This window comes from Oncorhynchus keta, unplaced genomic scaffold (genome assembly GCF_023373465.1).
Source record: "Oncorhynchus keta strain PuntledgeMale-10-30-2019 unplaced genomic scaffold, Oket_V2 Un_contig_2515_pilon_pilon, whole genome shotgun sequence".
In the NCBI taxonomy this organism is placed as follows: domain Eukaryota; kingdom Metazoa; phylum Chordata; class Actinopteri; order Salmoniformes; family Salmonidae; genus Oncorhynchus; species Oncorhynchus keta.
Genome location: NW_026284295.1, coordinates 37,660 through 109,748, shown reverse-complemented (window position 1 = coordinate 109,748; position 72,089 = coordinate 37,660). Strand labels below are relative to the sequence as shown.

At 42.2% G+C, this 72,089-nt stretch overlaps 2 protein-coding genes across 25 annotated transcripts; both read right to left on the bottom strand.

Moving 5' to 3' along the window:
• Positions 1-36,526: 36,526 nt before the first annotated feature.
• Positions 36,527-41,680, bottom strand: LOC127922304 (DNA-directed RNA polymerase II subunit RPB1-like). 24 transcript variants are annotated; one of them, XM_052505996.1, is made up of 4 exons: positions 41,527-41,680; positions 41,267-41,363; positions 40,587-41,163; positions 36,527-40,554 (listed from the first exon to the last, which is right to left on the bottom strand). In XM_052505996.1, the coding sequence occupies exons 1-4, from the start codon at positions 41,678-41,680 to the stop codon at positions 40,396-40,398; spliced, it is 987 nt and encodes a 328-aa protein (XP_052361956.1). In that variant the 3' UTR covers positions 36,527-40,395. The 24 variants fall into 24 exon arrangements, with proteins under 24 accessions (XP_052361956.1, XP_052361958.1, XP_052361951.1 ...); XM_052505998.1 differs by having other exon boundaries at positions 40,587-41,232; positions 41,527-41,670; XM_052505991.1 differs by having other exon boundaries at positions 40,587-41,209; positions 41,527-41,670.
• Positions 41,681-44,826: 3,146 nt separating this feature from the next.
• LOC127922305 (secreted frizzled-related protein 1-like) lies at positions 44,827-46,305 on the bottom strand. Its single transcript, XM_052506004.1, has one exon. The coding sequence runs from the start codon at positions 46,089-46,091 to the stop codon at positions 45,648-45,650; it is 444 nt and encodes a 147-aa protein (XP_052361964.1). The 5' UTR covers positions 46,092-46,305; the 3' UTR covers positions 44,827-45,647.
• Positions 46,306-72,089: the final 25,784 nt, after the last annotated feature.

The following is a 72,089-nucleotide window of genomic DNA, read 5'->3' as shown; positions in this document are numbered from 1 at the left end:
TCAAAATGGTTGACGAAGTCATCTGCAGAGAGGGAGGAGGGGGGAGGGGGAGGAGGATTCAGGAGGCACGAGAAGGTGGCAAAGAGCTTCCTAGGGTTAGAGGCAGATGCTTGGAATTTAGAGTGGTAGAAAGTGGCTTTAGCAGCAGAGACAGAGGAGGAAAATGTAGAGAGGAGGGAGTGAAAGGATGCCAGGTCCGCAGGGAGACGAGTTTTCCTCCATTTCCGCTCGGCTGCCCGGAGCCCTGTTCTGTGAGCTCGCAATGAGTCGTCGAGCCACGGAGCGGGAGGGGAGGACCGAGCCGGCCTGGAAGATAGGGGACATAGAGTCAAAGGATGCAGAAAGGGAGGAGAGGAGGGTTGAGGAGGCAGAATCAGGAGATAGGTTGGAGAAGGTTTGAGCAGAGGGAAGAGATGATAGGATGGAAGAGGAGAGAGTAGCGGGGAGAGAGAGCGAAGGTTGGGACGGCGCGATACCATCCGAGTAGGGGCAGTTTGGGAAGTGTTGGATGAGAGCGAGAGGGAAAAGGATACAAGGTAGTGGTCGGAGACTTGGAGGGGAGTTGCAATGAGGTTAGTGGAAGAACAGCATCTAGTAAAGATGAGGTCGAGCGTATTGCCTGCCTTGTGAGTAGGGGGAAGGTGAGAGGGTGAGGTCAAAAGAGGAAAGGAGTGGAAAGAAGGAGGCAGAGAGGAATGAGTCAAAGGTAGACGTGGGGAGGTTAAAGTCGCCCAGAACTGTGAGAGGTGAGCCGTCCTCAGGAAAGGAGCTTATCAAGACATCAAGCTCATTGATGAACTCTCCGAGGGGACCTGGAGGGCGATAAATGATAAGGATGTTAAGCTTGAAAGGGCTGGTAACTGTGACAGCATGAAATTCAAAGGAGGCGATAGACAGATGGGTAAGGGGAGAAAGAGAGAATGACCACTTGGGAGAGATGAGGATCCCGGTGCCACCACCCCGCTGACCAGAAGCTCTCGGGGTGTGCGAGAACACGTGGGCGGACGAAGAGAGAGCAGTAGGAGTAGCAGTGTTATCTGTGGTGATCCATGTTTCCGTCAGTGCCAAGAAGTCGAGGGACTGGAGGGAGGCATAGGCTGAGATGAACTCTGCCTTGTTGGCCGCAGATCGGCAGTTCCAGAGGCTACCGGAGACCTGGAACTCCACGTGGGTCGTGCGCGCTGGGACCACCAGATTAAGGTGGCCGCGGCCACGCTGTGTGGAGCGTTTGTATGGTCTGTGCAGAGAGGAGAGAACAGGGATAGACAGACACATAGTTGACAGGCTACAGAAGAGGCTACGCTAATGCAAGGAGATTGGAATGACAAGTGGACTACACGTCTCGAATGTTCAGAAAGTTAAGCTTACGTAGCAAGAATCTTATTGACTAAAATGATTAAAATGATACAGTACTGCTGAAGTAGGCTAGCTGGCAGTGGCTGCATGGGACTTAACAGAAGGAATGAAGGTCTCCTCTCACAGTGCAGGATTGACTTCAGTAGGGAGAAAACTGGAAGGTACGACCTGAACCCAAAATGAACACCAAATTCTTTAGATTTTTTTATCGAAAAACTTTATCATTTTTTTTGCTATGACTCTGAACAGCGATATGTTTGTATGTTGTCAGGTTATTGTACATGTTCAGGTACGTTCTCTGTTATTAAAAGTTTGAGTCTGTTTCATATCTCTTGAACATGACCATAATACAGATGGATCAATGGGTTCTCAGCACTAAAAAATGTAATTTGCCAAAGACCAACATGTATCCATTTCATGTTGTAGTGGTTATTCATGATGTAGTGGTTATTCATGTTGTAGTGGTTATTCATGTTGTAGTGGTTATTCATGTTGTAGTGGTTATTCATGTTGTAGTGGTTATTCATGTTGTAGTGGTTATTCATGTTGTAGTGGTTATTCATGCTGTAGTGGTTATTCATGTTGTAGTGGTTATTCATGTTGTAGTGGTTATTCATGTTGTAGTGGTTATTCATGTTGTAGTGGTTATTCATGTTGTAGTGGTTATTCATGTTGTAGTGGTTATTCATGTTGTAGTGGTTATTCATGTTGTAGTGGTTATTCATGTTGTAGTGGTTATTCATGTTGTAGTGGTTATTCATGTTGTAGTGGTTATTCATGTTGTAGTGGTTATTCATGCTGTAGTGGTTATTCATGTTGTAGTGGTTATTCATGTTGTAGTGGTTATTCATGTTTTAGTGGTTATTCATGTTGTAGTGGTTATTCATGTTGTAGTGGTTATTCATGTTGTAGTGGTTATTCATGTTGTAGTGGTTATTCATGCTGTAGTGGTTATTCATGCTGTAGTGGTTATTCATGTTGTAGTGGTTATTCATGTTGTAGTGGTTATTCATGTTGTAGTGGTTATTCATGTTGTAGTGGTTATTCATGTTGTAGTGGTTATTCATGCTGTAGTGGTTATTCATGCTGTAGTGGTTATTCATGTTGTAGTGGTTATTCATGTTGTAGTGGTTATTCATTTTGTAGTGGTTATTCATGTTGTAGTGGTTATTCATGTTGTAGTGGTTATTCATGTTGTAGTGGTTATTCATGTTGTAGTGGTTATTCATGTTGTAGTGGTTATTCATTTTGTAGTGGTTATTCATGTTGTAGTGGTTATTCATGTTGTAGTGGTTATTCATTTTGTAGTGGTTATTCATGTTGTAGTGGTTATTCATGTTGTAGTGGTTATTCATGCTGTAGTGGTTATTCATGTTGTAGTGGTTATTCATGTTGTAGTGGTTATTCATGTTGTAGTGGTTATTCATGTTGTAGTGGTTATTCATGTTGTAGTGGTTATTCATGTTGTAGTGGTTATTCATGCTGTAGTGGTTATTCATGTTGTAGTGGTTATTCATGCTGTAGTGGTTATTCATGTTGTAGTGGCTATTCATGCTGTAGTGGTTATTCATGCTGTAGTGGCTATTCATGCTGTAGTGGTTATTCATGCTGTAGTGGTTATTCATGCTGTCGTGGTTATTCATGCTGTAGTGGTTATTCATGCTGTAGTGGTTATTCATGTTGTAGTGGTTATTGATGCTGTAGTGGTTATTCATGCTGTAGTGGTTATTCATGCTGTAGTGGTTATTCATGTTGTAGTGGTTATTCATGCTGTAGTGGTTATTCATGTTGTAGTGGTTATTCATGTTGTAGTGGTTATTCATGTTGTAGTGGTTATTCATGTTGTAGTGGTTATTCATGCTGTAGTGGTTATTCATGTTGTAGTGGTTATTCATGCTGTAGTGGTTATTCATGTTGTAGTGGTTATTCATGTTGTAGTGGTTATTCATGTTTTAGTGGTTATTCATGTTGTAGTGGTTATTCATGTTGTAGTGGTTATTCATGTTGTAGTGGTTATTCATGTTGTAGTGGTTATTCATGTTGTAGTGGTTATTCATGTTTTAGTGGTTATTCATGTTGTAGTGGTTATTCATGCTGTAGTGGTTATTCATGTTTTAGTGGTTATTCATGTTGTAGTGGTTATTCATGCTGTAGTGGTTATTCATGTTGTAGTGGTTATTCATGCTGTAGTGGTTATTCATGTTTTAGTGGTTATTCATGCTGTAGTGGTTATTCATGTTGTAGTGGTTATTCATGCTGTAGTGGTTATTCATGTTTTAGTGGTTATTCATGTTGTAGTGGTTATTCATGTTTTAGTGGTTATTCATGTTTTAGTGGTTATTCATGTTTTAGTGGTTATTCATGTTGTAGTGGTTATTCATGTTTTAGTGGTTATTCATGTTTTAGTGGTTATTCATGTTGTAGTGGTTATTCATGCTGTAGTGGTTATTCATGCTGTAGTGGTTATTCATGCTGTAGTGGTTATTCATGTTGTAGTGGTTATTCATGCTGTAGTGGTTATTCATGTTGTAGTGGTTATTCATGTTGTAGTGGTTATTCATGCTGTAGTGGTTATTCATGTTGTAGTGGTTATTCATGCTGTAGTGGTTATTCATGTTGTAGTGGTTATTCATGCTGTAGTGGTTATTCATGTTGTAGTGGTTATTCATGTTGTAGTGGTTATTCATGCTGTAGTGGTTATTCATGTTGTAGTGGTTATTCATGTTGTAGTGGTTATTCATGTTGTAGTGGTTATTCATGCTGTAGTGGTTATTCATGTTGTAGTGGTTATTCATGCTGTAGTGGTTATTCATGTTGTAGTGGTTATTCATGTTGTAGTGGTTATTCATGCTGTAGTGGTTATTCATGTTGTAGTGGTTATTCATGTTGTAGTGGTTATTCATGCTGTAGTGGTTATTCATGTTGTAGTGGTTATTCATGTTGTAGTGGTTATTCATGTTGTAGTGGTTATTCATGTTGTAGTGGTTATTCATGCTGTAGTGGTTATTCATGCTGTAGGTTTTAAGTATTTAACTTGAACATTCTTCCATGGACTAATCTAAGTTGTTACATAACAGCAAACTGCATTAGCCATACTGACCAGTGAATACCTGTTCCCACATATGCTGAGTACCTATTGGCTGCAGTCCAACTCATCCCAATTCATCTCAATTGGGTTGAGGTCGGGTGATTGTGCAGGCCAGGTCATCTGATGCACCACTCCTTCAGTCTCCTTCTTGGGAAAATAGCCCTTATACAGCCTGGAAGTGTGTTGGATCCTGGTACTGTTGAAAACAAATGATAGTCCCACTAAGCGTAAACCAGGTGGGATGGCTTATCGCTGCAGAATGCTGTGGTAGCCATGCTGGTTAAGTGTAACTTGAATTCTAAATACATCACTGACAGTGTCACAAGCAAAGCAGCCCCACACCATCACAACTCATCCTCCATGCTTAATGGTGGGAACCACACATGCCGAGATCGTCTGTTCACCTTCTCTGTGTCTCACAAAGACATAGCATTTGGAACCAAAAATCTCACATTTCCACCGGTCTAATGTCCATTGATTGTGTTTCTTGGCCCAGGCAAGTCTCTTCCTCTCATTGGTGTCCATTAGTAGTGGTTTCTTTACAGCAATTCGACCATGAAGACCTGATTCACACAGTCTCCTCTGAACGGGAGATGTGTCTGTCACTTGAACTCTCTATAGAATTTATTTGGGCTGCAATTTCTGAGGCTGGTAACTCTAATGAACTTATCCTCTGCAGCAGAGGTAACTCTGGGTCTTCCTTTCCTGTGGCAGTTCTCATGAGAGCCAGTTTCATTATAGAGCTTTATGGTTTATGAGACTACAGTTGATATCAGAACTCAGGATAAGCCCCAGATGCAGACAGATAGAGTCACAGATGTTTATTGACCCAAACAGGGGGCAGGCAAAAGACAGGTCAAAGGCAGGCAGAGGTCTGTAATCCAGAGCAGAGTCAATAAGGTACAGAACAGCAGGCAGGCTCAGAGTCAGGACAGGCAGAGGTCTGTAATCCAGAGCAGAGTCAATAAGGTACAGAACAGCAGGCAGGCTCAGAGTCAGGACAGGCAGAGGTCCGTAATCCAGAGCAGAGTCAATAAGGTACAGAACAGCAGGCAGACTCAGAGTCAGGACAGGCAGAGGTCCGTAATCCAGAGCAGAGTCAATAAGGTACAGAACAGCAGGCAGGCTCAGAGTCAGGACAGGCAGAGGTCCGTAATCCAGAGCAGAGTCAATAAGGTACAGAACAGCAGGCAGACTCAGAGTCAGGACAGGCAGAGAGGTCTGTAATCCAGAGCAGAGTCAATAAGGTACAGAACAGCAGGCAGGCTCAGAGTCAGGACAGGCAGAGGTCCGTAATCCAGAGCAGAGTCAATAAGGTACAGAACAGCAGGCAGACTCAGAGTCAGGACAGGCAGAGAGGTCTGTAATCCAGAGCAGAGTCAATAAGGTACAGAACAGCAGGCAGTAAATGGGTCAGAGTAAGGCAAGTACAGAGCGGCAGGCAGACTTGGGGTCAAGGCAGGCAGAATGGTCAGAACCGGGGAAAATAGGAAACAGAACTTGAGAAAGCAGGGAGAGAGGAAAACATGCTGGTAAGACCTGACTAGATAAGATAACAGACAAACAGAGAACACAGGAATAAATACACTGGGGATAATGAGGAAGATGGACGACACCTGGAGGGGTGTGGAGACAAGCACAAAGATGAAATAGAAATAGATCCCTTTCAAAGTCTTGAAATTTTCCGGATTAACTTACCTTCAATGATGGACTGTCATTTCTCTTTGCTTATTTGAGCTGTTCTTGCCATATATGGACTTGGTCTTTTACCAAAAATGGATGACTTCTGTACACCACCCCTACCTTGTCACAACACAACTGATTGGTTCAAAAACATTAAGAAGGAAAGAAATTCCACAAATTAATTTATAACAAGGCACAACTGTTAATTGAAATGTATTCCAGGTGACTACCTCATGACGCTGGTTGAGAGAATACCAAGAGTGTGCAAAGCTGTCATCAAGGCAAAGGGTGGCTACTTTGAAGAATCAAATCTAAAATATATTTTGATATGTTTAACACTTTTTTGTTTCACTACATGATTCCATATGTGTTATTTCATAGTTTTGATGTCTTCACTATTATTCTGCAATGTAGAAAATAGTCAAACTAAAGAAAAACTCTTGAATTAGTAGGTGTGTCCAAACTTTTGACCGGTAATGTAAATGTCATGTTGGCTGGAATCATGAATTCATGAAGTGACAGACTGGTGTCTTGATCCATCAGCTTACACGTTGGCCTTGTAATTTGTGGGTTGTTGCGCAGAAGGTTATGAGTTTGAGTCTCACGACAGAAGGCAAATATTTAACATATTATCATGAAATGCATTTGAATACCTGTAACTCCACGCCTCTCCCCCCACCTCCCTCTCTCTCTCTCCCTCTCAATTAAATTAAATTCAAAGGGCTTTATTGGAATGGGAAACTTATGTGTCTCTCACACACACACACACACACACACACTCAACCTCACAAAGAAAAATTGGTACTTTGTTATGTTTCTGTCACCAAACCCTGCCTGTGATCTTCCTCAGTCTGTCCCCTGGCCCCCAATGGGGACTGAAGATACAGTATCACAGAGATTCCTCGCACAAAGCCGCAGTTGTTTGCGTATGTGTGTGAGTGTGTGTGTGTGTGTGTGTCTGTCCATGTGTGTGTTCATACCTCGTTGAGTGATTTACAGCGGTATGACCCTCAGGTTTCCTGTGAAAGGGTTAATGAGTGTGAGAGATGGAGGTGTGTGTTGCAGGTACTGTAGGTGTGTTTGCTTAACAGGGAAAGGTAGACGGTTTCTTACCTTGACACTTACCTCTCACTGAAACCAGCGTATGTGTATGTGTATGTGTATGTGTATGTGTGTGTGTGTGTGTGTGTGTGTGTGTGTGTGTGTGTGTGTGTGTGTGTGTGTGTGTGTGTGTGTGTGTGTGTGTGTGTGTGTGTGTGTGTGTGTGCATTTGATACACTACCCCCTCTGAGTCACTGATGGCCTTCAGGGGAGTCAAAGGTGATTAATGACTGCAGCTGATTATGAGGTGAGGAAAAACGGGCATATGACAGATGAATGTGTGTGTGTGTGTGTGTGTGTGCTGGTTTATCTGTGTGTGTGTGACTGATGAATGGTCGATCCAGCTCACTACTATATTCATTTCAAAGTCTTCTCTCTCACCCTCAGGTCTACCTCATCAATCCGTGTTCAATACCGTTTTGAACGGCCAGCTTTACATTAAATCACCATTTTGACATTGAATCACTGGATAACTTCTTCGATAGTCAAGATATACTCGCTGTAGTTCATGTATAGTTGCATGCCAAGTACACAAATACATCCACATTTCCTGTAACCACACCTGGAGTCTGTTTGTAACTAACACAGTATTTGTGCATTGATCGAGGGGCATTGAAAAATGTCTTTACAGCTCGATATCTTTCAAACTGAGTCCAGTCACCTCTGGCCAGCATAGTTATGTGACGGGAGTGGGGGCTACACCTAGGACTACAGTTGGTGTGTGTGTGTGTGTGTGTGTGTGTGTGTGTGTGTGTGTGTGTGTGTGTGGTTACCTTCCTAGCTTGTATGTGTGCGTTATCAGGTGGGGGAGCCAGGGAGTAATGCTGGAGACAGCTAGCGGGGCCTGTAATCAAAGTGATCCCTCTGCAAACTCATTAGCTCCTGAAATACACCACTACACACATAGAGGGATGATTGAAACACACACACACACACACACACACACACACACACACACACACACACACACACACACACACACACACACACACACACACACACACACACACACACACACACACACACACACACACACACACACACACACACACACACACAGGCAGGCAGGGAGAGAGATGGAGAAGGGACATTTCTGAGTAAAGGGGGAGAGGAAAAGGGAAAGATGGAGAGATGGTGAGATAGAGAGAAGAGAGAGAGGAGAGAGAGAGAGGAGAGAGAGGAGAGAGAGAGAGAGAGAGAGAGAGATGAGAGGGAGGAATGTTTAATCCCCTTATCGTGTCTGAGCTCCAGTTTGATTAAACTAGTTTAATATCAGCCGTGACCAGACACACAGGTCATATTTGATTAAACTAGTTTAATTTGTGCCATGACCAGACACACAAGTCACATTTGATCGTGACCAGACACACAAGTCACATTTGATCGTGACCAGACACACAAGTCACATTTGATCGTGACCAGACACACAAGTCACATTTGATCGTGACCAGACACACAAGTCACATTTGATCGTGACCAGACACACAAGTCACATTTGATCGTGACCAGACACACAAGTCACATTTGATCGTGACCAGACACACAAGTCACATTTGATCGTGACCAGACACACAAGTCACATTTGATCGTGACCAGCCACACAGGTCACACTGCAGGGGGAACGAGAGGATGGAGAGCAGAGATCACGGCCGTGTTATTTAACTACAGCATCTCTTTAACCTGTGTTGTTCTGACAGGGGCCTGATCTGTATATGTGCCAAATATTTGAATCATACTGGAGCAGGGGTTTCATGTGGTCAAAGCTTAGTGCTCTTGAATGCAATACAAACACCTGTAAAATAATAAATAAATGAATAATTGAACTAAACCCCATTCCTCCGCTTCATAGCAGACCAAGTGACACGGCTGTTTATTGAAAAACATATCTATGTGTCTTTAACTTAAATGACCATCTTCATTGAGATCCTTCACCGATGTGTAGCCACCTTGAGGTTGCCCTATAAAAGATATGGCTTTGACACCGCTGGCCTAAGACACCAGGCTCGGACCATCCTGAGGTCAGCTGAGGTTCCTGAGGTCAGCTGAGGTTCCTGAGGTCAGCTGAGGTTCCTGAGGTCAGCTGAGGTTCCTGATGTCAGCTGAGGTTCCTGAGGTCAGCTGAGGTTCCTGAGGTCAGCTGAGGTTCCTGAGGTCAGCTGAGGTTCCTGAGGTCAGCTGAGGTTCCTGAGGTCAGCTGAGGTTCCTGAGGTCAGCTGAGGTTCCTGAGGTCAGCTGAGGTTCCTGAGGTCAGCTGAGGTTCCTGATGTCAGCTGAGGTTCCTGAGGTCAGCTGAGGTTCCTGAGGTCAGCTGAGGTTCCTGATGTCAGCTGAGGTTCCTGAGGTCAGCTGAGGTTCCTGAGGTCAGCTGAGGTTCCTGAGGTCAGCTGAGGTTCCTGAGGTCAGCTGAGGTTCCTGATGTCAGCTGAGGTTCCTGAGGTCAGCTGAGGTTCCTGAGGTCAGCTGAGGTTCCTGAGGTCAGAATGCTGACTGATCTCTCAGAGCGTGTCCTTGTTGTGTAAATGAGTTTATATTTATTCTGCCGGGGAGAGAAGTCTGTAAATGTATTTTTCTAGATGTTTAAATTGAACTGCCAAGAAGGAGCTGGCTGTGAAGTGATGGACAGTTAGGTGTTAGTTTGACAGTGTGAGGCTGTCTGTTCTTGATCCTGACGGTTGTATGCGAGGCAGTCTGGTACGTGTTGAGTGGTGTGAATTTGTGTAGATTTGTTGACACGTCCCTGTATTCACAAGCCTGCTAGAGGCTTCAGAGGTTATGTTGGTCTGGATCGTAGAGGCGCCAGGACACAGGACTAACTGAGGGAGGTTCAACTCCACACATCAGGACTCTGCCTAGCCAAATTATAGCCCAATCACATATTCTCTGTTACTTGTTAAATTCCAATGAATAAACAGCAGAAAGAATGTTGAAGAGCAGATTTAGAAAGGCTTGGTTGTAGCCTGATCGACTGAACAAATGTAAATACTGTAAAAGGAAACCACAAAAACGTTCTGCTAGAAAGGCTGGTGAATCCATCTTATTAAAGCATGTGCAGATGTTTGTTTGTAGTTTAGATCTTAGATCCTATTCAGCAGAGACAGTATGAGATAATATGACAGATGTGATGCAATGCAAACACCACTAGGCTACTCTGTAGTCCATCTCGTACAGATGTAAGATCTTCATTTGAGCCAGTTTGCTGCAGCAGGAAAATAATCCTGCAGCAATAGGAAATGTGAAATGTTATGTGGATTGCAATTAATGGACATTTTTGTAGGGGTTGATACATTTTTCGTAAGGGAAAATCAAGTCTGACATTTCTAAGTGGAAATTACAAACTGCAGAAGCCTTTTTAAACATCAAATGCACTCCAAGAGGAACATTTATCCTGTAACAGAGTGATGCAATTCAGATCCTTCATCTGCATATCTCCTCTGATGTTCTTCGTTTATTGATATCCTGTTATATCACACAATGAACCCTTACAAAAAAACACCAGAAAAAAGGATGTGATGAAAACACGTGGTTTTCATACATGTGTGAACAAATCACAGGATTATTATTATTATTTTATTCACACAAGTCAGATGTGGTTTTTGGACAAAATGTGTTGCCAAGTTTCACATGTACCTTTTTCACGTGTTTTCCCCTCCAGAATGCATTTTTTTCAGGTGTTTATTTTTCACCACTCATGCTACATTTGGTCTCCCATTAAGGGACTGACCAGGACCGGCCCGAGCTTCAGAAACAAACCAGCAATGGGATGCAGGGTGCTATGTTGCTGGAAGGAATGTACCAAAACTTGCAAATGGAAAAAAGGCGACAGCAAAGGACCAGGGTAACATAACCAAAGGACCAGGGTAACATAAAGGACCAGGGTAACATAAAGGACCAGGGTAACATAAAGGACCAGGGTAATATAACCAAAGGACCAGGGTAACATAACCAAAGGACCAGGGTAACATAAAGGACCAGGGTAACATAAAGGACCAGGGTAACATAAAGGACCAGGGTAACATAAAGGACCAGGGTAACATAACCAAAGGACCAGGGTAACATAAAGGACCAGGGTAACATAAAGGACCAGGGTAACATAAAGGACCAGGGTAACATAAAGGACCAGGGTAACATAAAGGCCAGGGTAACACAAAGGACCAGGGTAACATAAAGGACCAGGGTAACATAAAGGACCAGGGTAACATAAAGGACCAGGGTAACATAAAGGACCAGGGTAACATAAAGGACCAGGGTAACATAACCAAAGGACCAGGGTAACATAAAGGACCAGGGTAACATAAAGGACCAGGGTAACATAAAGGACCAGGGTAACATAAAGGCCAGGGTAACACAACCAAAGGACCAGGGTAACATAAAGGACCAGGGTAACATAAAGGACCAGGGTAACATAAAGGACCAGGGTAACATAAAGGACCAGGGTAACATAAAGGACCAGGGTAACATAAAGGACCAGGGTAACATAAAGGACCAGGGTAACATAAAGGACCAGGGTAACATAACCAAAGGACCAGGGTAACATAACCAAAGGACCAGGGTAACATAACCAAAGGACCAGGGTAACACAAAGGACCAGGGTAACATAAAGGACCAGGGTAACATAAAGGACCAGGGTAACATAAAGGACCAGGGTAACATAAAGGACCAGGGTAACATAAAGGACCAGGGTAACATAAAGGACCAGGGTAACATAAAGGACCAGGGTAACATAAAGGACCAGGGTAACACAACCAAAGGACCAGGGTAACATAAAGGACCAGGGTAACATAAAGGACCAGGGTAACATAACCAAAGGACCAGGGTAACATAAAGGACCAGGGTAACATAAAGGACCAGGGTAACATAAAGGACCAGGGTAACATAAAGGACCAGGGTAACATAACCAAAGGACCAGGGTAACATAAAGGACCAGGGTAACATAAAGGACCAGGGTAACATAAAGGACCAGGGTAACATAAAGGACCAGGGTAACATAAAGGACCAGGGTAACATAAAGGACCAGGGTAACATAAAGGACCAGGGTAACATAAAGGACCAGGGTAACATAACCAAAGGACCAGGGTAACATAACCAAAGGACCAGGGTAACATAACCAAAGGACCAGGGTAACATAACCAAAGGACCAGGGTAACATAACCAAAGGACCAGGGTAACATAACCAAAGGACCAGGGTAACATAAAGGACCAGGGTAACATAAAGGACCAGGGTAACATAAAGGACCAGGGTAACATAAAGGACCAGGGTAACATAACCAAAGGACCAGGGTAACATAAAGGACCAGGGTAACATAAAGGCCAGGGTAACACAACCAAAGGACCAGGGTAACATAACCAAAGGACCAGGGTAACATAAAGGACCAGGGTAACATAAAGGACCAGGGTAACATAACCAAAGGACCAGGGTAACATAAAGGACCAGGGTAACATAAAGGACCAGGGTAACATAAAGGACCAGGGTAACATAACCAAAGGACCAGGGTAACATAAAGGACCAGGGTAACATAAAGGACCAGGGTAACATAACCAAAGGACCAGGGTAACATAAAGGACCAGGGTAACATAAAGGACCAGGGTAACATAACCAAAGGACCAGGGTAACATAAAGGACCAGGGTAACATAACCAAAGGACCAGGGTAACATAAAGGACCAGGGTAACATAAAGGACCAGGGTAACATAACCAAAGGACCAGGGTAACATAACCAAAGGACCAGGGTAACATAACCAAAGGACCAGGGTAACATAACCAAAGGACCAGGGTAACATAACCAAAGGCCAGGGTAACACAACCAAAGACCAGGGTAACACAACCAAAGGACCAGGGTAACATAACCAAAGGACCAGGGTAACATAACCAAAGGCCAGGGTAACATAACCAAAGGCCAGGGTAACATAAAGGACCAGGGTAACACAACCAAAGGACCAGGGTAACATAACCAAAGGCCAGGGTAACATAAAGGACCAGGGTAACACAACCAAAGGACCAGGGTAACATAACCAAAGGCCAGGATAACATAAAGGACCAGGGTAACACAACCAAAGGACCAGGGTAACATAACCAAAGGCCAGGGTAACATAACCAAAGGACCAGGGTAACATAACCAAAGGCCAGGGTAACATAACCAAAGGCCAGGGTAACATAACCAAAGGCCAGGGTAACATAACCAAAGGCCAGGGTAACATAACCAAAGGCCAGGGTAACATAACCAAAGGCCAGGGTAACATAACCAAAGGCCAGGGTAACATAACCAAAGGCCAGGGTAACATAACCAAAGGCCAGGGTAACATAACCAAAGGCCAGGGTAACATAACCAAAGGCCAGGGTAACATAACCAAAGGCCAGGGTAACATAACCAAAGGCCAGGGTAACATAACCAAAGGACCAGGGTAACATAACCAAAGGACCAGGGTAACATAACCAAAGGCCAGGGTAACACAACCAAAGGACCAGGGTAACATAACCAAAGGCCAGGGTAACATAAAGGACCAGGGTAACACAACCAAAGGACCAGGGTAACATAACCAAAGGCCAGGGTAACATAAAGGACCAGGGTAACACAACCAAAGGACCAGGGTAACATAACCAAAGGCCAGGGTAACATAAAGGACCAGGGTAACACAACCAAAGGACCAGGGTAACATAACCAAAGGCCAGGGTAACATAACCAAAGGACCAGGGTAACATAACCAAAGACCAGGGTAACATAACCAAAGGCCAGGGTAACATAACCAAAGGCCAGGGTAACATAACCAAAGGCCAGGGTAACATAACCAAAGGCCAGGGTAACACAACCAAAGGACCAGGGTAACATAACCAAAGGCCAGGGTAACAAAAAGGACCAGGGTAACACAACCAAAGTACCAGGGTAACATAACCAAAGGCCAGGGTAACATAAAGGACCAGGGTAACACAACCAAAGGACCAGGGTAACATAACCAAAGGCCAGGGTAACATAAAGGACCAGGGTAACACAATCAAAGGACCAGGGTAACATAACCAAAGGCCAGGGTAACATAACCAAAGGACCAGGGTAACATAACCAAAGGACCAGGGTAACATAACCAAAGGCCAGGGTAACATAACCAAAGACCAGGGTAACATAACCAAAGGCCAAGGTAACATAACCAAAGGCCAGGGTAACATAGCCAAAGGCCAGGGTAACATAACCAAAGGCCAGGGTAACATAACCAAAGGCCAGGGTAACATAACCAAAGGCCAGGGTAACATAACCAAAGGCCAGGGTAACATAACCAAAGGCCAGGGTAACATAACCAAAGGCCAGGGTAACATAACCAAAGGCCAGGGTAACATAACCAAAGGCCAGGGTAACATAACCAAAGGACCAGGGTAACATAACCAAAGGCCAGGGTAACATAAAGGACCAGGGTAACACAACCAAAGGACCAGGGTAACATAACCAAAGGCCAGGGTAACATAAAGGACCAGGGTAACACATCCAAAGGACCAGGGTAACATAACCAAAGGCCAGGGTAACATAAAGGACCAGGGTAACACAACCAAAGGACCAGGGTAACATAACCAAAGGCCAGGGTAACATAAAGGACCAGGGTAACACAACCAAAGGCCAGGGTAACACAACCAAAGACCAGGGTAACATAACCAAAGGACCAGGGTAACACAACCAAAGACCAGGGTAACACAACCAAAGACCAGGGTAACACAACCAAAGACCAGGGTAACATAACCAAAGGACCAGGGTAACACAACCAAAGGACCAGGGTAACATAACCAAAGGCCAGGGTAACACAACCAAAGGACCAGGGTAACATAACCAAAGGCCAGGGTAACATAACCAAAGACCAGGGTAACATAACCAAAGGCCAGGGTAACATAACCAAAGGCCAGGGTAACATAACCAAAGGCCAGGGTAACATAACCAAAGGCCAGGGTAACATAACCAAAGGCCAGGGTAACATAACCAAAGGCCAGGGTAACATAACCAAAGGCCAGGGTAACATAACCAAAGGCCAGGGTAACATAACCAAAGGACCAGGGTAACATAACCAAAGGACCAGGGTAACATAACCAAAGGCCAGGGTAACATAACCAAAGGCCAGGGTAACATAACCAAAGGCCAGGGTAACATAACCAAAGGCCAGGGTAACATAACCAAAGGCCAGGGTAACATAACCAAAGGCCAGGGTAACATAACCAAAGGCCAGGGTAACATAACCAAAGGCCAGGGTAACATAACCAAAGGACCAGGGTAACATAACCAAAGGACCAGGGTAACATAACCAAAGGCCAGGGTAACACAACCAAAGGACCAGGGTAACATAACCAAAGGCCAGGGTAACATAAAGGACCAGGGTAACACAACCAAAGGACCAGGGTAACATAACCAAAGGCCAGGGTAACATAAAGGACCAGGGTAACACAACCAAAGGACCAGGGTAACATAACCAAAGGCCAGGGTAACATAAAGGACCAGGGTAACACAACCAAAGGACCAGGGTAACATAACCAAAGACCAGGGTAACATAACCAAAGGACCAGGGTAACATAACCAAAGACCAGGGTAACATAACCAAAGGCCAGGGTAACATAACCAAAGACCAGGGTAACATAACCAAAGGCCAGGGTAACATAACCAAAGGCCAGGGTAACATAACCAAAGGCCAGGGTAACATAACCAAAGGCCAGGGTAACATAACCAAAGGCCAGGGTAACATAACCAAAGGCCAGGGTAACATAACCAAAGGCCAGGGTAACATAACCAAAGGCCAGGGTAACATAACCAAAGGCCAGGGTAACATAACCAAAGGCCAGGGTAACATAACCAAAGGACCAGGGTAACATAACCAAAGGCCAGGGTAACATAAAGGACCAGGGTAACACAACCAAAGGACCAGGGTAACATAACCAAAGGCCAGGGTAACATAAAGGACCAGGGTAACACAACCAAAGGACCAGGGTAACATAACCAAAGGCCAGGGTAACATAAAGGACCAGGGTAACACAACCAAAGGACCAGGGTAACATAACCAAAGGCCAGGGTAACATAAAGGACCAGGGTAACACAACCAAAGGCCAGGGTAACACAACCAAAGACCAGGGTAACATAACCAAAGGACCAAGGTAACACAACCAAAGACCAGGGTAACACAACCAAAGACCAGGGTAACACAACCAAAGAACAGGGTAACACAACCAAAGGACCAGGGTAACACAACCAAAGGACCAGGGTAACATAACCAAAGGCCAGGGTAACACAACCAAAGGACCAGGGTAACATAACCAAAGGCCAGGGTAACATAACCAAAGGCCAGGGTAACATAACCAAAGGCCAGGGTAACATAACCAAAGGCCAGGGTAACATAACCAAAGGCCAGGGTAACATAACCAAAGGCCAGGGTAACATAACCAAAGGCCAGGGTAACATAACCAAAGGCCAGGGTAACATAAAGGACCAGGGTAACATAACCAAAGGCCAGGGTAACATAACCAAAGGCCAGGGTAACATAACCAAAGGCCAGGGTAACATAACCAAAGGCCAGGGTAACATAACCAAAGGCCAGGGTAACATAACCAAAGGCCAGGGTAACATAACCAAAGGCCAGGGTAACACAACCAAAGGACCAGGGTAACATAACCAAAGGCCATGGTAACATAACCAAAGGACCAGGGTAACATAACCAAAGGCCAGGGTAACATAAAGGACCAGGGTAACACAACCAAAGGACCAGGGTAACATAACCAAAGGCCAGGGTAACATAACCAAAGGCCAGGGTAACATAACCAAAGGCCAGGGTAACATAACCAAAGGCCAGGGTAACATAACCAAAGGCCAGGGTAACATAACCAAAGGACCAGGGTAACATAATCAAAGGACCAGGGTAACATAACCAAAGGTCAGGGTTACATAAAGGACCAGGGTAACATAACCAAAGGCCAGGGTAACATAAAGGACCAGGGTAACATAACCAAAGGCCAGGGTAACATAACCAAAGGCCTGGGTAACATAACCAAAGGCCAGGGTAACATAACCAAAGGCCAGGGTAACATAACCAAAGGCCAGGGTAACATAACCAAAGGCCAGGGTAACATAACCAAAGGCCAGGGTAACATAACCAAAGGCCAGGGTAACATAACCAAAGGCCAGGGTAACATAACCAAAGGCCAGGGTAACATAACCAAAGGCCAGGGTAACATAACCAAAGGCCAGGGTAACATAACCAAAGGCCAGGGTAACATAAAGGACCAGGGTAACACAACCAAAGGACCAGGGTAACATAACCAAAGGCCAGGGTAACATAAAGGACCAGGGTAACACAACCAAAGGACCAGGGTAACATAAACAAAGGCCAGGGTAACATAAAGGACCAGGGTAACACAACCAAAGGACCAGGGTAACATAACCAAAGGCCAGGGTAACATAAAGGACCAGGGTAACACAACCAAAGGCCAGGGTAACACAACCAAAGACCAGGGTAACATAACCAAAGGACCAGGGTAACACAACCAAAGACCAGGGTAACACAACCAAAGGACCAGGGTAACATAACCAAAGGCCAGGGTAACATAACCAAAGACCAGGGTAACATAACCAAAGGCCAGGGTAACATAAAGGACCAGGGTAACATAACCAAAGGCCAGGGTAACATAACCAAAGGCCAGGGTAACATAACCAAAGGCCAGGGTAACATAACCAAAGGCCAGGGTAACATAACCAAAGGCCAGGGTAACACAACCAAAGGACCAGGGTAACACAACCAAAGGCCAGGGTAACATAAAGGACCAGGGTAACATAACCAAAGGACCAGGGTAACACAACCAAAGGACCAGGGTAACACAACCAAAGGACCAGGGTAACATAAAGGACCAGGGTAACATAAAGGACCAGGGTAACATAAAGGACCAGGGTAACATAACCAAAGGACCAGGGTAACATAACCAAAGGACCAGGGTAACATAAAGGACCAGGGTAACATAACCAAAGGCCAGGGTAACACAACCAAAGGACCAGGGTAACACAACCAAAGGACCAGGGTAACATAAAGGACCAGGGTAACATAAAGGACCAGGGTAACATAAAGGACCAGGGTAACATAACCAAAGGACCAGGGTAACATAACCAAAGGACCAGGGTAACATAACCAAAGGACCAGGGTAACATAACCAAAGGACCAGGGTAACATAACCAAAGGACCAGGGTAACACAACCAAAGGACCAGGGTAACACAAAGGACCAGGGTAACATAAAGGACCAGGGTAACATAAAGGACCAGGGTAACATAAAGGACCAGGGTAACATAAAGGACCAGGGTAACATAAAGGACCAGGGTAACATAAAGGACCAGGGTAACATAAAGGACCAGGGTAACATAAAGGACCAGGGTAACATAAAGGACCAGGGTAACATAAAGGACCAGGGTAACATAAAGGACCAGGGTAACATAAAGGACCAGGGTAACATAAAGGACCAGGGTAACATAAAGGACCAGGGTAACATAAAGGACCAGGGTAACATAAAGGACCAGGGTAACATAAAGGACCAGGGTAACATAAAGGACCAGGGTAACATAAAGGACCAGGGTAACATAAAGGACCAGGGTAACATAAAGGACCAGGGTAACATAAAGGACCAGGGTAACATAAAGGACCAGGGTAACATAAAGGACCAGGGTATAGTAATTTATTTGTAATTTATAGTAACTGATTTTTATTTGACGCTCTACATTTTCGGACGCTAGCGTCCCTCACAGACTTCTACAGATGCACACTTGAGAGCATCCTGTCAGCTGTATCACCACCTGGTACGGCAACTGCACCTCCCTCAACCACAAGGCTCTCCAGAGTGTAGTGCAGTCTGCGCAATGCATCACCGGGGGCAAATTACCTGCCCTCCAGGACACCTACAGGACCCAATGCCACAGGAAGGCCAAAAAGATCATCAAGGACAACAACCACCCGAGCCACTGCCTGTTCACCCCGCTATCATCCAGAAGGCGAGGTCAGTACAGGTGCATCAAAGCTGGGACCGAGAGACTGAAAAACAGCTTCTATCTCAAGGACTGTTAAACAGCCATCATTTTTCTTTTTACAAACATTCAGTGGTTTAGTTGTGGCTGGAGAAGAACTCTATTTTTGAAAACATTGTAAAATCAAAACAGCCTGACTGGTGTAGGAAAGACGCCCTGTGAACAATTCTATGAGAAACAGTGACATACATTCTGAATGACCTAAAATTGTAAATCCCATATTTGTCTTTCACAGTCAGGCCAACCCAAGCTGTTCTGTGCAAGAAGGACTACTGAAGGCCCATTGAAACAGATAAATGAGTCTGTAAACTGAGTCAGATTCACAGATTCTTTTCCATTTGTTTTTGGTTTTCGCTCTCAATGTCAGACATTTTTTTAAATAGAAAAACAACTCAATTGGATGTTCTAAGTCCATAACAATTCTTAAACCACATCAGGAGACCACTTTTGAGGTCTGGGAAAAATCTAAGAAATGTTTTTTTTTTTTGTGTGTAGTTATCCTTTAGTTATCCTTGAACCACTGTGGTTAGCAATGGTTTCTTTAGCATATGAGATTGATTTTGCTAAACAAATGGACACTGGATTGATTCAAATAATCATGGTATCATTCGCCAGTGGCGGAAAAAGTACCCAATTTTCGTACTTGAGTGAAAGTAAAGATACCTTAATAGAAAGTTACTCAAGTAAAAGTAAAAGACACCCAGTAAAATACTACTTGAGTAAAAGTCTAAAAGTATTTGGTTCTAAATATACTGAAGTATCAAAAGTAAAAGTATAAATAATTAGAAATTCCTTATTTAAGCAAAGCAGATGGCACCATTTTCTTGTTTTTAAAATGTATAGATATCCTGGGGCAAGCTCCAACATCCAGCAATAATTTACAAAAGATGCATTTGTGTTTAGTGAGTGATCAGAGACAGAAGGGATGACCATGTGTGGTCTTGAAAGTGTGTGAATTGGACCATTTTCCTGCCCTGCTAAGCATTCAAAATGTAAGGAGTACTTTGCGTGTCAGGGAAAATGTATGGAGTAAAAAGGACATGATTTTCTTTAGGAATGTAGTTGTCATGAGTCCGACCGAGGGTGTCTCCCCTTCCCGGGCGGTTGGCGCTCGGCGGTCGTCGTCACCGGCCTATTAGCTGCCACTGATTGTTTTTCCTCTCCCTCCTTGTATGTTTAGTGGTAGCACCTGTTCATGATTAAATCAGCTAATTAGTTTGTCTTTATTAGACAGCCGGCCCGCCTGGTTGTTGTGCGGGATTATTGCAGTGTAACCTTCGGCTCTGTTGTTAGAAGTACGTGTTAGTGCCTGGTCGTTACTTTTTCCGTTGTACATTCTCATGCCCTGTGTTTGGGGCCGTTACTATTGTGAGCACCCTGGGATGCGTTGGCGCTATTAAAGACGCACAGCTTTGCACTCACTGTCTCCTGCGTTTGACTCTACACACCTACGACACCTGAAGTGTTACAGTAGTGAAGTAAAAGTAAAGGTTGTCAAGAATATAAATAGTAAAGCAATGTACAGATACCCCCAAAACTACTTAAGTAGTAGTTTAAAGTATTTTTGTAGCTAATTAACATTTAATAGAGGTTTATGGAAACGCCTTTCCGTCTATCAGAAGATGATTAGGTCTATCATTAGCATCGCTATATATTTTTCCTGTTCCTTAATTGTTTGAAACCTGGGTATTTTAACTTCATCTTGTGAGGCATTTCTTACATTGCTTCAAAGTAGCCCATAGCCAAAATCCCACCATAAAAAAGCATGGAGGCATGGAGGCAATTATTACGACTTCCTCAAATGCATTTTCTCTTCAATTGATTTTATTTTCAACTTAATTGTATTGGCTAGCACAAGGCATTATCCTAGTTATATTAGCATCCCATGATAGTTGTTGGATCTGTACATCTGTACATCTCCCTAACCAAAATAGAGAATAAAAACCTCTCTATGGCCAGGGCGTGACAGTACACCCCCCCCCCCCCCCCCCCCAAAAAGGTGCGGACCTGGCTCTAAAGGGGAGGGTCCGGGTGGGCCTCCTTTACGGCGGCAGCTCTAGTGCGGGATGTAGACCCCCCCTCTGACTCTGGTGCGGGGACCCTCGTAGCGGCCCCCGGACTGGGGACCCTCGTTGCTGGAGGCTCCGGACTGGGGACCCTCGTTGCTGGAGGCTCCGGACTGGGCACCCTCGTTGCTGGAGGCTCCGGACTGGGCACCTTCGTTTCTGGAGGCTCCGTACTGGAGACCCTCGTTGCTGGAGGCTCCGTACTGGAGACCCTCGTTGCTGGAGGCTCCGTACTGGAGACCCTCTTTGCTGGAGGCTCTGTACTGGAGACCCTCGTTGCTGGAGGCTCCGTACTGGAGACCCTCGTTGCTGGAGGCTCCGTACTGGAGACCCTCGTTGCTGGAGGCTCTGTACTGGAGACCCTCGTTGCTGGAGGCTCCGGACTGGAGACTCTCGTTGCTGGAGGCTCCGGACTGGAGACCCTCGTTGCTGGAGGCTCTGTACTGGAGACCCTCGTTGCTGGAGGCTCCGTACTGGAGACTGTCTCTGTAGGATCCGTACTGGAGACTGTCTCTGTAGGATCCATACTGGAGACTGTCGCTGGAGGCTCCGGATTGGAGCCCGTCGTTGGAGGCTTCTTGCCATGGATCATCACTGGAGGCTTCTTGCCATGGATCATCACTGGAGGCTTCTTGCCATGGATCATCACTGGAGGCTTCTTGCCATGGATCATCACTGGAGGCTTCTTGCCATGGACCATCACTGGAGGCTTCTTGCCATGGACCATCACTGGAGGCTTCTTGCCATGGATCATAACTGGAGGCTTCTTGCCATGGACCATCACTGGAGGCTTCTTGCCATGGATGATCACTGGAGGCTTCTTGCCATGGACCATCACTGGAGGCTTCTTGCCATGGATCATCACTGGAGGCTTCTTGCCATGGATCATCACTGGAGGCTTCTTGCCATGGATCATCACTGGAGGCTTCTTGCCATGGATCATCATGGTGCCTGACCAGTACGACGCTCCCTCCGATAAGCACTGAGTTGGCTCAGGTCTCCAACCTGGCTCAGCCAAATCTCCCCGTCTGCCCGCTCCCCAAAAAATTGGAGAGTGGCCTCCTGGTCTTTAGTGCCAGCCTTGTCCCCGTGTAATTCTTGCCCCTTTTATCAGCTGCCTCGGCCTTCCTTGCTGCTACGACCTGCTCCCATGGCAGGCGATCCTTTGCCATCCAGGATGTCCTCCAATGTCAAGTCCTCCTTACCACGCTGCTTGGTCCTTTGGTGGTGGTTAGTTCTGTCACGCTCGTCTGAAGAAGAGGACCAAAGCCCAGCGTGGTACGTGTTCATGATTATTTATTCAAACCGAACACTGAAACAAAATAAAAAAGTGGAACAAAACGAAACAGTTCTGTCTGGTGCAGACACAAAACAGAAAACAACTACCCACAAAACACAGGCGGGAAAAAGCTGCCTAAGTATGATGCTCAATCAGAGACAACGATAGACAGCTGCCTCTGATTGAGAACCATACCTGGCCAAACACAAAGAAATAGAAAACATAGAAATAAAGAAACTAGAATGCCCACCCGAGCCACATAATTTCTTGAACATTCCAAGAATATTGCGAAGAACTGACATAAACGAGAACCATGCTTAACAGTGTATCGAAACCACATTTGTCACACCCTGGCCATAGAGAGGATTTTATTCTCTATTTTGTGACAAATGTGGTTTCGATACACTGTTAAGCATGGTTCTCGTTTTTGTCAGTTCTTCGCAATATTCTTGGAATGTTCAAAAAATTATAATTAGACACATTAACATAAATTTGCTTTAAATTCCCTTCTCAGAACATGAAGAAAAATTTCCATAAAAATAACAAGAAATCTTTAGTAACCTTCAGAAACGTAAGAATGTTATTTAAAAACATATACATTCCATTCTCAGCATCATCAAAACTCTCTCTATCCTGTATCGTGTTAAGTGTGTTCAGGTGTGTTGGCCGCACCCACTAATTGGCCACACCTGAGGTTAATGAGCGATTGATTCCTTTGAAATTAGGTCTGTAGGGACTGAAATGAACAGCTTTGTATGTGTAAAAAGACATGGCCTGCTAGCTCCATTCTTCTGGTGCAGTGGACTAATTCTAGTGATAGAGAACAGAAGATCATAGGTTAGAATCTCACTGATGTCACGATAATAATAACATTTAAAAAAAATGTCATGCCTAAGCAAATTAATTTGTCCTAATGTATCTATGCTTGGCGATCAAAAACGTTAACCACAAATAAGATAGCAGTGTTATTAAAAGTCTCAAGGAAGTGAATCATAAACCTCCTAATAAATAACCTTTACATTTTGTTTCGATTGTTAAGAACATTTTCAATAGTAACCATAACGAAACTTTCAAAACATTTAGAGAATGTTCTCAGAATGTTATTTAATTACCTTCAAGTGACCTATAATTTCTGTTCTCAGAACGTTAATAAAACCTCCCAGGAAAACTTTCAAGGAACCAGAGTAAAACGTTCTCAGAATCTTCTTGCAACCTAAAAATGTACGTTACCAGAACAGGTGAAAAATGTACTTTGGTTCTCAGAATGTTTAACAACATTCAGTTGTACCGGTCAGGAAATGTAGGGTTTCGGTCCCAAAACCAAAGTGAATCCAAAAACATACATTCCCACAACTTCCAATGAACCAAATGTACTAGCTGGGGGAATTTTCAGTCGACGGTTATGTCTTCTGATCATGCACACACACATTGCACACACACACGCACACAAGCACACACACACAAATCCTCCCCACCGACACACACACCACCACCAAACCCCAGGGACGTTGGGGAACACATCCAGTGGCCACAGAGTAATCAGCAGTGGAACATGAATAAATAACGTGTAGAGTGGAAGGCCCGATGTCTTCAGAGGCCAGGGAGCATCTGTTGAGTCAATCAGTCCTGCTGGTCCTCTACAGAGCAAACACATCAGACAGGAGATTTACACCGGCATGGAAACACACAGACACACACAGACACACACACACACACACACACACACACACACACACACACACACACACACACACACACACACACACACACACACACACACACACACACACACACACACACACACACACACACACACACACACACACACACACACACACACACACACACACACACACACACACACACACAGAAACAGACACATACACAGATGGCCTGAAAACACACTCACATGGAGACGGATGCACACGGACACAAACCAGGGCGATTGCTCAAGAGTGTCTATCCATGTCCTGGGGATGTCGGGAAATACCTTCAAAACCAGCCACTAGTGGCAACAGCAAGCGTTATTATCATGAAGTCGACTTGGCTTTTGCTAGGGTGATGTGGATAGGGATGGATAGGATAATCCCATGACTCTAAGGATGTGTGTTCATTTTATATTTATTGTTCCTGTCCCAAACCTTAACCATTAACAATGAGTGCCTAAAGTTAATGTTTTAAACCTACCAAAAGCTTAACTCTTCACCTTCTAAATGTGGATGTCTGGAGCAACATTGAAATTGAACGTTTTGAGAAACGGAATGATACTGAGCAGGAGGAGTCAACCCAGTGTGTCAAAAACACTTTGACGTTTTACATTTAGAGCAATGTGGATGAACGTTTAATTATGCAGGGAGACTGTGCGAGATTGTTGCAGCTTGTTACACACCCCACACACAAGAACATTGACACATGCCCTCTCTCTCTCTCTCTTTCTCTCAATTCAATTCAAATGACTTTATTAAGAAACATATGTTTACATTGCCAAAGCAAGTGAACAGTAAACATTATACTCACAAAAGTTTCAAAAGAATAAAGACATATAAATGTTACGTTATGTGAGTGTTGTAACAATGTTCAAACGCTGAAGTACAAAAGGGAAAATAAATAAACATAAAAATGGGTTGTATTTGCTTATGGTATTTGTTCTTCACTGGTTGCGTTTTTCTTGTGGCAACAGGTCACAAGTTTTGCTGCTGTGATGACACACTGTGGTTTTTCACCCAGTAGATATGGGAGTTAATCAAAATTTGATTTGTTTCACATTTTTTGTGTATCTGTGTAATCTGAGGGAAATATGTGTCTCTCAAATGGTCATACATTTGGCAGGAGATTAGGAAGTGCTGCTCAGTTTCCACCTAATGTTGTGGGCAGTGAGCACATAGCCTGTCTTCTCCTGAGAGCCAGGTCTGCTTACGGCAGCCTTTCTCAATAGCAAGGCTATGCTCACTGAGTCTGTATATAGTCAAAGCTTCCTTAATTTTGGTTCATTCACAGCGGTCAGGCTTTCTGTCATGGTGTACTCTCTGTTTAGGGCCAAATAACATTCAAATAGTTATTAATTTTTTTTCTCATGATTTTGGTGGGTCTAATTTTGTTGCTGTCCTGTGCTCTAGGGGTTCTGTTTGTGTTTGTGAATAGAGCCCCAGACCAGCTTTTTTATTTATTTGATTAATGGGGCGGCAGGGTAGCCTAGTGGTTATAGTGTTGGACTAATAACCGGAAGGTTGCAAGGTACAAATCTGTTGTTCTGCCCCTGAACAGGCAGTTAACCCACTGTTCCTAGGCTGTCATTGAAAATAAGAATTTGTTCTTAACTGACTTGCCTAGTTAAATAAATGTCACCATTTTTAAAAAACTTTATTTAATTAGGCAAGTCAGTTAAGAACAAATACTTATTTACAGTGATGGCCTCCTGCGGGGCTGGGATTAAAAATAAATCAAATATAAATATAGGACAAAACGCATATCACGTCAAGAGAGACAACACAACACTACATAAAGAGACACCTAAGACAACAACATAGCAAGGCAGCAACACAGTATGGAAGCAACACAACGTAACAACAACATGGTATCAACACAACATGGTAGCAACACAACATGGTAGCAACACAACATGGTAGCAATACAACATGGTAGCGGCACAAAATATTGTACAAACATTATTGGGCACAGACAACAGCACAAAGGGTAAGAAGGTAGAGACAACAATATATCACACAAAACATCCACAACTGTCAGTAAGAGTGTCCATGATTGAGTCTTTGAATTAAGAGATTGAGATGAAACTGTCCAGTTTGAGTGTTTGTTGCAGCTCGTTCCAGTCACTAGCTGAAAAGAGGAGCGACCCAGAGATGTGTGCTTTGGGGACCTTTAACAGAATGTGACTGGCAGAACGGGTGTTGTATGTGGATGATAGATGCATTAGGTATCTCAGATAGGGGGGAGTGAGGCCTAAGAGGGTTTTATAAATAGGCATCAACCAGGGGGTCTTGCGACGGGTTTACAGAGGAGTATAGAGTGCAGTGATGTGTCCTATAAGGAGCATTGGTGGGAAATCTGATGGCCAAATGGTAAAGAACATTTAGCCGCTCGAGAGCACACCCTTACCTGCCGATTTATAAATTACATCTCCATAATCTAGCATGGGTAGGATGGTCATCTGAATCAGGGTTTGTTTGGCAGCTGGGGTGAAAGGGGAGCGTTTGCGATAGAGGAAACCAAGTCTAGATTTAACTTCAGCCTGCGCCTTTGATATGTGCTGAGAGAAGGACAGTGTACCGTCTAGCCATTGCTCCCAAGTACTTGTATAAGGTGACCACCTCAAGCTCTAAACCCTTAGGAAGTAATCACACCTGTGGGGAGAGGGGCAATCTTCTTACCAAACCACATGACCTTTGTTTTGGAGGTGTTCAGAACAGGGTTAAAGGTAAAGAAAACTTGTTGGACACTAAGAAAGCTTTAATGGAGAGCATTTAACACAAAATTTGGGGAGTGGCCAGCTGAGTATAAGACTGTATCATCTGCATATAAATGGATGAGAAGGCTTTCTACTGCCAGAGCTACGTTGTTGATGTACATTGAAAAGAGCGTGCGGCCTAGGATCGAGCCTTGGGGTACTCCCTTGGTGACAGACAGACAGACAGACAGACAGACAGACAGACAGACAGACAGACAGACAGACAGACAGACAGACAGACAGACAGACAGACAGACAGACAGACAGACAGACAAAGACAGACAGACAGACAAGATGGAATGGTCTAGAGTCAATAAAAATAGCAGACAACATTGCAGAATTTTCTGACTTTATACACTGCACTCTTTGTGAGAGGTAGTTATCATTTTAGCAAAACCTGAAAACCAGGCAAAGGCCCATCAGAGAAACACCAGATACATCAAGAAACCAGATTGCATACCTATAGACATCAAGAAACCCACAAGGATGGAATGGTCTCAAGAAACCAGTATCAAAAGCTTATAGACATCAAGAAACCAAGTCAATAAAAATAGACATCAAGAAACAACATTGCTTAGAATCAAGGATTGCTAATGGAATGACATCAAGAAACCAGATTGCATACCAGAGACCTTTCAAGAAACCAGATTGCATACAGTGACACTATCCATAACCTGCATACCAGTGACATCAAGAAACCAGATTGCATACCAGAGAGAACACTATAGACATCAAGAAAGCCAGTCAGTTGATTATTGAGTAGTTTTTCCAACACTTTTGATAAACATGGCAGAATAGAAATAGGCCTATAACAGTTAGGATCTGCTTGATCTCCCCTTTAAATGATGGACAAACCTTGGCTGCCTTCCAAGCAATGGGAACCTCCCCAGAATGGAGAGACAGGTTAAAAAGTTTGGAGATAGGATTGATGATGATAGGGGCAGCAACCTTAAAGAAGAAAGGGTCTCAACCATCTGACCCAGATGTTTTTTGGGGGTCAAGTTTAAGGAGCTCCTTTAGCACCTCGGACTCAGGGACAGCCTGCAGGGAGAAACTTTGTAGAGGGAGAAGCATCGGGGTAGTTGAGGTAGAAGGGGTGGGCGATGAGGAAATGGGCAAGGAGGCATGGCTCAGTCAAATAGGAATCCTGACTTAATAAAGTGGTGATTAAAACCTCTTAAAGATCTGCACTTTATATAAATGTTTGCCTAAAATGACTTACCCAAATCTAACTGCCTGTAGCTCAGGCCCTGAAGCAAGGATATGCGTATTCTTCATACCATTTGAAAGGAAACACTTTGAAGTTTATGGAAATGTGAAAGGAATATAATAGAATGTAACACAATAGATTTGGTAAAATATAATACAAAGAAAAAACTATCCATTCTTTTGTATTTTTTTGTAAAATCATCTTTGAAATGCAAGAGAAAATCCGTAATGTATTATTCCAGCCCAGGTGCAATTGAGATTTTGGCCACTGTATGGCAGCAGTGCATGTGCAAAGTTTTAGGCTGATCCAATGAACCATTGCATTTCTGTTGTATGAAGGGTGCCCAAACATGCCTCATTTCTTTATTAATAACTTTTCATGTTCAAAACTGGGCACTCTCCTCAAACAATAGCAAGGTATTCTTTGAAAAAATAGGTTTATTTTAGCTTTATTCAACTAGGCAAGTCAGTTAAGAACAAATTCTTATTTTCGATGCTGGCCAAGAAACAGTGGGTTTACTGCGTTGTTCAGGAGCAGAAGAACAGAATTTTATCTTGCCAGCTCAGGGATTCGATCTTGCAACCTTTTGGTTACAAGTTCAATGCTCTAACCACTAGGCTACCTGCCGCCACTTTCACTGTAATAGCTACTGTAAATTGGACAGTGCAGTTAGATTAACAAGAATTTAAGTTTTCTGCCAATTTCAGATATGTCTCTGTACTGGGAAATGTTCGTGTTACTTATAAACTCATGCTAATCGCATTCGCCTACGTCCATCCCTATCCGCTCAACCATCCCGTGGAAGGGAAACCGATTCCGAAGAAGTTTTAAAGAGCTCAACCAGGTGCTTCTTGTCAGTAATTACCACATCATCAACATTAAAGGACATGGGCAGCTGAGGATGATGTTAATGAGTTTAAGTATAGCCAATTGGAATATGTGGTCTGTATATTTTATCATTTCATTGAGGATACCATCAACACCAAAGGCCTTTTGGGTTGGAGGGTTTGTATGTTGTCCTATTCTCTCTCTCTCTCTCTCTCTCTCTCTCTCTCTCTCTCTGTCTCTCTGTCTCTCTCTCTCTCTCTCTCTGTCTCTCTGGCTCTCTCTCTCTCTCCATCCCCATTGACTAGGGACTGAAAGGACCTGACAGGACTGAGTATATCCCTCTAGTAATTTAATAGGGTCTCTATGGGAGAGTATAGGGATTACCTCAATTAGTGTTGTCACAGTGACAAAACCCCCCCTTTGCTCGCTTGGGCTCAAAGTTCAAAGTTGACGACAGACATGGAGGCTTAACCACCGGTGTCACTCCTAATGACCTCCCACTGTCTATCTGTCTGTCTATCTGTTTGTATCTCTCTTTGTCTCTGGAGACCTTTCCATCTCCTCTCCCTCTCTCTCTCCCTACCTACCTTTACATATGTGTGTGTGATCATGTGTTTGTTGTATCTCTCAGAGAGAGAGAGAGAGAGAGAGAGAGAGAGAGAGAGAGAGAGAGAGAGAGAGAGAGAGAGAGAGAGAGAGAGAAAGAGAGAGAGAGAGAGAGACAGAGACAGAGACAGAGAGAGAGAGAGAGAGTGAAGAACAAACACCATTGTAAATACAACCCATATTTATGCTTATTTATTTTATCTTGTGTCCTTTAATTATTTGTACATTGTGTATGTATGTATATGTATATATGTATATATATATATATATATATATATATATATATATATATATATATATATATATATATGTGTATATATATATATATATATATATATATATATATATAATATGACATTTGTAATGTCTTTACTGTTTTGAAACTGTTGTATGTGTAATGTTTACTGTTAATTTTTGTTGTTTTTCACTTTATATATTCACTTTGTATGTTGTCTACCTCACTTGCTTTGGCAATGTTAACACATGTTTCCCCATGCCAATAAAGCCCTTGAATTGAGAGAGAGAGAGAGAGAGAGAGAGAGAGACAGAGACAGAGAGAGAGAGAGAGAGAGAGAGAGAGAGAGAGAGAGAGAGAGAGAGAGAGAGAGAGAGAGAGACAGAGACAGAGACAGAGACAGAGACAGAGAGAGAGAGAGAGAGAGAGAGAGAGAGAGAGAGAGAGAGAGAGAGAGAGAGACAGAGACAGAGACAGAGACAGAGAGAGAGAGAGAGAGAGAGAGAGAGAGAGAGAGAGAGAGAGAGACAGAGACAGAGACAGAGAGAGAGAGAGAGAGAGAGAGAGAGAGAGAGAGACAGAGAGAGAGAGAGAGAGAGAGAGAGAGAGAGAGAGAGAGAGAGGGACAGAGTGAGAGAGAGAGAGAGAGAGAGAGAGGTACAGTACCACTCAAAAGTTTGGACACACCTACTCTTTCAAGGGTTTTTCTTAATGTTTTATATGTTCTACATTGTACAATAATAGTGAAGAAATACAAAATGAAATTCCAAATGTTATTTTAGATTCTTCAAAGTAGCCTCCCTTTGCCTTGATAACAGCTTTGCACACTCTTGGCATTCTCTCAACCAGCATGACCTGGAATGCTTTTCCAACAGTCTTGAATGTGTTCTCACATTAGCTGAGCACTTGTTGGCTGCTTTTCTTTCACACTGCAGTCCAACTCATCCCAAACCATCTCAATTGGGTTGAGGTCGGGTGATTGTGGAGGCGACGTCATCTGATGCAACACTTCATCACTCTCCTTCTTGGTCAAATAGCCCCAACACACCTCGTGTTGGGTCATTGTCCTGTTGAAAAACAAATAGTCCCACAGCTCAAACTAGATGGGATGGCATATCGCTGTAGAATGCTTGAATTGTGGCTTGAATTTTAAATAAATCACAGACAGTGTCACCAGCAAAGCACCCCCACACCATAACTCCTCCATGCTTCACGATGAGTACCACACATGCGGAGATCATCCGTTCACCCACTCTTCATCTCACAAAGGCACAGTGGTTTAAACCAAAAACCTCAAATTTGGACTCATAAGACCAAAGGACACATTTCCACTCGTCTAATGTCCATTGCTCGTGTTTCTTGGCCCAAGCAAGTATCTTCTTCTTATTGGTGTCCTTTAGTTTCTTTGCAGCAATTCAACCATTAAGGCCTGATTCAAATAGTAAAGTAAAGTACAGATACCCCAAAAACTATTGAAGTACTTTACACCGCTAGTCGTACCTTAGCTTTTCTTCACTTTGATAATACACACTGAACCTGTCTCATTTTTCTTGGTTCTACATGGTCTGCAGGACGAAATACAAATACTGTCATCTCTCTGTAGTTGTTAAACAACTGTGTTCTTCGTGTTCTGTGTGTGTGTGTTTGTGCATGCGTGTGTCTGTTTTTGCGTGTGTGTGTTTGTGCATGCATGCGTGTGTGTGTGTGTGCTTTTGTGTGCGTGCATGTGTGCGTGCATGTGTGTGTTTGCAGACAGAGGTGACAAGCAGACAGACAGGCTCTAATCAACTGTGAAAAAGGTTCCCCTTATCACCGCACCGCAATAAAGGCACACAAAGGACCCATTCTCCTGCAGTGTGTGTGTGTGCAGGGGGAATTTTGATTTTTTTTTTACCTTTATTTAACCAGGCAAGTCAGTTAAGAACACATTCTTATTTTCAGTGACGGCCTGGGAACAGTGGGTTAACTGCCTGTTCAGGGGCAGAACGACAGATTTGTACTTTGTCAGCTCGTAGGTTTGAACTTCGCAACCTTTTAGTTACTAGTCCAACGCTCTAACCACTAGGCTACGCTGCCGCCCCAGTGTAGCCTAGTGGGGCGGCAGGGGGGAAACAGGGCGAGAACAGGGGGAGAGCAGGGGAGAACAGGGGGAGAGCAGGGGGAGAACAGGGGGAGAACAGGGGAGAACAGGGGAGAGCAGGGGAGAACAGGGGAGAACAGGGGAGAGCAGGGGAGAACAGGGGGAGAGCAGGGGAGAGCAGGGGGAGAACAGGGGAGAACAGGGGAGAACAGGGGAGAGCAGGGGAGAACAGGGGAGAGCAGGGGAGAACAGGGGGAGAGCAGGGGAGGGGGAGAACAGGGGAGAGCAGAGGGAGAACAGGGGAGAACAGGGGAGAACAGGGGAGAGCAGGGGAGAACAGGGGAGAGAGGGAGAACAGGGGAGAACAGGGGAGAACAGGGGGAGAGCAGGGGAGAACAGGGGAGAGCAGGGGAGAGCAGAGGGAGAACAGGGGAGAACAGGGGAGAACAGGGGAGAGCAGAGGGAGAGCAGAGGGAGAACAGGGGAGAACAGGGGAGAACAGGGGAGAACAGAGGAGAACAGGGGGAGAACAGGGGAGAACAGGGGAGAGCAGGGGAGAACAGGGGAGAACAGGGGAGAGCAGGGGGAGAACAGGGGGAGAGCAGGGGGAGAACAGGGGGAGAACAGGGGAGAGAGGGAGAACAGGGGGAGAGCAGGGGGAGAACAGGGGGAGAGAGAGGGAGAACAGGGGAGAACAGGGAGAACAGGGGAGAGCAGTGGAGAACAGGGGGAGGGGGAGAGCAGGGGGAGAACAGGGGAGAGCAGGGGAGAGCAGTGGAGAACAGGGGGAGAGCAGGGGGAGAACAGGGCGAGAGCAGCAGGGGGAGAGCAGGGGAGAACAGGGGGAGAGCAGGGGAGAACAGGGGGAGAGCAGGGGGAGAACAGGGGAGAACAGGGGAGAGCAGAGGGAGAACAGGGGAGAACAGGGGGAGAACAGGGAGAACAGGGGAGAGCAGGGGAGAACAGGGGAGAACAGGGGAGAACAGGGGGAGAACAGGGGAGAACAGGGGAGAGCAGGGGAGAACAGGGGAGAACAGGGGGAGAGCAGGGGGAGAACAGGGGAGAGCAGGGGAGAACAGGGTGAGAACAGGGGGAGAGCAGAGGGAGAACAGGGGGAGGGGGGGAGAACAGGGGGAGAGCAGAGGGAGAACAGGGGAGAACAGGGAGAACAGGGGGAGAGCAGTGGAGAACAGGGGAGAGCAGGGGAGAGCAGGGGAGAACAGGGGAGAGCAGGGGGAGAGCAGTGGAGAACAGGGGGAGAGCAGGGGAGAACAGGGGGAGAACAGGGGAGAACAGGGGGAGAGCAGTGGAGAACAGGGGAGAGCAGGGGAGAACAGGGGAGAACAGGGGAGAACAGGGGAGAACAGGGGGAGAACAGGGGGAGAACAGGGGGAGAACAGGGGAGAACAGGGGAGAGCAGTGGAGAACAGGGGGAGAACAGGGGGAGAGCAGGGGGAGAACAGGGGAGAGCAGAGGGAGAACAGGGGGAGAGCAGAGGGAGAGCAGAGGTAGAACATGGGGAGAGCACGGGGAGAGCAGCGGGAGATCAGGGGGAGATTCACAGAAACAGTCGAAGGACAATAGCCAGACTCAACAGTGTGTGTGTGTGTGTGTGTGTGTGTGTGTGTGTGTGTGTGTGTGTGTGTGTGTGTGTGTGTGTGCGTGCGTGCGTGCGTGCGTGCATGCATGCGTGTGTGTGTGTGTTTGTAAAGGGGACCAGAGGACAGAGCTGGCTCCTGTCTGTATCCAGGGTCCCTCCTCAGAACCTCATTAGTCACGCTAAGTGACCTTTGAGGAGGTGAAGATAGATGGGGGATGGGACACAGCCAGAAAGCATATCTCACTTTCCATCTCCCTCTTTTCCCTCTCGCTCTTTTCTCTGTCCTGTCATTTTTCTGCTGTCTCTCTCTCTATCTCTCTCCCCTTTTCTCGCTCCTCCATCACGCTCTCACCCTCCTGGGTGGTTCAGTGGTTGAAGAGTTGAGTGAGCCCATACTGTTCAACAGGTTTTTATATATCATACACTACAGTACAGCATTGTCTAAGAATATATTTAGAGAATGTGTGTGCACTATATCAGAACTGTCAATGTATTTTGCTTCCTTTTAACAGGTTTTGGCAACCCTGTTATATAAATCCCAGATCCCACAGTAGAGTGTGTGTTATTGAATGGGTGTGGTGTGTGTGTCCCTTTCAGTGTGTCAGATATGCAGACGTTGTCTGTTTAAATCATCTCTCAACCACTCTCTCTCTCTCTCTCTCTCTCTCTCTCTCTCTCTCTCTCTCTCTCCCTCTCCTCTCTCTCTCTCTCTCTCTCTCTCTCTCTCTCTCTCTCTCTCGCTCTCACTCTCTCACACACTTTCTCTCCCTCTCTCTCTCACTTTTTATCTCTCTTTCTCTCTCCCTTTTCCCTGGGTAGTAGCTTCAGCCCAGGGAGACTGGTCTTTGTGTGTAGCCTGATTAGAGGCAGTGTGGGCTGGGGAGAGCTGTCTGCTGTGTTGGACTGTCTGGAACTCCTCCAGACATACAGTCAGACCTGCTGCTGAAGAGACAGGCTGGAATGTGGGAGGAAACACACACACACACAATTACCGGAGAAGGAAGGAGGACACCCACACAAACGCTAATGCTGCCTGGAGGGAAGGCACAAGGTGACTTAGCCCTCTGAGACAGATGCTTGTGTGTGTGTGTGAATTTGTGTGTGTGGTTGTCTGTATGTGTGTGTTTGCTATCAAATACTTGTTTGGCTATCTTATCCCTTAGATTTGAGTTAGTATTATAAATGTGTGTAAAGTGGAGAAGCTGTGTTTGTATTAATGTATATACAGTGGGGAGAACAAGTATTTGATACACTGACGATTTTGCAGGTTTTCCTACTTACAAAACAACAATCCAGAAAATCACATGATTTTTAAGCAATTAAATTGCATTTTATTGCATGACATAAGTATTTGATCATCACCAACCAACCAGTAAGAATTCCAGGCTCTCACAGACCTGTTAGTTTTTCTTTAAGAATCCCTCCTGTTCTCCACTCATTACCTGTATTAACTGCACCTGTTTGAACTTGTTACCTGTATAAAAGACACCTGTCCACACACTCAATCAAACAGACTCCAACCTCTCCACAATGGCCAAGACCTGAGAGCTGTGTAAGGACATCAGGTAGAAGATTGTAGATCTGCACAAGGCTGGGATGGGCTACGGGACAATAGGCAAGCAGCTTGGTGAGAAGGCAACAACTGTTGGCGCAATTATTAGAAAATGAAAGAAGTTCAAGATGACGATCAATCACCCTCGGTCTGGGGCTCCATGCAAGATCTCACCTCGTGGGGCATCAATGATCATGAGGAAGGTGAGGGATCAGCCCAGAACTACACGGCAGGACCTGGTCAATGACCTGAAGAGAGCTGGGACCACAGTCTCAAAGAAAACCATTAGTAACACACTACGCCGTCATGGATTAAAATCTTTGCAGCGAACGCAAGGTCCCCCTGCTCAAGCCAGCGCATGTCCAGGCCCGTCTGAAGTTTGCCAATGACCATCTGGATGATCCAGATGAGGAATGGGAGAAGGTCATGTGGTCTGATGAGACAAAAATATAGCTTTTTGGTCTAAACTCCACTTACCGTGTTTGGAGGAAGAAGAAGGATGAGTACAACCCCAAGAACACCATCCCAACCGTGAAGCATGGAGGTGGAAACGTCATTCTTTGGGGATGCTTTTCAGCAAAGGGGACAGGACGACTGCACCGTATTGAGGGGAGGATGGATGGGGCCATGTATCGCGAGATCTTGGCCAACAACCTCCTTCCCCCAGTAAGAGCATTGAAGATGAGTCGTGGCTGGGTCTTCCAGCATGACAACGACCCGAAACACACAGCCAGGGCAACTAAGGAGTGGCTCCATAAGAAGCATCTCAAGGTCCTGGAGTGGCCTAGCCAGTCTCCAGACCTGAACCCAGTGGAAAATCTTTGGAGGGAGCTGAAAGTCTGTATTGCCCAGCGACAGCCCCAAAACCTGAAGGCTCTGGAGAAGGTCTGTATGGAGTGTGTACAAACTGCAGTGTGTACAAACCTTGTCAATAACTACAGGAAACGTATGATCTCTGTAATTGCAAACAAAGGTTTCTGTACCAAATATTAAGTTCTGCTTTTCTGATGTATCAAATACTTATGTCATGCAATAAAATGCTAATTAATTACTTAAAAATCATACAATGTGATTTTCTGGATTTTTGTTTTAGATTCCATCTCTCACAGTTGAGGTGTACCTATGATAAAGATTACAGACCTCTACATGCTTTGTAAGTAGGAAAACCTGCAAAATCAGTAGTGTATCAAATACTTGTTCTCCCCACTGTACATATTGTACAGTATCTTATCATGAGAGTAAGTGTTTTACAAAGAGAAACAAACAAAAATGCCTTGGAGTTCCCATAGAGTAAACCATCTTACATAGTGAATGCCAAAATCCCATATATATTTTGGTTTGAAAATAAATGGCACCAATAAGATACTTCTTTTAATATACATTTCTAGTATATTTTATTTATTTATTTTTTGCAAAACAATAAAAAGTGTTTCAGTAACAGAACTACTTATAGTTGTATTGGTTAAAAACATAACTGCAGAAGTAAAAAAATGAATATTTTTCTGATTAAAGCAAAAGTGAGTTCATGTGCTCTGTCTCCATGTACGATTCCTGGTGTACCATATCATACCATAAAGTATAATTGAAGCAAATTACAACAAATAAAAAAAAAACATTTTTAATATGGAACATTTTTTCACTACAGCCATTTTACCACCGTTATTTTGTTCAATTCTGTTAGATTTGAATACATAAGTAAATACCTGGTAACTAGGGAACCGTACTAAAAAGAGACATATTTCTAGTTTAGTCCATAGTGTGAGTCTCTCTGTCTCTGGCTGTTGTTGCGTCCTCAAAGTCCTTTTCCCTCTTGCTTTTCTAAGATGTAGTTTCCTTCTCTCTCTGTTTCTGGTTTTGAGCAGTAGGCTTATTGTCCCAATGCAGGCTGCGCTGTACCACAGTCAGTGGCAGCATCAATCCATCCATAAACATCTTCTTTCAATCAATTCATCCATCCATGTCTTCTTTTTAAAATATTTTTCATATCTACAACCTATTTTTTTCCACAATTATTTAAAAATGTCCCCTTTAATCTACACAAAATAAGAAGCATGAAAAGACCATGGTAAAGACCATGATAAAGACCATGATAAAGACCATGATAAAGACCATGGTAAAGACCATGGTAAAGACCATGGTAAAGACCATGATAAAGACCATGATAAAGACCATGGTAAAGACCATGATAAAGACCATGATAAAGACCATGGTAAAGACCATGATAAAGACCATGAAAAGACCATGGTAAAGACCATGGTAAAGACCATGATAAAGACCATGGTAAAGACCATGGTAAAGACCATGATAAAGACCATGATAAAGACCATGGTAAAGACCATGGTAAAGACCATGAAAAGACCATGGTAAAGACCATATAAAGACCATGGTAAAGACCATGGTAAAGACCATGGTAAAGACCATGAAAAGACCATGATAAAGACCATGTAAAGACCATGATAAAGACCATGGTAAATACCATGAAAAGACCATGGTAAAGACCATGATAAAGACCATGTAAAGACCATGATAAAGACCATGGTAAATACCATGAAAAGACCATGAAAAGACCATGGTAAAGACCATGAAAAGACCATGGTAAAGACCATGTAAAGACCATGAAAAGACCATGGTAAAGACCATGGTAAAGACCATGAAAAGACCATGGTAAAGACTATGTAAAGACCATGAAAAGACCATGGTAAAGACCATGATAAAGACCATGGTAAAGACCATGGTAAAGACCATGAAAAGACCATGGTAAAGACCATGTAAAGACCATGAAAATACCATGGTAAAGACCATGAAAAAGACCATGGTAAAGACCATGGTAAAGACCATGAAAAGACCATGGTAAAGACCATGGTAAAGACCATGAAAAGACCATGATAAAGACCATGTAAAGACCATGGTAAAGACCATGTAAAGACCATGGTAAAGACCATGGTAAAGACCATGTAAAGACCATGGTAAAGACCATGTAAAGACCATGGTAAAGACCATGTAAAGACCATGGTAAAGACCATGGTAAAGACCATGGTAAAGACCATGTAAAGACCATGGTAAAGACCATGATAAAGACCATGATAAAGACCATGGTAAAGACCATGAAAAGACCATGGTAAAGACCATGTAAAGACCATGGTAAAGACCATGATAAAGACCATGATAAAGACCATGGTAAAGACCATGAAAAGACCATGAAAAGACCATGGTAAAGACCATGGTAAAGACCATGGTAAAGACCATGTAAAGACCATGAAAAGACCATGGTAAAGACCATGATAAAGACCATGGTAAAGACCATGAAAAGACCATGAAAAGACCATGGTAAAGACCATGAAAAGACCATGAAAAGACCATGAAAAGACCATGGTAAAGACCATGAAAAGACCATGAAAAGACCATGGTAAAGACCATGGTAAAGACCATGAAAAGACCATGGTAAAGACCATGAAAAGACCATGAAAAGACCATGGTAAAGACCATGTAAAGACCATGAAAAGACCAGCGTAAGGTGTTATTTGAATATTCCATAATGTTCCTGTGTAGGCTTGCAAAATTCTAGTAGGGCGATTCCATGCCAAGATTTTTGTTATCTCAGATTCTTCTGCCAATTCTCACATAGAAACATCATTGGGAGAACGGATGCTTCACATGCTTTTCACATTTGTATCACAATTTAGTTTTAAATAGCGATGAAAAAAAAACATATATATACATGTCTGTAATCTGTGAACCTTACATAGTCTTTGTGTCATTATACTCCTTGTGTGCTCTAAAACATAAACAAATACATGTTAATATCTCAAAAGTTTATATATTTTTATTTAAATTATTTTTAGCCATATAGTTAGGAACAATATACTTTTCAAACACGTGACATTTCCAGAGTGGCTCTCTGGTACCTTTGAAGATATGACCCATTTTATATATAGAATTTGACATCATAGGTCATTAACCAATCACAGCCCTCCTTTAGGATTGCACATTCAGCAAATCACCAGCAGAATACATTTTCCCATTCACTGTGTTGTTGATGCTCATAAAATATAGCAGAACTTAAACATTTGCAGAGAGCCCACTCGGGAAATGTGATGTACTTGTAGAGTATATTGTTCCAAACCATATGTCTTAAAATAAAGAAAATCTAAAAGGATATTCATATGTTTAATGTTGAATAAATGAATGTGACAAATTGTATTTCAGAATCTAGACAACCTCTATATGCTACAGCACACTATGAGGAGTATGATGACACCAAGGTGTGTATCGAGTGCGTTTCACAGGTCACAGGTCATAGGGTCTTACAGGAGGCATGAAGGTCTAAAAAGTTATTCAAATGATAAAAGCATGTCAAACATCCTTCCTCCAATTAAGTTTTTATTTGAGAATTGCAAGAACAATCTGGGAAGTATTTTTGGTCTATCCTGGCGTGAAATCTCCCAGTAACTCCCTAAATTCACACCATTTCTGGAAATCCTGGTAGGAAGATTCCTGGGATCAGAAGAAATGTGTGAATCCTCCGATCAGTATTTCTAGAAAACCTGAGATTATTGTGAATGTTAAAATTATTTTGCAACCTCTGTGTTTTCAGAAAATACCTGATCTAGCTCAGTCATGATTATGAGCAGAATGGCAAACTGTTTTCTATATACACTCTGGACAGACGGAGTTTTCAATTTCAGAGGCTCCTGAACTTACAACCTTTTTTACACATGGTGTGTGGCAAATTTTCTCTTTCCCCTTTTTCTCACAATCATTCATTCATCACATCTTGAAGCTTGCTCTACTCTAATGGCCGCATCCTCTCGAAGATTTACAAAACTATTCAAAGCACCACACTGCAAGCACTACTGCCATCTGTACGAAGTCATGCCATCATTTTTACTATGTTCCTCTGCTATCGTCATAATGATAAATTGATTGCTGTAAAATATACATGTGATTGTTTTATTTATAGGATATAAGAATTGAATAGTGTCTTGGAGGATCCCGTCACATCGTGTGTGATAAACGCTGAGTACAATATGGCAGGGCAGTAACACCAGCACCCCTGTATCAAAAATCTGTAGTAACCATCTCAAAAACAGGAAAGAAAATTAGTAGAAAAATATCAGCGAGTTATCTGTTATAAATTCTGAGATTCTTTGGGGCTCTCGGGGCAGGTATAACAGACAGAGAAGGTGCTACTGTATGGTAGGGCTAGCTAGTGAGTTAGTGAGTTAACAGAATAGGCTACAGGGGGGTGGGGGGGAGGTGGGTAGGTGGGTAGCAGGAAAGATATTGGGCCAAAGAAAGGTTCAATGTTTGTGCTAGGAAGCAAGCTGAGAGGTCTGGAGGGTGTTTGCTAGAACATGGTGGGATATGTGGAAAACTGGGGGAGACTGGGGGAGACTGGGAGAGAGACTGGGGAGACTGGGAGAGACTTGGGAGAGAGACTGGGGGAGACTGGGAGAGACTTGGGAGAGAGACTGGGAGAGACTTGGGAGAGAGACTGGTGGAGAGACTGGGGGAGACTTGGGAGAGAGACTGGGGGAGACTTGGGAGAGAGACTGGGGGAGACTTGGGAGAGAGACTGGGAGAGACTTGGGAGAGAGACTGGGGGAGACTTGGGAGAGAGACTGGGGGAGACTTGGGAGAGAGACTGGTGGAGACTTGGGAGAGAGACTGGTGGAGAGACTGGGGGAGAGACTGGGAGAGATTTGGGAGAGAGGCTGGTGGAGAGACTGGGGGAGAGACTGGGAGAGACTTGGGAGAGAGACTGGTGAAGAGACTGGGGGAGACTTGGGAGAGAGACTGGTGGAGACTTGGGATAGAGACTGGGGGAGACTTGGGAGAGAGACTGGTGGAGAGACTGGGGGAGACTTGGGAGAGAGACTGGGGGAGACTTGGGAGAGAGACTGGGGAGACTTGGGAGAAAGACTGGGAGAGAGACTGGGGGAGACTTGGGAGAGAGACTGGGGGAGACTTGGGAGAGAGACTGGGGGAGACTTGGGAGAGAGACTGGGGGAGAATTGGGAGAGAGACTGGGGGAGACTTGGGAGAGAGACTGGGAGAGACTTGGGAGAGAGACTGGGGGAGACTTGGGAGAGAGACTGGGAGAGACTTGGGAGAGACTTGGGAGAGAGACTGGGAGAGACTTGGGAGAGAGACTGGGAGAGACTTGGGAGAGAGACTGGGGGAGACTTGGGAGAGAGACTGGGAGAGACTTGGGAGAGAGACTGGGGGAGACTTGGGAGAGAGACTGGGGGAGACTTGGGAGAGAGACTGGGAGAGAGACTGGGAGAGACTTGGGAGAGGGACTGTGAGAGAATTGGGGAGAGAGACTGGGAGAGAGACTGGGGGAGACTTGGGAGAGAGACTGGGGGAGACTTGGGAGAGAGACTGGAGGAGACTTGGGAGAGACTGGGATAGATAGACAGGTGGGAAGTAGCCTGACTGCCAGGCTGTTTGTGTTATCCTGCCCAGCTCCCTGTGTCTCATTGACATGTTGGCTTGAACAGCAATGGAGCACAGACATATCTGGGAGCAGGCTAGATGGGAAAGCTAATCTGATACAAATAGGATACAAGTGACATTTGTGAGATATGAAGGATACATCTCCACAATGTCACTGGAAAACAGTATGATAGGTAGGAAACTGGAAGGACATATGGGAGAGGGGGAAGCATCTGGGGAAGACAGGAAGGATAGACGGTAGAGAGGGAGACATTTATCTGGAAGGATAGAGGGGAGATGGAGAGACATCTGACTGGAGGGATAGAGGGGAGGGGGGAGACATCTGACTGGAGGGATAGTGGGGAGAGGGGGAGACAACTGACTTGAAGAATTGAGGGGAGAGGGGAGACATCTGACTGGAGGGATAGAGGGGAGGGGACATCTGACTTGAAGAATTGAGGGGAGAGGGGAGACAACTGACTGGGGGGATAGAGGGGAGAGGGGAGACATCTGACTTGAAGAATTGAGGGGAGAGGGGAGACATCTGACTGGAGGGATAGAGGGGAGAGGGGAGACATCTGACTTGAAGAATTGAGGGGAGAGGGGAGACATCTGACTGGAGGGATAGAGGGGAGAGGGGGAGACATCTGACTTGAAGAATTGAGGGGAGAGGGGAGACAACTGACTGGAGGGATAGAGGGGAGAGGGGGAGACATCTGACTTGAAGAATTGAGGGGAGAGGGGAGACAACTGACTGGAGGGATAGAGGGGAGAGGGGGAGACATCTGACTGGAGGGATAGAGGGGAGAGGGGGAGACAACTGACTGGAGGGATAGAGGGGAGAGGGGGAGACAACTGACTGGAGGGATAGAGGGGAGAGGGGGAGACAACTGACTGGAGGGATAGAGGGGAGAGGGGGAGACAACTGACTTGAAGAATTGAGGGAGAGGGGAGACATCTGACTGGAGGGATAGAGGGGAGAGGGGGAGACAACTGACTTGAAGAATTGAGGGGAGAGGGGAGACATCTGACTGGAGGGATAGAGGGGAGAGGGGGAGATAACTGACTGGAGGGATAGAGGGGAGGGGGGAGACATCTGACTGGAGGGATAGAGGGGAGAGGAGGAGATAACTGACTGGAGGGATAGAGGGGAGAGGGGGAGATAACTGACTGGAGGGATAGAGGGGAGGGGGGAGACATCTGACTGGAGGGATAGAGGGGAGAGTGAGAGACAACTGACTGGAGGGATAGAGGGGAGGGGGGGAGACAACTGACTGGAGGGATAGAGGGGAGGGGGGAGACAACTGACTGGAGGGATAGAGGGGAGGGGGAGACAACTGACTGGAGGGATAGAGGGGAGAGGGGAGATAACTGACTGGAGGGATAGAGGGGAGGGGGAGACAACTGACTGGAGGGATAGAGGGGAGAGGGGGAGATAACTGACTGGAGGGATAGTGGGGAGGGGGGAGACAACTGACTGGAGGGATAGAGGGGAGAGGGGGAGATAACTGACTGGAGGGATAGAGGGGAGGGGGGAGACAACTGACTGGAGGGATAGAGGGGAGAGGGGAGACAACTGACTGGAGGGATAGAGGGGAGGGGGGAGACAACTGACGGGCGGGAGAGAGGGGAGGGGGAGACAACTGACTGGAGGGATAGAGGGGAGGGGGGAGACAACTGACTGGAGGGATAGAGGGGAGGGGGGAGACAACTGACTGGAGGGATAGAGGGGAGAGGGGGAGATAACTGACTGGAGGGATAGAGGGAGGGGGAGACAACTGACTGGAGGGATAGAGGGAGAGGGGAGATAACTGACTGGAGGGATAGAGGGGAGGGGGAGACAACTGACTGGAGGGATAGAGGGAGAGGGGAGATAACTGACTGGAGGGATAGAGGGGAGGGGGGAGAAAACTGACTGGAGGGATAGAGGTGAGAGGGGAGATAACTGACTGGAGGGATAGAGGGGAGGGGGGAGACAACTGACTGGAGGGATAGAGGGGAGGGGGAGACAACTGACTGGAGGGATAGAGGGGAGAGGGGGAGACATCTGACTGGAGGGATAGAGGGGAGAGGGAGACATCTGACTGGAGGGATTGAGGGGAGGGGGGAGAAAACTGACTGGAGGGATAGAGGGGAGGGGGGAGACAACTGACTGGAGGGATAGAGGGGAGGGGGGAGAAAACTGACTGGAGGGATAGAGGGGAGGGGGAGACAACTGACTGGAGGGATAGAGGGGAGGGGGAGACAACTGACTGGAGGGTTAGAGGGGAGAGGGGAGATAACTGACTGGAGGTATAGAGGGGAGGGGGAGACATCTGACTGGAGGGATAGAGGGGAGAGGGAGAGACAACTGACTGGAGGGATAGAGGGGAGAGGGGGAGATAACTGACTGGAGGGATAGAGGGGAGGGGGAGACAACTGACTGGAGGGATAGAGGGAGGGGGAGACAACTGACTGGAGGGATAGAGGGGAGGGGGAGATAACTGACTGGAGGGATAGAGGGAGAGGGGAGACATCTGACTGGAGGGATAGAGGGGAGAGGGGGAGACATCTGACTGGAGGGATAGAGGGGAGAGGGGGAGATAACTGACTGGAGGGATAGAGGGGAGAGGGGAGACATCTGACTGGAGGGATAGAGGGGAGAGGGGGAGACAACTGACTGGAGGGATAGAGGGGAGAGGGGAGACATCTGACTGGAGGGATAGAGGGGAGGGGGAGACATCTGACTGGAGGGATAGAGGGGAGAGGGGGAGACAACTGACTGGAGGGATAGAGGGGAGGGGGGAGACATCTGACTGGAGGGATAGAGGGGAGACATCTGACTGGAGGGATAGAGGGGAGAGGGGAGACATCTGACTGGAGGGATAGAGGGGAGACATCTGACTGGAGGGATAGAGGGGAGAGGGGAGATAACTGACTGGAGGGATAGAGGGGAGAGGGGAGACATCTGACTGGAGGGATAGAGGGGAGACATCTGACTGGAGGGATAGAGGGGAGGGGGGAGACATCTGACTGGAGGGATAGAGGGGAGACATCTGACTGGAGGGATAGAGGGGAGAGGGGGAGATAACTGACTGGAGGGATAGAGGGGAGAGGGGAGACATCTGACTGGAGGGATAGAGGGGAGAGGGGGAGACATCTGACTGGAGGGATAGAGGGGAGACATCTGACTGGAGGGATAGAGGGGAGGGGGAGACATCTGACTGGAGGGATAGAGGGGAGGGGGAGACATCTGACTGGAGGGATAGAGGGGAGACATCTGACTGGAGGGATAGAGGGGAGAGGGGGAGACAACTGACTGGAGGGATAGAGGGGAGGGGGGAGACATCTGACTGGAGGGATAGAGGGGAGACATCTGACTGGAGGGATAGAGGGGAGAGGGGGAGATAACTGACTGGAGGGATAGAGGGGAGAGGGGGAGATAACTGACTGGAGGGATACAGGGGAGAGGGGGAGACAACTGACTACAGGGATAGAGGGGAGGGGGAGACAACTGACTAGAGGGATATAGGGGAGAGGGGGAGATAACTGACTGGAAGGATAGAGGGGAGAGGAGAGACATCTGACTGGAGGGATAGAGGGGAGAGGGGGAGATAACTGACTGGAGGGATAGAGGGGAGGGGGAGACAACTGACTGGAGGGATAGAGGGGAGAGGAGGAGATAACTGACTGGAGGGATAGAGGGGAGAGGGGGAGATAACTGACTGGAGGGATAGAGGGGAGGGGGAGACAACTGACTGGAGGGATAGAGGGGAGAGGGGGAGATAACTGACTGGAGGGATAGAGGGGAGGGGGGAGACAACTGACTGGAGGGATAGAGGGGAGAGGGGGAGATAACTGACTGGAGGGATAGAGGGGAGAGGAGGAGATAACTGACTGGAGGGATAGTGGGGAGGGGGGAGACAACTGACTGGAGGGATAGAGGGGAGAGGAGGAGATAACTGACTGGAGGGATAGTGGGGAGGGGGGAGACAACTGACTGGAAGGATAGAGGGGAGAGGGGGAGACATTTGGGGAAGACTGGGGTTGTGATAGTTGTATCAGTAAGGTCACTGGAAGACTGTATGATAGGTGGGACACTGCTGACTCTTCATGTACTTGATGGCGAACTTCAACTCTGTACTCTTCTTCTCCCATTTGTGGATGGACATAAGCAGCAGCTGCTGGTCCACTTTCCGGCCCATGATAAGGAAGTTACTGCCAAGGTTGTCCAGCTGAGCACAGGGGCAGTTGGCTCCATTCTTTATGTACAGCGTCAGCTTCTTCAAGTCCTTTTTACGCAGGACACCCATCTTGAGCACCTTCTTCTTCTTCTGAGCGGCGATGAGTTTACGGTCGCCATTCTCTTTCTTCACTTCTTTGATCTTCATCTTGATAGCTAGGGGAGAAGGGAGAGAGAGAGGAAGGAGAGAGTGAGAAAGGAGAGAAGAGGAGAGAGTGGGAGGAGAAAGTGATTGAGAGAGCGAGATGGAGAGACAGATTGAGATAAACATTTGGATCAGTGACTTGCATTTTAATTTCAAATAAACCTCCTGATGGCAGTTTTGCCTTTAAGATGGAATCTATGGCAGAGTAAACAAACATAACTTAAATCCATGCCCTAAACAACAACAAAACTCAGAAAAACAAGCAACCCATCCCTTTAGCAAATGGAATGAGCCCAACATTGGACTAAAACATTAAAAAACTATATGAAAGCTACTCATGTGTTTTGTGTTGGGACCTGGACATTGCCTTGACGGCACACGCACACATGCACACGCACACACACGTACACACAAACATGCATGAACGCATTCACACACACACACACACACACACACACACACACACACACACACACACACACACACACACACACACACACACACACACACACACACACACACACACACACACACACACACACACATACTTTTATTTTTTATTTTTTTATTTCACCTTTATTTAACCAGGGAGGCCAGTTGAGAACAAGTTGTCATTTACAACTGCGACCTGGCCAAGATAAAGCAAAGCAGTGCGACACTAACAACAACACAGCGTTACACACAAACAAACGTACAGTCAATAACACAATAGAAACATCTGTATACAGTGGGTGCAAATGAAGTAAGTGGGTAAGGCAATAAATAGGCCGTAGTGGCAAAGTAATTACAGTTTAGCAATTAAACACTGCAGTGATAGATGTGCAAGTAGAAATACTGGTGTGCAAAAGAAAATCTAAAACAAATATGGGGATGAGGTAGGTAGTTGGTTGGATGGGCCATTTACAGATGGGCTGTGTACAGCTGCAGCGATCGGTAAGCTGCTCTGACAGCTGATGCTTAAAGTTAGTGAGGGAGATATAAGTCTCCAACTTCAGTGATTTTTGCAATTTGTTCCAGTTATTGGCAGCAGAGAACTGGAAGGAAAGGTGGCCAAAAGAGGTGTTGGCTTTGGGGATGACCAAGGAAATATACCTGCTGGAGCACGTGCTACTGGTGGGTGTTGCCATGGTGACCAGTGAGCTGAGATAAGGCGGAGCTTTACCTCGCAAAGACATATAGATGACCTGGAGCCAGTGGGTTTGGCGACGAATATGTAGCAAGGACCAACCAACTAGAGCATAAAGGACACAGTGGTGGGTAGTATATGGGGTTTTGGTGACAAAACGAATGGCACTGTGATAGACTACATCCAATTTGCTTAGAGTGTTGGAGGCTATTTTGTCAATTACATCGCCGAAGTCAAGGATCGGTAGGATAGTCAGTTTTATGAGGGTATGTTTGGCAGCATGAGTGAAGGAGGATTTGTTGCGAAAAAGGAAGCCTATTCTAGGTTTGATTTTGGATTGGAGATATGAGTCTGGAAGGAAGGTTTACAGTCTAACCAGACACCTAGGTATTTATAGTTGTCCACATATTCTAAGTCAGAACCTTCCAGAGTAGTGATGTTAGACGGGCAGGTGCGGGCAGCGATCGGTTGAAGAGCATGCATTTCGCTTTACTAGTATTTAAGAGCAATTGGAGGCCACGGAAGGAGAGTTGTATGGCATTGAATCTTGTTTGGAGGTTTGTTAAGGAAGTGTCCAGAGAAGGGCCAGATGCATACAGAATGGTGTCGTCTGCATAGAGGTGGATCAGAGCATCGCCAGCAGCCCGAGAATTGAACCCTGTGGCACCCCCAGAGAGACTGCCACACACACATACACACACAAACACAAACACACACACGCACACACTCACTCACGCACGCACACATACACATACACAAACACGGGTAGACCCCGCCCCAAGCACAGGGGTACTTTACACCTCTCCAGAGGGTCATCATTTACCCTTATACAACTAATCACTATTACCTTGGGACTGCCACAAGACTACATCCTCTGTGTCTGTGTGTTTATGTGTGTCTGTGTTTGTTTCAGAGAGGAATTCTCCATGTAAGCACACCCTGACAGACCAAAAGAATCATGTTGAGGATGAAGGACCAATGTTGGTATCAAACGTAGTTATGTTCCCAACCACCTGGAATATTGACATGTTACTTCTGGCCTCCTTTCCTTCTGTTTTCTAATGTTTCTTACACACAGACACACACGGGGTCTTAATATGTTCAGGGGGGTATTTGTGTGGTGTGTGTGGGTCCCACCAGCCAGTATGTGACCTGAGACATTGTACAAAATAATGCAAGTAACAGAAAATAAAATTGGAATTGAAAGAGTTGTCTGACAGTTTTCAGAAAGGAAACGGCAGTTTGGATGACTAGGTGAACCTAGTATACGCACGCACACACACACGCACGCACGCACGCACGCACGCACGCACGCACGCACGCACGCACGCACGCACGCACACACACACACACACACACACACACACACACACACACACACACACACACACACACACACACACACACACACACACACACACACACACACACACACACACACACACACACACACACAAAACCTCAGCTGTAGGTAAAATGATTTGCCCTTGCCGCACCATTGAGGAAGATAAGTTACCGAGTACCAGAGACCCTAGAGATACCTTTCTATGCAAGGTGAAACCCTTCCCATACTGGTCAAATATGTCTCCTCCTTACAGTGACAGGAAAGGAATTGAGAAAGAAACAGTAACAGAGACCCAGTCAGAAACAGAGACCCAGTCAGTAACAGAGACCCAGTGATATTCAGGGAGTGGATGGAAGTGAAAAGAGAGGAAAAGAGGAGGACACACAGACAGACAGAGACCGAGAGAGAGAGGCCGAGAGAGAGAGGCCGAGAGAGAGAGGCCGAGAGAGAGAGAGAGAGAGAGGCCGAGGGAGAGAGAGGCCGAGAGAGAGAGGACGAGAGAGAGAGGCCAAGAGGGAGAGTGTCCGAGAGAGAGGGAGAGGCTGAGTGAGAGAGAGAGGCCGAGAGAGAGAGAGGCCGAGAGAGAGAGAGAGGCCGAGAGAGAGGGAGAGGCCGAGAGAGAGAGAGGCCGAGAGAGAGAGGCCAAGAGAGAGAGAGAGAGGCCGAGAGAGAGAGGCCGAGAGAGAGAGAGGCCGAGAGAGAGAGAGAGAGAGAGAGAGAGAGAGAGAGAGAGAGAGAGAGAGAGAGAGAGAGAGAGAGACTGTCATTTTGAGCAGAAAGAGCCCTTCCTTGGGTGAGAGCTTGTCAGCCTCACTAACATGCAGATGGTGGGTATACAGATTTACACCCAGCAGGTTTACAGCCTGGCCTCTGCAAACAAGTCTCAGGCAAGGATAAGGATATTCGTCTCATAGATGTTCAGATGACATATTCAAGCCAATTAATTGAAACAAATTAATTGAAATGTTGAGGCGTTACCAGAGGTTGACACCAAGTGTGAAAATCTTGTATAATAATGCTGTCATTGCTGCTGAATATTTGCGTCATTCTTGGCTCAATCAAACAATCCAAGTCTCTAAAATCTTTACCTCTGTAATCATCTCTGGATTTCACTCAACTAACTACTAGACACTCAGCTAAAAGAGTTCATGCTTTGAAGTGAACAATGCTCTCCTATGCATGTCGGTGTGTGTGTGCTTTGATTGGCTATCTGCCTTCATACGCAGTCAAATTGCATTCTGAGATGTGTCATGTTATTTCATGCTGTTTTCCACAACTATCCTCTTTTATTCTCCTTGACTATACAGCAGACTATTATTCAATCTCCCAATGAAGCAGATGGATAAAAATCTAGATTACTATTGTCTTACCTCACGTTAGATGAAAAGGGTGTGTGTGTGTGTGTGTGTGTGTGTGTGTGTGTGTGTGTGTGTGTGTGTGTGTGTGTGTGTGTGTGTGTGTGTGTGTGTGTGTGCGTGCGTGCGTGTGCGTGCGTGCGTGCGTGCGTGCGTGTGTGTGTGTTTGACCTCATGCCATATGACCAAGAACTGTGTGGCTGGCTGTTAGTCAGTGTTGGCTGCTTCTCCGAGTGTGAAACAGAATAAAGACACTGGATGTGTCCCAAATGTCACCCTATTAACAATATGAAACACTCATTTTGACCAGGACCCATAGGGTAGTGTACCTATGGGTGAAGTAGTGCACTGTGCAGGGAATAGGGTTCCATTTGGGTCACGTGAGTTGTATTGTATTGCTCTTCGATTTGAATAATGCCAGTTCCACCATTCTTTAACCCGAAGTACATTCTCAGTAATATCAGTTCTGGCTGGTATCATGTTAACTTAATGTACGTTCTGGCTGGTATCATGTTAACTTAATGTACGTTCTGGCTGGTATCATGTTAACTTAATGTACGTTCTGGCTGGTATCATGTTAACTTAATGTAAGTTCTGTCTGGTATCATGTTAACTTAATGTAAGTTCTGTCTGGTATCATGTTAACTTAATGTAAGTTCTGTCTGGTATCATGTTAACTTAATGTACATTCTGTCTGGTATCATGTTAACTTAATGTAAGGTCTGGCTGGTATCATGTTAACTTAATGTAAGTTCTGGCTGGTATCATGTTAACTTAATGTAAGTTCTGTCTGGTATCATGTTAACTTAATGTAAGTTCTGGCTGGTATCATGTTAACTTAATGTAAGTTCTGTCTGGTATCATGTTAACTTAATGTAAGTTCTGGCTGGTATCATGTTAACTTAATGTAAGTTCTGTCTGGTATCATGTTAACTTAATGTAAGTTCTGTCTGGTATCATGTTAACTTAATGTAAGTTCTGTCTGGTATCATGTTACCTTAATGTAAGTTCTGTCTGGTATCATGTTAACTTAATGTAAGTTCTGTCTGGTATCATGTTACCTTAATGTAAGTTCTGTCTGGTATCATGTTAACTTAATGTAAGTTCTGGCTGGTATCATGTTAACTTAATGTACGTTCTGTCTGGTATCATGTTAACTTAATGTAAGTTCTGTCTGGTATCATGTTAACTTAATGTAAGTTCTGGCTGGTATCATGTTAACTTAATGTACGTTCTGGCTGGTATCATGTTAACTTAATGTAAGTTCTGTCTTGTATCATGTTAACTTCTTGTATCATGTATGTAAGTTCTGTCTGGTATCATGTTAACTTAATGTAAGTTCTGGCTGGTATCATGTTAACTTAATGTACGTTCTGGCTGTATTCATGTTAACTTAATGTAAGTTCTGGCTGGTATCATGTTAATTTAATGTACATTCTGTCTGGTATCATGTTAACTTAATGTACGTTCTGGCTGGTATCATGTTAATTTAATGTACATTCTGTCTGGTATCATGTTACATTTACATTTACATTTAAGTCATTTAGCAGACGCTCTTATCCAGAGCGACTTACAAATTGGTGCATTCACCTTATGACATCCACTTAATGTACGTTCTGGCTGGTATCATGTTAACTTAATGTAAGTTCTGGCTGGTATCATGTTAACTTAATGTAAGTTCTGGCTGGTATCATGTTAACTTAATGTAAGTTCTGGCTGGTATCATGTTAACTTAATGTACTTTCTGTCTGGTATCATGTTAACTTAATGTAAGTTCTGGCTGGTATCATGTTAACTTAATGTAAGTTCTGGCCGGTATCATGTTCACTTCTCAGTAATATCAATTCTGGCTGGTATATCATGTTAACTTAATGTAAGTTCTGTCTGGTATCATGTTAACTTAATTTAAGTTCTGGCTGGTATCATGTTCACTTCTCAGTAATATCAGTTCTGGCTGGTATATCATGTTAACTTAATGTAAGTTCTGGCTGGTATCATGTTAACTTAATGTAAGTTCTGGCTGGTATCATGTTAACTTAATGTAAGTTCTGTCTGGTATCATGTTAACTTAATGTACGTTCTGTCTGGTATCATGTTAACTTAATGTATGTTCTGGCTGGTATCATGTTCACTTCTCAGTAATATCAGTTCTGGCTGGTATCATGTTAACTTAATGTAAGTTCTGGCTGGTATCATGTTAACTTAATGTAAGTTCTGTCTGGTATCATGTTAACTTAATGTAAGTTCTGTCTGGTATCATGTTAACTTAATGTAAGTTCTGGCTGGTATCATGTTAACTTAATGTACGTTCTGTCTGGTATCATGTTAACTTAATGTAAGTTCTGTCTGGTATCATGTTAACTTAATGTAAGTTCTGGCTGGTATCATGTTAACTTAATGTACGTTCTGGCTGGTATCATGTTAACTTAATGTAAGTTCTGTCTTGTATCATGTTAACTTAATGTAAGTTCTGTCTGGTATCATGTTAACTTAATGTAAGTTCTGGCTGGTATCATGTTAACTTAATGTACGTTCTGGCTGGTATCATGTTAACTTAATGTAAGTTCTGGCTGGTATCATGTTAATTTAATGTACATTCTGTCTGGTATCATGTTAACTTAATGTACGTTCTGGCTGGTATCATGTTAATTTAATGTACATTCTGTCTGGTATCATGTTACATTTACATTTACATTTAAGTCATTTAGCAGACGCTCTTATCCAGAGCGACTTACAAATTGGTGCATTCACCTTATGACATCCACTTAATGTACGTTCTGGCTGGTATCATGTTAACTTAATGTAAGTTCTGGCTGGTATCATGTTAACTTAATGTAAGTTCTGGCTGGTATCATGTTAACTTAATGTAAGTTCTGGCTGGTATCATGTTAACTTAATGTACTTTCTGTCTGGTATCATGTTAACTTAATGTAAGTTCTGGCTGGTATCATGTTAACTTAATGTAAGTTCTGGCCGGTATCATGTTCACTTCTCAGTAATATCAATTCTGGCTGGTATATCATGTTAACTTAATGTAAGTTCTGTCTGGTATCATGTTAACTTAATTTAAGTTCTGGCTGGTATCATGTTAACTTCTCAGTAATATCAGTTCTGGCTGGTATATCATGTTAACTTAATGTAAGTTCTGGCTGGTATCATGTTAACTTAATGTAAGTTCTGGCTGGTATCATGTTAACTTAATGTAAGTTCTGTCTGGTATCATGTTAACTTAATGTACGTTCTGGCTGGTATCATGTTAACTTAATGTACGTTCTGGCTGGTATCATGTTCACTTCTCAGTAATATCAGTTCTGGCTGGTATCATGTTAACTTAATGCAAGTTCTGTCTGGTATAATGTTCACTTCTCAGTAATATCAGTTCTGGCTGGTATCATGTTAACTTAATGTAAGTTCTGGCTGGTATCATGTTAACTTAATGTAAGTTCTGTCTGGTATCATGTTAACTTAATGTAAGTTCTGGCTGGTATCATGTTCACTTCTCAGTAATATCAGTTCTGGCTGGTATCATGTTAACTTAATGTACGTTCTGGCTGGTATCATGTTAACTTAATGTAAGTTCTGGCTGGTATCATGTTAACTTCATGTAAGTTCTGGCTGGTATCATGTTAATTAACTTAATGTAAGTTCTGTCTGGTATCATGTTAACTTAATGTACGTTCTGGGTGGTATCATGTTAACTTAATGTACGTTCTGGCTGGTATCATGTTAACTTAATTTAAGTTCTGGCTGGTATCATGTTCACTTCTCAGTAATATCAGTTCTGGCTGGTATATCATGTTAACTTAATGTAAGTTCTGGCTGGTATCATGTTAACTTAATGTAAGTTCTGGCTGGTATCATGTTAACTTAATGTAAGTTCTGTCTGGTATCATGTTAACTTAATGTAAGTTCTGTCTGGTATCATGTTAACTTAATGTAAGTTCTGTCTGGTATCATGTTAATTAACTTAATGTAAGTTCTGTCTGGTATCATGTTAACTTAATGTAAGTTCTGTCTGGTATCATGTTAACTTAATGTAAGTTCTGTCTGGTATCATGTAAACTTAATGTACGTTCTGTCTGGTATCATGTTAACTTAATGTATGTTCTGGCTTGTATCATGTTAACTTAATGTACGTTCTGGCTGGTATCATGTTAACTTAATGTAAGTTCTGTCTGGTATCATGTTCACTTCTCAGTAATATCAGTATGGCTGGTATCATGTTCACTTCTCAGTAATATCGGTATGGCTGGTATCATGTTCACTTCTCAGTAATATCAGTATGGCTGGTATCATGTTAACTTAATGTACGTTCTGGCTGGTATCATGTTAACTTAATGTAAGTTCTGGCTGGTATCATGTTAATTTAATGTACATTCTGTCTGGTATCATGTTAACTTAATGTACGTTCTGGCTGGTATCATGTTAACTTAATGTACTTTCTGTCTGGTATCATGTTAACTTAATGTAAGTTCTGGCTGGTATCATGTTCACTTCTCAGTAATATCAGTTCTGTCTGGTATCATGTTAACTTAATGTAAGTTCTGGCAGGTATCATGTTAACTTAATGTAAGTTCTGGCAGGTATCATGTTAACTTAATGTAAGTTCTGTCTGGTATCATGTTAACTTAATGTACGTTCTGGCTGGTATCATGTTAACTTAATGTACATTCTGTCTGGTATCATGTTAACTTAATGTACGTTCTGGCTGGTATCATGTTAACTTAATGTACATTCTGTCTGGTATCATGTTAACTTAATGTACGTTCTGTCTGGTATCATGTTCACTTCTCAGTAATATCAGTTCTGTCTGGTATCATGTTAACTTAATGTACGTTCTGGCTGGTATCATGTTAATTTAATGTACATTCTGTCTGGTATCATGTTAACTTAACGTAAGTTCTGGCTGGTATCATGTTAATTTAATGTACATTCTGTCTCGTATCATGTTAACTTAATGTATGTTCTGGCTGGTATCATGTTAATTTAATGTACATTCTGTCTGGTATCATGTTACATTTACATTTACATTTAAGTCATTTAGCAGACGCTCTTATCCAGAGCGACTTACAAATTGGTGCATTCACCTTATGACATCCACTTAATGTACGTTCTGGCTGGTATCATGTTAACTTAATGTAAGTTCTGGCTGGTATCATGTTAACTTAATGTAAGTTCTGGCTGGTATCATGTTAACTTAATGTAAGTTCTCGCTGGTATCATGTTAACTTAATGTACTTTCTGTCTGGTATCATGTTAACTTAATGTAAGTTCTGGCTGGTATCATGTTAACTTAATGTAAGTTCTGGCCGGTATCATGTTCACTTCTCAGTAATATCAGTTCTGGCTGGTATATCATGTTAACTTAATGTAAGTTCTGTCTGGTATCATGTTAACTTAATTTAAGTTCTGGCTGGTATCATGTTAACTTAATGTAAGTTCTGGCCGGTATCATGTTCACTTCTCAGTAATATCAGTTCTGGCTGGTATATCATGTTAACTTAATGTAAGTTCTGTCTGGTATCATGTTAACTTAATTTAAGTTCTGGCTGGTATCATGTTAACTTCTCAGTAATATCAGTTCTGGCTGGTATATCATGTTAACTTAATGTAAGTTCTGGCTGGTATCATGTTAACTTAATGTAAGTTCTGGCTGGTATCATGTTAACTTAATGTAAGTTCTGTATCATGTTCACTTCTCAGTAATATCAGTTCTGGCTGGTATATCATGTTAACTTAATGTAAGTTCTGTCTGGTATCATGTTAACTTAATTTAAGTTCTGGCTGGTATCATGTTCACTTCTCAGTAATATCAGTTCTGGCTGGTATATCATGTTAACTTAATGTAAGTTCTGGCTGGTATCATGTTAACTTAATGTAAGTTCTGGCTGGTATCATGTTAACTTAATGTAAGTTCTGGCTGGTATCATGTTAACTTAATGTAAGTTCTGTCTGGTATCATGTTAACTTAATGTACGTTCTGGCTGGTATCATGTTCACTTCTCAGTAATATCAGTTCTGTCTGGTATCATGTTAACTTAATGTAAGTTCTGTCTGGTATCATGTTCACTTCTCAGTAATATCAGTTCTGGCTGGTATCATGTTAACTTAATGTAAGTTCTGGCTGGTATCACGTTAACTTAATGTAAGTTCTGTCTGGTATCATGTTAACTTAATGTAAGTTCTGGCTGGTATCATGTTCACTTCTCAGTAATATCAGTTCTGGCTGGTATCATGTTAACTTAATGTAAGTTCTGGCTGGTATCATGTTAACTTAATGTACGTTCTGGCTGGTATCATGTTAACTTAATGTACGTTCTGGCTGGTATCATGTTAACTTAATGTACGTTCTGTCTGGTATCATGTTAACTTAATGTAAGTTCTGGCTGGTATCATGTTAACTTAATGTAAGTTCTGGCTGGTATCATGTTAATTAACTTAATGTAAGTTCTGTCTGGTATCATGTTAACTTAATGTACGTTCTGGCTGGTATCATGTTAACTTAATGTACGTTCTGGCTGGTATCATGTTAACTTAATGTACGTTCTGTCTGGTATCATGTTAACTTAATGTAAGGTCTAGCTGGTATCATGTTAACTTAATGTAAGTTCTGTCTGGTATCATGTTAACTTAATGTAAGTTCTGTCTGGTATCATGTTAACTTAATGTAAGTTCTGTCTGGTATCATGTTAACTTAATGTAAGTTCTGGCTGGTATCATGTTAACTTAATGTAAGTTCTGTCTGGTATCATGTTAACTTAATGTAAGTTCTGTCTGGTATCATGTTAACTTAATGTAAGTTCTAGCTGGTATCATGTTAACTTAATGTACGTTCTGTCTGGTATCATGTTAACTTAATGTATGTTCTGGCTGGTATCATGTTAACTTAATGTACGTTCTGGCTGGTATCATGTTAACTTAATGTAAGTTCTGTCTGGTATCATGTTCACTTCTCAGTAATATCAGTATGGCTGGGATCATGTTCACTTCTCAGTAATATCAGTATGGCTGGTATCATGTTCACTTCTCAGTAATATCAGTATGGCTGGTATCATGTTAACTTAATGTACGTTCTGGCTGGTATCATGTTAACTTAATGTAAGTTCTGGCTGGTATCATGTTAATTTAATGTACATTCTGTCTGGTATCATGTTAACTTAATGTACGTTCTGGCTGGTATCATGTTAACTTAATGTACTTTCTGTCTGGTATCATGTTAACTTAATGTAAGTTCTGGCGGGTATCATGTTAACTTAATGTAAGTTCTGGCTGGTATCATGTTCACTTCTCAGTAATATCAGTTCTGTCTGGTATCATGTTCACTTCTCAGTAATATCAGTTCTGGCAGGTATCATGTTAACTTAATGTAAGTTCTGGCAGGTATCATGTTAACTTAATGTAAGTTCTGTCTGGTATCATGTTAACTTAATGTACGTTCTGGCTGGTATCATGTTAACTTAATGTACATTCTGTCTGGTATCATGTTCACTTAATGTACGTTCTGTCTGGTATCATGTTAACTTAATGTACGTTCTGGCTGGTATCATGTTAATTTAATGTACATTCTGTCTGGTATCATGTTAACTTAATGTAAGTTCTGGCTGGTATCATGTTAATTTAATGTACATTCTGTCTGTTATCATGTTAACTTAATGTACGTTCTGGCTGGTATCATGTTAATTTAATGTACATTCTGTCTGGTATCATGTTAACTTAATGTAAGTTCTGGCTGGTATCATGTTAACTTAATGTAAGTTCTGGCCGGTATCATGTTCACTTCTCAGTAATATCAGTTCTGGCTGGTATATCATGTTAACTTAATGTAAGTTCTGTCTGGTGTCATGTTAACTTAATTTAAGTTCTGGCTGGTATCATGTTAACTTCTCAGTAATATCAGTTCTGGCTGGTATATCATGTTAACTTAATGTAAGTTCTGGCTGGTATCATGTTAACTTAATGTAAGTTCTGGCTGGTATCATGTTAACATAATGTACTTTCTGTCTGGTATCATGTTAACTTAATGTAAGTTCTGGCTGGTATCATGTTAACTTAATGTAAGTTCTGGCCGGTATCATGTTCACTTCTCAGTAATATCAGTTCTGGCTGGTATATCATGTTAACTTAATGTAAGTTCTGTCTGGTGTCATGTTAACTTAATTTAAGTTCTGGCTGGTATCATGTTAACTTCTCAGTAATATCAGTTCTGGCTGGTATATCATGTTAACTTAATGTAAGTTCTGGCTGGTATCATGTTAACTTAATGTAAGTTCTGGCTGGTATCATGTTAACTTAATGTAAGTTCTGGCCGGTATCATGTTCACTTCTCAGTAATATCAGTTCTGGCTGGTATATCATGTTAACTTAATGTAAGTTCTGTCTGGTATCATGTTCACTTCTCAGTAATATCAGTTCTGGCTGGTATCATGTTAACTTAATGTAAGTTCTGTCTGGTATCATGTTCACTTCTCAGTAATATCAGTTCTGGCTGGTATCATGTTAACTTAATGCAAGTTCTGTCTGGTATCATGTTCACTTCTCAGTAATATCAGTTCTGGCTGGTATCATGTTAACTTAATGTAAGTTCTGGCTGGTATCATGTTAACTTAATGTAAGTTATGTCTGGTATCATGTTAACTTAATGTAAGTTCTGGCTGGTATCATGTTAACTTAATGTACGTTCTGGCTGGTATCATGTTAACTTAATGTAAGTTCTGGCTGGTATCATGTTAACTTCTCAGTAATATCAGTTCTGGCTGGTATATCATGTTAACTTAATGTAAGTTCTGGCTGGTATCATGTTAACTTAATGTAAGTTCTGGCTGGTATCATGTTAACTTAATGTAAGTTCTGGCTGGTATCATGTTAACTTAATGTAAGTTCTGTCTGGTATCATGTTCACTTCTCAGTAATATCAGTTCTGGCTGGTATCATGTTAACTTAATGTAAGTTCTGTCTGGTATCATGTTCACTTCTCAGTAATATCAGTTCTGGCTGGTATCATGTTAACTTAATGCAAGTTCTGTCTGGTATCATGTTCACTTCTCAGTAATATCAGTTCTGGCTGGTATCATGTTAACTTAATGTAAGTTCTGGCTGGTATCATGTTAACTTAATGTAAGTTATGTCTGGTATCATGTTAACTTAATGTAAGTTCTGGCTGGTATCATGTTAACTTAATGTAAGTTCTGGCTGGTATCATGTTAACTTCATGTAAGTTCTGGCTGGTATCATGTTAATTAACTTAATGTAAGTTCTGTCTGGTATCATGTTAACTTAATGTACGTTCTGGGTGGTATCATGTTAACTTAATGTACGTTCTGGCTGGTATCATGTTAACTTAATGTAAGTTCTGGCTGGTATCATGTTAACTTAATGTAAGTTCTGGCCGGTATCATGTTCACTTCTCAGTAATATCAGTTCTGGCTGGTATCATGTTAACTTAATGTAAGTTCTGTCTGGTATCATGTTAACTTAATTTAAGTTCTGGCTGGTATCATGTTCACTTCTCAGTAATATCAGTTCTGGCTGGTATATCATGTTAACTTAATGTAAGTTCTGGCTGGTATCATGTTAACTTAATGTAAGTTCTGGCTGGTATCATGTTAACTTAATGTAAGTTCTGTCTGGTATCATGTTAACTTCATGTAAGTTCTGTCTGGTATCATGTTAACTTAATGTAAGTTCTGTCTGGTATCATGTTAATTAACTTAATGTAAGTTCTGTCTGGTATCATGTTAACTTAATGTAAGTTCTGTCTGGTATCATGTTAACTTAATGTAAGTTCTGGCTGGTATCATGTTCACTTCTCAGTAATATCAGTATGGCTGGTATCATGTTCACTTCTCAGTAATATCAGTATGGCTGGTATCATGTTCACTTCTCAGTAATATCAGTATGGCTGGTATCATGTTAACTTAATGTACGTTCTGGCTGGTATCATGTTAACTTAATGTAAGTTCTGGCTGGTATCATGTTAATTTAATGTACATTCTGTCTGGTATCATGTTAACTTAATGTACGTTCTGGCTGGTATCATGTTAACTTAATGTAAGTTCTGGCTGGTATCATGTTCACTTCTCAGTAATATCAGTTCTGGCTGGTATATCATGTTAACTTAATGTAAGTTCTGTCTGGTGTCATGTTAACTTAATTTAAGTTCTGGCTGGTATCATGTTAACTTCTCAGTAATATCAGTTCTGGCTGGTATATCATGTTAACTTAATGTAAGTTCTGGCTGGTATCATGTTAACTTAATGTAAGTTCTGGCTGGTATCATGTTAACTTAATGTAAGTTCTGGCCGGTATCATGTTCACTTCTCAGTAATATCAGTTCTGGCTGGTATATCATGTTAACTTAATGTAAGTTCTGTCTGGTATCATGTTCACTTCTCAGTAATATCAGTTCTGGCTGGTATCATGTTAACTTAATGTAAGTTCTGTCTGGTATCATGTTCACTTCTCAGTAATATCAGTTCTGGCTGGTATCATGTTAACTTAATGCAAGTTCTGTCTGGTATCATGTTCACTTCTCAGTAATATCAGTTCTGGCTGGTATCATGTTAACTTAATGTAAGTTCTGGCTGGTATCATGTTAACTTAATGTAAGTTATGTCTGGTATCATGTTAACTTAATGTAAGTTCTGGCTGGTATCATGTTAACTTAATGTAAGTTCTGTCTGGTATCATGTTAACTTAATGTAAGTTCTGGCTGGTATCATGTTAACTTAATGTAAGTTCTGTCTGGTATCATGTTAACTTAATGTAAGTTCTGTCTGGTATCATGTTAACTTAATGTAAGTTCTGGCTGGTGTCATGTTAACTTAATGTAAGTTCTGGCTGGTATCATGTTAACTTAATGTAAGTTCTGTCTGGTATCATGTTCACTTCTCAGTAATATCAGTTCTGGCTGGTATCATGTTAACTTAATGTAAGTTCTGTCTGGTATCATGTTCACTTCTCAGTAATATCAGTTCTGGCTGGTATCATGTTAACTTAATGCAAGTTCTGTCTGGTATCATGTTCACTTCTCAGTAATATCAGTTCTGGCTGGTATCATGTTAACTTAATGTAAGTTCTGGCTGGTATCATGTTAACTTAATGTAAGTTATGTCTGGTATCATGTTAACTTAATGTAAGTTCTGGCTGGTATCATGTTAACTTAATGTAAGTTCTGGCTGGTATCATGTTAACTTCATGTAAGTTCTGGCTGGTATCATGTTAATTAACTTAATGTAAGTTCTGTCTGGTATCATGTTAACTTAATGTACGTTCTGGGTGGTATCATGTTAACTTAATGTACGTTCTGGCTGGTATCATGTTAACTTAATGTAAGTTCTGGCTGGTATCATGTTAACTTAATGTAAGTTCTGGCCGGTATCATGTTCACTTCTCAGTAATATCAGTTCTGGCTGGTATCATGTTAACTTAATGTAAGTTCTGTCTGGTATCATGTTAACTTAATGTAAGTTCTGTCTGGTATCATGTTCACTTCTCAGTAATATCAGTTCTGGCTGGTATCATGTTAACTTAATGTAAGTTCTGGCTGGTATCATGTTAACTTAATGTAAGTTCTGGCTGGTATCATGTTAACTTAATGTAAGTTCTGTCTGGTATCATGTTAACTTAATGTAAGTTCTGTCTGGTATCATGTTAACTTAATGTAAGTTCTGTCTGGTATCATGTTAACTTAATGTAAGTTCTGTCTGGTATCATGTTAACTTAATGTAAGTTCTGTCTGGTATCATGTTAACTTAATGTAAGTTCTGGCTGGTATCATGTTAACTTAATGTACGTTCTGTCTGGTATTATGTTAACTTAATGTACGTTCTGTCTCGTATCATGTTAACTTAATGTATGTTCTGGCTGGTATCATGTTAATTTAATGTACATTCTGTCTTGTATCATGTTACATTTACATTTACATTTAAGTCATTTAGCAGACGCTCTTATCCAGAGCGACTTACAAATTGGTGCATTCACCTTATGACATCCACTTAATGTACGTTCTGGCTGGTATCATGTTAACTTAATGTAAGTTCTGGCTGGTATCATGTTAACTTAATGTAAGTTCTGGCTGGTATCATGTTAACTTAATGTAAGTTCTGGCTGGTATCATGTTAACTTAATGTAAGTTCTCGCTGGTATCATGTTAACTTAATGTACTTTCTGTCTGGTATCATGTTAACTTAATGTAAGTTCTGGCTGGTATCATGTTAACTTAATGTAAGTTCTGGCCGGTATCATGTTCACTTCTCAGTAATATCAGTTCTGGCTGGTATATCATGTTAACTTAATGTAAGTTCTGTCTGGTATCATGTTAACTTAATTTAAGTTCTGGCTGGTATCATGTTAACTTAATGTAAGTTCTGGCCGGTATCATGTTCACTTCTCAGTAATATCAGTTCTGGCTGGTATATCATGTTAACTTAATGTAAGTTCTGTCTGGTATCATGTTAACTTAATTTAAGTTCTGGCTGGTATCATGTTAACTTCTCAGTAATATCAGTTCTGGCTGGTATATCATGTTAACTTAATGTAAGTTCTGGCTGGTATCATGTTAACTTAATGTAAGTTCTGGCTGGTATCATGTTAACTTAATGTAAGTTCTGGCCGGTATCATGTTCACTTCTCAGTAATATCAGTTCTGGCTGGTATATCATGTTAACTTAATGTAAGTTCTGTCTGGTATCATGTTAACTTAATTTAAGTTCTGGCTGGTATCATGTTCACTTCTCAGTAATATCAGTTCTGGCTGGTATATCATGTTAACTTAATGTAAGTTCTGGCTGGTATCATGTTAACTTAATGTAAGTTCTGGCTGGTATCATGTTAACTTAATGTAAGTTCTGGCTGGTATCATGTTAACTTAATGTACGTTCTGTCTGGTATCATGTTCACTTCTCAGTAATATCAGTTCTGTCTGGTATCATGTTAACTTAATGTACGTTCTGGCTGGTATCATGTTAACTTAATGTACATTCTGTCTGGTATCATGTTAACTGAATGTACGTTCTGTCTGGTATCATGTTCACTTCTCAGTAATATCAGTTCTGTCTGGTATCATGTTAACTTAATGTACGTTCTGGCTGGTATCATGTTAATTTAATGTACATTCTGTCTGGTATCATGTTAACTTAATGTACGTTCTGTCTGGTATCATGTTAACTTAATGTACGTTCTGGCTGGTATCATGTTAACTTAATGTAAGTTCTGGCTGGTATCATGTTAACTTAATGTAAGTTCTGGCTGGTATCATGTTAACTTAATGTAAGTTCTGGCTGGTATCATGTTAACTTAATGTACGTTCTGGCTGGTATCATGTTCACTTCTCAGTAATATCAGTTCTGGCTGGTATCATGTTAACTTAATGCAAGTTCTGTCTGGTATAATGTTCACTTCTCAGTAATATCAGTTCTGTCTGGTATCATGTTAACTTAATGTAAGTTCTGGCTGGTATCATGTTCACTTCTCAGTAATATCAGTTCTGGCTGGTATCATGCTAACTTAATGTAAGTTCTGGCTGGTATCATGTTAACTTAATGTACGTTCTGGCTGGTATCATGTTAACTCAATGTAAATTCTGGCTGGTATCATGTTAACTTAATATCAGTTCTGGCTGGTATCATGTTAACTTAATGTAAGTTCTGGCTGGTATCATGTTAACTTAATGTAAGTTCTGGCTGGTATCATGTTAACTTCTCAGTAATATCAGTTCTGGCTGGTATATCATGTTAACTTAATGTAAGTTCTGTCTGGTATCATGTTCACTTCTCAGTAATATCAGTTCTGGCTGGTATCATGTTAACTTAATGTAAGTTCTGTCTGGTATCATGTTCACTTCTCAGTAATATCAGTTCTGGCTGGTATCATGTTAACTTAATGCAAGTTCTGTCTGGTATCATGTTCACTTCTCAGTAATATCAGTTCTGGCTGGTATCATGTTAACTTAATGTAAGTTCTGGCTGGTATCATGTTAACTTAATGTAAGTTCTGGCTGGTATCATGTTAACTTAATGTAAGTTCTGGCTGGTATCATGTTAACTTAATGTACGTTCTGGCTGGTATCATGTTAACTTAATGTAAGTTCTGGCTGGTATCATGTTCACTTCTCAGTAATATCAGTTCTGGCTGGTATCATGTTAACTTAATGTAAGTTCTGGCTGGTATCATGTTAACTTAATGTAAGTTCTGGCTGGTATCATGTTAACTTAACGTAAGTTCTGGCTGGTATCATGTTAACTTAATGTACATTCTGGCTGGTATCATGTTCACTTCTCAGTAATATCAGTTCTGGCTGGTATCATGTTAACTTAATGTAAGTTCTGGCTGGTATCATGTTCACTTCTCAGTAATATCAGTTCTGGCTGGTATCATGTTAACTTAATGTAAGTTCTGGCTGGTATCATGTTCACTTCTCAGTAATATCAGTTCTGGCTGGTATCATGTTAACTTAATGTAAGTTCTGGCTGGTATCATGTTAACTTAATGTAAGTTCTGGCTGGTATCATGTTAACTTAATGTAAGTTCTGGCTGGTATCATGTTCACTTCTCAGTAATATCAGTTCTGGCTGGTATCATGTTAACTTAATGTAAGTTCTGGCTGGTATCATGTTCACTTCTCAGTAATATCAGTTCTGGCTGGTATCATGTTAACTTAATGCAAGTTCTGTCTGGTATCATGTTCACTTCTCATGTATCAGTTCTGGCTGGTATCATGTTAACTTAATGTAAGTTCTGGCTGGTATCATGTTAACTTAATGTAAGTTCTGGTGGTATCATGTTCACTTCTCAGTAATATCAGTTCTGGCTGGTATATCATGTTAACTTAATGTAAGTTCTGTCTGGTATCATGTTCACTTCTCAGTAATATCAGTTCTGGCTGGTATCATGTTAACTTAATGTAAGTTCTGTCTGGTATCATGTTCACTTCTCAGTAATATCAGTTCTGGCTGGTATCATGTTAACTTAATGCAAGTTCTGTCTGGTATCATGTTCACTTCTCAGTAATATCAGTTCTGGCTGGTATCATGTTAACTTAATGTAAGTTCTGGCTGGTATCATGTTAACTTAATGTAAGTTATGTCTGGTATCATGTTAACTTAATGTAAGTTCTGGCTGGTATCATGTTAACTTAATGTACGTTCTGGCTGGTATCATGTTAACTTAATGTAAGTTCTGGCTGGTATCATGTTAACTTAATGTAAGTTCTGGCTGGTATCATGTTAACTTAATGTAAGTTCTGGCTGGTATCATGTTAACTTAATGTAAGTTCTGGCTGGTATCATGTTAACTTAATGTAAGTTCTGGCTGGTATCATGTTAACTTAATGTAAGTTCTGTCTGGTATCATGTTCACTTCTCAGTAATATCAGTTCTGGCTGGTATCATGTTAACTTAATGTAAGTTCTGTCTGGTATCATGTTCACTTCTCAGTAATATCAGTTCTGGCTGGTATCATGTTAACTTAATGTAAGTTCTGGCTGGTATCATGTTAACTTAATGTAAGTTATGTCTGGTATCATGTTAACTTAATGTAAGTTCTGGCTGGTATCATGTTAACTTAATGTACGTTCTGGCTGGTATCATGTTAACTTAATGTAAGTTCTGGCTGGTATCATGTTAACTTAATGTAAGTTCTGTCTGGTATCATGTTAACTTAATGTACGTTCTGGCTGGTATCATGTTAACTTAATGTACGTTCTGGCTGGTATCATGTTAACTTAATGTAAGTTCTGGCTGGTATCATGTTAACTTAATGTAAGTTCTGGCCGGTATCATGTTCACTTCTCAGTAATATCAGTTCTGGCTGGTATCATGTTAACTTAATGTAAGTTCTGTCTGGTATCATGTTAACTTAATTTAAGTTCTGGCTGGTATCATGTTCACTTCTCAGTAAAATCAGTTCTGGCTGGTATATCATGTTAACTTAATGTAAGTTCTGGCTGGTATCATGTTAACTTAATGTAAGTTCTGGCTGGTATCATGTTAACTTAATGTAAGTTCTGGCTGGTATCATGTTAACTTAATGTAAGTTCTGTCTGGTATCATGTTAACTTAATGTAAGTTCTGTCTGGTATCATGTTAATTAACTTAATGTAAGTTCTGTCTGGTATCATGTTAACTTAATGTAAGTTCTGTCTGGTATCATGTTAACTTAATGTAAGTTCTGGCTGGTATCATGTTCACTTCTCAGTAATATCAGTATGGCTGGTATCATGTTCACTTCTCAGTAATATCAGTATGGCTGGTATCATGTTCACTTCTCAGTAATATCAGTATGGCTGGTATCATGTTAACTTAATGTACGTTCTGGCTGGTATCATGTTAACTTAATGTAAGTTCTGGCTGGTATCATGTTAATTTAATGTACATTCTGTCTGGTATCATGTTAACTTAATGTACGTTCTGGCGGGTATCATGTTAACTTAATGTAAGTTCTGGCTGGTATCATGTTCACTTCTCAGTAATATCAGTTCTGTCTGGTATAATGTTAACTTAATGTAAGTTCTGGCAGGTATCATGTTAACTTAATGTAAGTTCTGGCAGGTATCATGTTAACTTAATGTAAGTTCTGGCTGGTATCATGTTAACTTAATGTAAGTTCTGGCTGGTATCATGTTAACTTCTCAGTAATATAAGTTCTGTCTGGTATCATGTTAACTTAATGTACGTTCTGGCTGGTATCATGTTAACTTAATGTACATTCTGTCTGGTATCATGTTAACTGAATGTACGTTCTGTCTGGTATCATGTTCACTTCTCAGTAATATCAGTTCTGTCTGGTATCATGTTAACTTAATGTACGTTCTGGCTGGTATCATGTTAATTTAATGTACATTCTGTCTGGTATCATGTTAACTTAACGTAAGTTCTGGCTGGTATCATGTTAATTTAATGTACATTCTGTCTCGTATCATGTTAACTTAATGTATGTTCTGGCTGGTATCATGTTAATTTAATGTACATTCTGTCTTGTATCATGTTACATTTACATTTACATTTAAGTCATTTAGCAGACGCTCTTATCCAGAGCGACTTACAAATTGGTGCATTCACCTTATGACATCCACTTAATGTACGTTCTGGCTGGTATCATGTTAACTTAATGTAAGTTCTGGCTGGTATCATGTTAACTTAATGTAAGTTCTGGCTGGTATCATGTTAACTTAATGTAAGTTCTGGCTGGTATCATGTTAACTTAATGTAAGTTCTGGCTGGTATCATGTTAACTTAATGTAAGTTCTGGCTGGTATCATGTTAACTTAATGTAAGTTCTGGCTGGTATCATGTTAACTTAATGTAAGTTCTGGCTGGTATCATGTTCACTTCTCAGTAATATCAGTTCTGGCTGGTATATCATGTTAACTTAATGTAAGTTCTGTCTGGTATCATTTTAACTTAATTTAAGTTCTGGCTGGTATCATGTTAACTTAATGTAAGTTCTGGCTGGTATCATGTTCACTTCTCAGTAATATCAGTTCTGGCTGGTATATCATGTTAACTTAATGTAAGTTCTGTCTGGTATCATGTTAACTTAATGTAAGTTCTGGCTGGTATCATGTTAACTTCTCAGTAATATCAGTTCTGGCTGGTATATCATGTTAACTTAATGTAAGTTCTGGCTGGTATCATGTTAACTTAATGTAAGTTCTGGCTGGTATCATGTTAACTTAATGTAAGTTCTGGCTGGTATCATGTTCACTTCTCAGTAATATCAGTTCTGGCTGGTATATCATGTTAACTTAATGTAAGTTCTGTCTGGTATCATGTTAACTTAATTTAAGTTCTGGCTGGTATCATGTTCACTTCTCAGTAATATCAGTTCTGGCTGGTATAATGTTAACTTAATGTAAGTTCTGGCTGGTATCATGTTAACTTAATGTAAGTTCTGGCAGGTATCATGTTAACTTAATGTAAGTTCTGTCTGGTATCATGTTAACTTAATGTACGTTCTGTCTGGTATCATGTTCACTTCTCAGTAATATCAGTTCTGTCTGGTATCATGTTAACTTAATGTACGTTCTGGCTGGTATCATGTTAACTTAATGTACATTCTGTCTGGTATCATGTTAACTGAATGTACGTTCTGTCTGGTATCATGTTCACTTCTCAGTAATATCAGTTCTGTCTGGTATCATGTTAACTTAATGTACGTTCTGGCTGGTATCATGTTAATTTAATGTACATTCTGTCTGGTATCATGTTAACTTAATGTAAGTTCTGGCTGGTATCATGTTAATTTAATGTACATTCTGTCTGGTATCATGTTAACTTAATGTATGTTCTGGCTGGTATCATGTTAATTTAATGTACATTCTGTCTGGTATCATGTTAACTTAACGTAAGTTCTGGCTGGTATCATGTTAATTTAATGTACATTCTGTCTGGTATCATGTTAACTTAATGTAAGTTCTGGCTGGTATCATGTTAACTTAATGTAAGTTCTGGCTGGTATCATGTTAACTTAATGTAAGTTCTGGCTGGTATCATGTTAACTTAATGTACGTTCTGGCTGGTATCATGTTCACTTCTCAGTAATATCAGTTCTGGCTGGTATCATGTTAACTTAATGCAAGTTCTGTCTGGTATAATGTTCACTTCTCAGTAATATCAGTTCTGGCTGGTATCATGTTAACTTAATGTAAGTTCTGGCTGGTATCACGTTAACTTAATGTAAGTTCTGTCTGGTATCATGTTAACTTAATGTAAGTTCTGGCTGGTATCATGTTCACTTCTCAGTAATATCAGTTCTGGCTGGTATCATGTTAACTTAATGTAAGTTCTGGCTGGTATCATGTTAACTTAATGTACGTTCTGGCTGGTATCATGTTAACTTAATGTAAGTTCTGGCTGGTATCATGTTAACTTAATGTAAGTTCTGGCTGGTATCATGTTAATTAACTTAATGTAAGTTCTGTCTGGTATCATGTTAACTTAATGTACGTTCTGGCTGGTATCATGTTAACTTAATGTACGTTCTGGCTGGTATCATGTTAACTTAATGTACGTTCTGTCTGGTATCATGTTAACTTAATGTAAGGTCTGGCTGGTATCATGTTAACTTAATGTAAGTTCTGTCTGGTATCATGTTAACTTAATGTAAGTTCTGGCTGGTATCATGTTAATTTAATGTACATTCTGTCTGGTATCATGTTAACTTAATGTACGTTCTGGCTGGTATCATGTTAACTTAATGTACTTTCTGTCTGGTATCACGTTAACTTAATGTAAGTTCTGTCTGGTATCATGTTCACTTCTCAGTAATATCAGTATGGCTGGTATCATGTTCACTTCTCAGTAATATCAGTATGGCTGGTATCATGTTCACTTCTCAGTAATATCAGTATGGCTGGTATCATGTTAACTTAATGTACGTTCTGGCTGGTATCATGTTAACTTAATGTAAGTTCTGGCTGGTATCATGTTAATTTAATGTACATTCTGTCTGGTATCATGTTAACTTAATGTACGTTCTGGCTGGTATCATGTTAACTTAATGTACTTTCTGTCTGGTATCATGTTAACTTAATGTAAGTTCTGTCTGGTATCATGTTCACTTCTCAGTAATATCAGTATGGCTGGTATCATGTTCACTTCTCAGTAATATCAGTATGGCTGGTATCATGTTCACTTCTCAGTAATATCAGTATGGCTGGTATCATGTTAACTTAATGTACGTTCTGGCTGGTATCATGTTAACTTAATGTAAGTTCTGGCTGGTATCATGTTAATTTAATGTAAGTTCTGTCTGGTATCATGTTAACTTAATGTACGTTCTGGCTGGTATCATGTTCACTTCTCAGTAATATCAGTTCTGGCTGGTATCATGTTAACTTAATGCAAGTTCTGTCTGGTATAATGTTCACTTCTCAGTAATATCAGTTCTGGCTGGTATCATGTTAACTTAATGTAAGTTCTGGCTGGTATCACGTTAACTTAATGTAAGTTCTGTCTGGTATCATGTTAACTTAATGTAAGTTCTGGCTGGTATCATGTTCACTTCTCAGTAATATCAGTTCTGGCTGGTATCATGTTAACTTAATGTAAGTTCTGGCTGGTATCATGTTAACTTAATGTACGTTCTGGCTGGTATCATGTTAACTTAATGTACGTTCTGGCTGGTATCATGTTAACTTAATGTAATATCATGTTAACTTAATGTAAGGTCTGGCTAAAATCATGTTAACTTAATGTAAGTTCTGTCTGGTATCATGTTAACTTAATGTAAGTTCTGGCTGGTATCATGTTAACTTAATGTACGTTCTGTCTGGTATCATGTTAACTTAATGTATGTTCTGGCTGGTATCATGTTAACTTAATGTACGTTCTGGCTGGTATCATGTTAACTTAATGTAAGTTCTGTCTGGTATCATGTTCACTTCTCAGTAATATCAGTATGGCTGGTATCATGTTCACTTCTCAGTAATATCAGTATGGCTGGTATCATGTTCACTTCTCAGTAATATCAGTATGGCTGGTATCATGTTAACTTCTCAGTAATATCAGTTCTGGCAGGTATCATGTTCACTTCTCAGTAATATCAGTTCTGTCTGGTATCATGTTCACTTCTCAGTAATATCAGTTCTGGCAGGTATCACGTTAACTTAATGTAAGTTCTGTCTGGTAACATGTTAACTTAATGTACGTTCTGGCTGGTATCATGTTAACTTAATGTACGTTCTGGCTGGTATCATGTTCACTTCTCAGTAATATCAGTTCTGGCTGGTATCATGTTAACTTAATGTAAGTTCTGGCTGGTATCATGTTAACTTAATGTACGTTCTGGCTGGTATCATGTTAACTTAATGTAAGTTCTGGCTGGTATCATGTTAACTTAATGTAAGTTCTGGCTGGTATCATGTTAATTAACTTAATGTAAGTTCTGTCTGGTATCATGTTAACTTAATGTACGTTCTGGCTGGTATCATGTTAACTTAATGTACGTTCTGGCTGGTATCATGTTAACTTAATGTACGTTCTGTCTGGTATCATGTTAACTTAATGTAAGTTCTGGCTGGTATCATGTTAATTTAATGTACATTCTGTCTGGTATCATGTTAACTTAATGTACGTTCTGGCTGGTATCATGTTAACTTAATGTACTTTCTGTCTGGTATCATGTTAACTTAATGTAAGTTCTGTCTGGTATCATGTTCACTTCTCAGTAATATCAGTATGGCTGGTATCATGTTCACTTCTCAGTAATATCAGTATGGCTGGTATCATGTTCACTTCTCAGTAATATCAGTATGGCTGGTATCATGTTAACTTAATGTACGTTCTGGCTGGTATCATGTTAACTTAATGTAAGTTCTGGCTGGTATCATGTTAATTTAATGTACATTCTGTCTGGTATCATGTTAACTTAATGTACGTTCTGGCTGGTATCATGTTAACTTAATGTACTTTCTGTCTGGTATCATGTTAACTTAATGTAAGTTCTGTCTGGTATCATGTTCACTTCTCAGTAATATCAGTATGGCTGGTATCATGTTCACTTCTCAGTAATATCAGTATGGCTGGTATCATATTCACTTCTCAGTAATATCAGTATGGCTGGTATCATGTTAACTTAATGTACGTTCTGGCTGGTATCATGTTAACTTAATGTAAGTTCTGGCTGGTATCATGTTAATTTAATGTACATTCTGTCTGGTATCATGTTAACTTAATGTACGTTCTGGCTGGTATCATGTTAACTGTACTTTCTGTCTGGTATCATGTTAACTTAATGTAAGTTCTGTCTGGTATCATGTTCACTTCTCAGTAATATCAGTATGGCTGGTATCATGTTCACTTCTCAGTAATATCAGTATGGCTGGTATCATGTTAACTTCTCAGTAATATCAGTATGGCTGGTATCATGTTAACTTAATGTACGTTCTGGCTGGTATCATGTTAACTTAATGTAAGTTCTGGCTGGTATCATGTTAATTTAATGTAAGTTCTGTCTGGTATCATGTTAACTTAATGTACGTTCTGGCTGGTATCATGTTAAGTAATATAGTTCTGGCTGGTATCATGTTAACTTAATGCAAGTTCTGTCTGGTATAATGTTCACTTCTCAGTAATATCAGTTCTGGCTGGTATCATGTTAACTTAATGCAAGTTCTGTCTGGTATAATGTTCACTTCTCAGTAATATCAGTTCTGTCTGGTATCATGTTAACTTAATGTAAGTTCTGGCTGGTATCATGTTCACTTCTCAGTAATATCAGTTCTGGCTGGTATCATGCTAACTTAATGTAAGTTCTGGCTGGTATCATGTTAACTTAATGTACGTTCTGGCTGGTATCATGTT

Coding starts and splice junctions, on each gene's coding strand:
- LOC127922304 (XM_052505980.1), bottom strand. CDS start 41,649: ATGTCAATGAGACACAGGGAGCTGGGCAGGATAACACAAACAGCCTGG. Junction 41,210..41,266: donor CTCTCCCAAGTCTCTCCCAA/GTCTCTCCCAGT, acceptor AGTCTCTCCCAG/TCTCTCTCCCAAGTCTCCCC.
- LOC127922305 (XM_052506004.1), bottom strand. CDS start 46,091: ATGTTTATCTCAATCTGTCTCTCCATCTCGCTCTCTCAATCACTTTCT.